Below are 72089 nucleotides of genomic sequence, written 5' to 3'. Positions count from 1 at the left end.
CCAGAAACAGCTCGCAAAGGGCGACATAGCCAGCGATGTGTTATATGGAGGCGGGAGTAAAGTTATGCAGCTGGAGGCCGTAGAACTCCAGGAGCCCGCGGAGGAACGGATGGATTGGAAATCCAAGTCCCCTTAATAAGTAAGGGACAAGGCATACCCGCCCCCCATGGATGGGTTGGGAAAGCTCTCCGCTTGCTCCCCGCCATTGTAAGTGGCTAGTCCGGCTCGGACGGGGACCATATACGCAAGAGGGAGAAACCCCTGGGTCTGTAACTCTACTAATTGGCTGTGGGGGACGGAACACTTCTTCCAATTGCCTGGCTTAGTGCTACGGGAGCGAGAGGAGGAGCTGCGATGGCCGGCGATGATGGGATGGACTTTTCCGGGCGCACTCCGATGGATACTCGCTGTGGGAGGATGGTGTGATCTGGATCTGAGGATCCCCGGCTCTTTAAATAGACGATTTACTCACATGGTTAGGGTGGCAACTATAAAAATGCCCTGACTTCTCGCATTCGCTCGACACGTGGATGATAGCCATTATTAGGCACAGAAGCCAAGGAGTGCAACATTCATGGGAAGCCGGACACTACTCGACACGTACTCGGAATTTGGAGAGGAACCTGCGTTGCAATGCTGAAGACAATCTGTGCGCCAGACTCATCATCATTGAAGCCTAGTTCAGGGGCTACTGAGGGAGTCCTGGATTAGGGGGTCCTCGGACAGCCGGACTACATAATTTGGCCGGACTGTTGGACCATGAAGATACAAGATTGAAGACTTCGTCCCGTGTCCGGGTGGGACTCTCCTTTGCGTGGAAGGCAAGCTTGGCAATTCGGATAAGTAGATCTCCTCCCTTGTAACCGACTCTGTGTAACCCTAGCCCCCTCCGGTGTCTATATAAACCAGAGGGTTTAGTCCGTAGGACAACAACAATCATAATCATAGGCTAGCTTCTAGGGTTTAGCCTCTAGGATCTCGTGGTAGATCAACTCTTGTAATACTCATATCATCAAGATCAATCAAGCAGGAAGTAGGGTATTACCTCCATCGAGAGGGCCCGAACCTAGGTAAACATTGTGTCCCCCGCCTCTTGTTACCATCCGGCTTAGACGCATAGTTCGGGACCCCCTACCCGAGATCCGCCAGTTTTGATACCGACAGTCGTCAAGAGGCCGTCCCACGATGATTCGCGCATCTCCCCGCCGCCAATCCTCTTGTGTTCGCCTCTAGCCTGGACGTGGTCGAGGGTCAGAAGAGGCCATCAAGACGTCGTTGGGAGCTTGATCTTGCTGTGCCTGCATTTGCTGTCGTGGTGAGGACTGCACGATGGGGACGGCCCCCCTCCGTTCGGCCAGCAGTCTGGGCGGTCGTCTTCACTTGAGGAGGTTGTGGCGGGCCAGCGCGTTGCGCGCCCCCAGCCTCAGCGAAACCGAGTAGAGTCTGGATGGTGGCACGCCACTCATCCATCTGCTTGGCTACTGGCGGGAACCATAGCAGCAGCCGGGTCCGCGCCATAGCCTCCGTGGCTGTGCTTGGCATGGAAGTTGATGATCTCAATTGCACTGTCGCCTGGCTCCTGACGGTGCTCGCGCCCGCGGCCGCGGTGGCGAGCCTGCGCTGCGGTGGGGCGGCCACTTGGGTAGCGGGGTCCCTCGGCGATGTCGCTCGAGGGTCCGTGGCTCCATCAGGCGCAGTGGTTGGGTTGGCTCTCCCGGGAGGAGACACACGTGTCGTGACCGCCCTGTGGCATGGACGCCCGGAGGGCGGTGGCTCACCCCGGGTAGAGCACCGTTGTTGTGGCCGCGCCCGCTGGTGGGAGGATGGGGTGCAATCGGAGTCACCCTCCCATCCGCACCTTGCGGAGCTTGACCGTCGAAATGTTGCTGAAGCCGTTCTCTTCCGACGCCTTCAGCCCCTGTATCGGCTACAGGGGGAGTGGTGATGGCGCCACCTACTCCTGCCACATCCCCAGCAACGCTCACGTCCTCATCCATCCCTGCATCCCCCGTGGGGTCTGAGGCCGCGGGTGGTGGAGCCTTCGAGGTGGATGGCTGGGCCGAGGGGCCGGACTTCTTCTTCTTGGGTGCCTTGGTCGATGGCGTCGTCGAAGATGAAGAGGGCAATGAAGATGATGCACTGTGCATGCTTTCAGGTTCGCACAAGCGAGCCCCCTACCTAGCGCGCCAAACATGTCGCGGGATATCCGCGGCCACCTATTGGACCGGGCGGCCCCTTGCTGGTTCGGCAGGGGACATCGCGTTGCACAAAGAGCAGATCAACGCATGACAGCATGGCAGAGAGCACACAAGCAATTTACCCAGGTTCGAGCTGCCGCGAGGCGTAAGACCCTACGCCTGCTTTGGTGGATTAATGGTGGAAATGAACGTGGTGGTGCGTGGTACACTTGCCCGGCAAGGCCTACCTCAGGGCTACAACGACACGCACGCGTATGGTGACTTGGGTTTGTCAAGTTTCCAACCCTCTAACCCCATCCTACCAACGCCATGGGCCACTTTCTTAGATTAAGGGGTCACCACAGTGGCAAAATGGTCATTACCCACTGATATGATTGCAAATAGTGATATCATACCTAACTCTACGGCCTGACAGGATGCATTAAATGCACCGCTCAATGTCACATCACTAGCTTCCCGGCAAGGCCTGTCGGGCTTACCTTGCCAGCTCCGCATCTGTGCTCTTGACATGTTGCTGGACGGGTGTCATCCGTGGGCTTCTTCTATAGGAGGCGGCTGCCATGTGGCAAATGCTGCCACTTAATCATGTTGCGGCTTGACACTGCACTGATAGACGACGCGGGTCGTACTTGCACGGTTGGCGGGGTGGTTCAGGCCCCGCAAGCCCCGGCAGGCCCTGCCGGGGGTCTTGGTTGCTTTCTTCTGGTGGTGGTCTGGCCCCTTGCCGGGCTCGCCTACCCAGCGAGGGAGGACCTTTCCCCGTAGATATCTTGTTCTCCTGGCTTCTCCTTGGTCTCTCTAGGTTGTATGTTGGTACTTCAAATCTCTTGATTATGCAATCTCTCGGTTGAGCTGGTGCTTCAATCTTGATCTTATGCCTGTGCACAGTTGGTCAACATACCCAGGGTCTGTTGCATCGGCAATGAGTGGCTGGAATGTCAGGCCCAGGTGTACCGGCATCCGGTTTCTGAGCGACAGCCAGTAGTTAGTTTAGATTCACGCTAGTGCGAGAGAGGGATACGAACTCATGTACTGCATAGTTCCGCTCTCACTCATCGTGATAGCTCTTCTCGCGTGTATCATTGTTTAGATGGATGATGATGTAGTTGCAAGTAATCAAAACTTGTATCACTATTTTCGACATGATGACGAGAGACCACTTTGTGTTGGATGATGATTATGATGATGACATGATTTGATGCTATGATTACATTTGTATGTGTATGATATGCTAAAGATTATTGTATAAAGCTTGTTCAAATACAAAACAAATATGCAGAAAAAAGCAAAAACTAATAAAACTAAAAGTAGCGAGGGGAATAAAGCTAGCAGCAGCGTGCCATTACCACTAGCGCTCCCTAGTTAAAAGTGCTGCAGCTATTAGCAGCAGCGCGTTGTACTAAAGCTCGCTGCTGCTAGCCAAGTATAGCAGTAGCGTGGGACAACACGTGCTACTAACACATGTTAGCTTTAGCGCTTTATCAGTAGCGCGGAACCCCACGCTACTGATACACCAAATACCCGTGCTACTGCTAGGCTTTTCCCTAGTACTGAACGGCCACCGTCGTGGCAAAACAATCATTCCAAACGGGGACATGGTACCAAAACAACTACGGGCACACAAGGCTTATGTCCGCCTACCTGATTAGGGTAGTGTGTCCCCATAACCTTCCCTAGTTGGAGGCAGCGGCGAGAGGCACGACAATAGACCAAGTTAGGAGCCCCCATAAAGCAAGTGTTGATGCACTGGTCAGTTCGATTTCGATGGTACTATGACTCGGCCAACATGTGTTCAAGTTCGATTAAAGTCCGGTTAAACTTGAGAGAGGAACAACTGAGTCATATTAAAATAACATGATGCAACTTGTAGGTGTGAAATGACACCTATGGGATCACAAGAATCCCTACTATAGTTGCCGGGGCGTGGGGTTGCGAGTAGAGCAGGGCTAGTAGACAGCACAAGGATCGTTTACCCAGGTTCGGGCCGCGAGGATGCGTAAAACCCTAGTCCTGCTTTAGTGGGTGTATTTCAGAGAGTTCTTGAGCTCTCGAACTAGCTGTGGTCAGTGCATGGTTCGAAAGAGCTGAATCCTTCTCCAGTGTGCCATGGGCCTCCTTTTATAGTTGGAAGGGGCTGCCACAGTGACACACAGGAGCTGGAAAAGCGTATATTGCCCAGAGCTTATCGCTCATATTACAGGACAAGACGCATTTAATGCGTAGCTGAGGTGTCCCTTTGCTTTAGGGGACGGGGGCGAGGCTTGTCCCGTCCGTCGCCACTCCTCCTCGCCTTGACACGCGCCCTGGCCAGTGAGGTGTGTGGTGCCATGGTGGCAGGCAGGCAGCTAAGGTGGCGCAGTGGAGGAGCCTTCATGAAGATCTGCATGCCGCCATGCAGGCGCTCGATGAGTTGGCCTGGGAGCTGCACCTTGCCACGCAGGTGCCCGCCCAGCTGGTTGGGCTGGCAGCTGCATGCGAATGGTGGTGGAAGCTTGGTTGGCGCGGGCCTGGCGTTGGCCCCACGGGTGTCCTTGGCGAGGGCCTTGCCGGGTGGCCCGACAAGGGTCTTGCCGCGGCGCGTTGTCGTCCCCGGCAAGGACCTTCCCGGGGGTCTGGTGGCCTTCCTCGGCAAGGATCTTGCCAAGGATCGTCGTCTTCTAATCCTCATCTGATCTTGAATATGTCTTCACAAAGTTCTGCATGCCACCACAGAGGTGCCTTCCCGAGCCCTGGCCCCATGTTGATGATGGCGTTGGGGGCCGTGGGCTCAAGGGTGGCTTGCTCTGTTGGTGTGGGGCGAGCTGCCCCTCGCAATGAACTCCGCCAAGACTCTGCTTTGAATTGTCGAGGTACTTTATAACCTTAAACCTAAGCTTGACAGCTCCAAGGCCCATTCCACAATCCTTCCAGTCGCATCTGGGTTATTTAGTATCGTTGCAATGGGAGGCGGGTGACGACAGTGATCTCGTGGGTTTGGAAGTAATGTCGCAGCTTCCTCGAGGCCATAAGGAGGCCGAAGAGCAGTTTCTGCACACTGGAGTACCTCGATCTAGCTCCCTGCAAGAGGAAGCTAACAAAGTAAACCGGGTGCTGCATCATCTTCTTCTTCTGCACCACCTCGCTTGACTGCGTGGGCACCGCCTCGGTGGCATCAGACCCTGCCGGGGCCCTCGCCTTGCCGGCACCAGGCCCTGCCGGGGGAATTTTGGGCTTGCCATCCGCTGGTTCTGCCACCGTCACTGCCTCCTCATTGACCTCCCTCTGTGCCACCAGCGGGCGCTGACCACTTGATTCGTCGCCGCCAGGTACAGCAGGAACGGCTCTTGGGGTTTAGGCGCAACCAGTATTGGCATGGAGGAAAGGTATTTCTTCAGCTCCTGCAATGCTGCCTCGGCTTCTGGGGTCCATTCCATTGGGCCCGCCTTCTTCAAGATTTTGAAGAAAGGAAGGGCGCGCTCGGTGGACTTGGAGATGAATCGGCTCATGGCGGCAACGCAGCCGATGAGCCGACGCACATCCTTGATCCGCTTAGGCGCCTCAATCTGCTCAATAGCCTTGATCTTGTCTGGGTTTGCCTCGATCCTGCACTGCGACACAAAGAACCCGAGAAGCTTGCCGGATGGAATGCCGAAGACACACTTCTCAGGGTTCATCTTGAGGTTGATCTTGCGCAGGTTGGTAAATGTCTCTTCCAGATCTTGCACAAGAGTTGCCCCGTCCTTGGTTTTGACCACTGTGTCATCCATGTAGGCCTCCATATTTCTATGGAGCTGAGGTTCAAAACCAATTTGGACTGCTCTTGCGAACATTGAGCTACCACTCTTCGACCCGAAAGGCATCCGTAAAAAGCAATACGTACCACATGGGGTGATGAATGCGGTCTTTTCTTCATCTTCTCTCATCATGAAGATCTGGTGGTAGCCCGAGTAGGCGTCGAGGAATGACAATAGATCACACCCGGCCGTGGAGTCAACAATCTGGTCGATGCGCGGCAACGGGAAGGGGTCCTTAGGACAAGACTTATTGATATTTGTGTAATCAATACATAGTCTCCACTTCCCATTTGCCTTTCGCACCACTACTGGATTGGCCAACCACGTCGGGTGGAGCACTCCTCTCACCAAACCTGCCGCTTCCAGCTTCCTGATCTCCTCTGTGATGCACTCCTGCCTCTCCAGAGCCAGCTTTCGGACCTTCTGTTTGACGGGCCGCGCGTGGGGGCAGACAGCTAGGTCGTGCTCAATCACCTCCCTGGGACACCGGGGATGTCGGATGCTTTCCATGCAAACACGTCGACATTCGCCTGCAGGAAGGTGACGAGCGCGCCTTCCTATTTGCTGTCGAGGGTGGAACCTATGGTGAAGGCCCCTCCCGTGCCATCCTCCTTGACGGGCACCTTCTTGGTCTGCGGTGGCTCGGCCCTGGATCTCTGGCTCTTGTCGGTAGAGCTCTCTGGCACGTCCTCGACGGTAGCACAACACTCCAAGGAGGTGCGCTTGCCGGAGTGGGTGCGAGAGGTCTTGCCGGGCTTCTTCTTCCTTCCCAGGCCTTCAGCGGCAGGAGCAGGTGCCTTGACGGCAGCCGCTGCAACTGCTTCCCAGTAGAGTTGGTCGGCGCAGATCAGCGCGTCCTTCTTGTCGGAGGGGACGGAGATGATGGTCAACGGGCCGGGCATCTTTAGCATGTTGTAGGCATAGTGTGACGCCGCCAAGAACTTGGCTAGTGCCGGGCGGCCGAGGATCCCGTTGTAGGGCAAGGGGATCTCGGCCATGCCAAAGACGATCCTCTCCGTCTTGTAGTTCAACTCTCCTCCAAATGTCACGGGCAGTGTGGCCTTTCCCTTCAGCCGGCTCCTCCCCGGATTGACCCCTTGAAACGTGTCCGTTTCCTCGAGGTCTCCATCAGCGATTTGCAACTTTTTGATCACGACAGGCGAGATCAGGTTCAGGCCGGCCCCGCTGTCAACCAACATCTTGGTCACTCTGAGGATGCATATCGTTGGTGAGACCAACAATGGCAAACACCCGACCGCGGTAGTGCGGTCAGGGTGATCCTCGGCGTCAAAGATGAGGGGCGTGCTGGACCACTTCAGCGGCTTCTGAGCGTCGAACGACGGCTCTGCTGTTGTAATCTCATGCGCCCACTACTTGAGCTGGCGGTGAGAGGTATGCAGCGACGCCATCGACGCGCATGGCCTCCATGGCCTTCTGGAACCCTTGCCCACCAGAGTTGTCCTCCTAGTCGTGATCATCGTCTTCTTGTTTCTTGTCGCGGCCCTGGGCGGGCCTCTCTTGCCACCACGCTTCTTACGGGAACCCTCCGCACCGTCCTGGTCCTTGTCCTTGTCCCGCCTCTCGTACTCAGCCTTTTGCCTCTCAGCAAGCAGCTTGACTTGCCGGCAGTTCTGGAGGTCGTGGCCTTTGGTGTGACGCCCCCGATTTGACCGTACACTAATCATGCACGCAAATGTGTACGATCAAGATCAGGGACTCACGGGAAGATATCACAACACAACTCTACAACATAAATAAGTCATACAAGCATCATAATACAAGCCAGGGGCCTCGAGGGCTCGAATACAAGTGCTCGATCATAGATGAGTCAGCGGAAGCAACAATATCTGAGTACAGACATAAGTTAAACAAGTTTGCCTTATGAAGGCTAGCACAAAAGTAGCAACGATCGAAGAGGCAAGGCCTCCTGCCTGGGACCTCCTAACTACTCCTCGAAGCTGAACTCCATGTAGAAACATCCTCGGGATCTCTAGCTCCTGGACTCCAGCATCTGGTTGCGACAACCAGGTAGAAAGGAAAGGGGGAAAAGAGGGAGAAAAGCAACCGTGAGTACTCATCCAAAGTACTCGCAAGCAAGGAGCTACACTACATATGGATGGGTATATGTGTAAAGGACCATATCGGTGGACTGAACTGCAGAATGCCAGAATAACAGGGGGATAGCTAATCCTATCGAAGACTACGCTTCTGGCCACCTCCATCTTGCAGCATGTAGGAGAGAGTAGATGGTAAGTTCACCAAGTAGCATCGGATAGCATAATCCTACCCGGCGATCCCCTCCTCGTCGCCCTGTTAGAGAGCGATCACCGAGTTGTATCTGGCACTTGGAAGGGTGTGTTTTATTAAGTATCCGGTTCTAGTTGTCATAAGGTCAAGGTACAACTCCGGGTCGTCCTTTTACCGAGGGACACGGCTATTCGAATAGATAAACTTCCCTGCAGGGGTGCACCACATAACCCAACACGCTCGATCCCATTTGGCCGGACACACTTTTTTGGGTCATGCCCGGCCTCGGAAGATCAACACGTCGCAGCCCCACCTAGGATCAACACAGAGGTCAACACGCCGGTCTAAATCCTATGCGCGCAGGGGTCTGGGCCATCGCCCATTGCACACCTGCACGTTGCAAGGGCGGCCGGAAGCAGACCTAGCCTAGTGGCGTTCCAGTCCAATCCGGCGCGCGCCGCTCCGTCGTTGACGTCAAGAAGAGCTTCGGCTGATACCACGACGTCGAGTGCCCATAACTGTTCCCGCGTAGCTGGTTAGTGCGTATAGACAAAATAACCAGACTCAGATCAAATACCAAGATCTCGTTAAGCGTTTTAAGTATCCGCGAACGCCGACCAGGGCCAGGCCCACCTCTCTCCTAGGTGGTCTCAACCTGCCCTGTCGCTCCGCCACAAAGTAACAGTCGGGGGCCGGCAGGAACCCAGGCCCACCTCTACCGGGGTGGAGCCACCTGTCCTTTCAGCCCCCTCATCAGAATCACTTGCGGGTACTCCTCGAGCCGACCCGACTTTAGTCACCACATGTGTCATGTATATAATGTATATAGTATATACCCGTGATCACCTCCCGAAGTGATCACGGCCCAGTAGTATAGCATGGCAGACGGACAAGAGTATAGGGCCACTGATGGAACACTAGCATCCTATACTAAGCAGTAGGATAGCAGGTAAGGGTAACAACTGTAGCAACAATGACAGACAATGCAACAGAATAGGATTACCGAAAGCAGTAACATGCTACACTACTCTAATGCAAGCAGTAGAGAGAAGAATAGGCGATATCTGGTGATCAAGGGGGGGGCTTGCCTGGTTGCTCTGGCAAGTAGGGGTCGTCAACTCCGTAGTCGAACTGGGGGTCGCCAGTAGTCTCGGGGTCTACCAAAAATAAGTAACGGAGGGGGAACACAATAAATAACAGAGCAATCAAAGCAACACAAAGCGTAACATGACAATACGTGGTGCTAGGTGTGCCCTAACGCGGTAGTAGGTGATATCGGCAAAGGCGGGAAACATCCGGGAAAGTTTTCCCGAAGTTTGCATTTTTCGGACAGATGAAATGGAGGGGGAAAGTTGCAAGTTTGCTATGATAGGGACGTCTGGCGGACGAACGGACTGCGTATTTGGATTCGGCTCGTCGTTCTGAGCAACTTTCATGTAGAAAGTATTTTCATCTGAGCTACGGTTTAAAAGATATGATTTTCTAAAGATTTACTAATTTCTGGAATTTAATTAATCATTTAATATATACATTATCCGAAACAGTGTTGCGATGACATCAGCATGACATCATGCTGACGTCAGCAGTCATCTGACACGTGGGTCCCACATGTCATAGACTGATTAGGGTAATTAGGGTTAACTAATTAATTAACTATTAATTAAACTAATTAATTAAATTAGATTAATCTAAACAGGGTTAATTAACTAATTAATTAATTATTTTTATTTATTTATTTATTTATATATTATTATTCTTTTTAATTCCCTTTTTTAAATCGATCTGGGCATGGGCCCCGTTTGTCATAGGCCATAGGCCTTAGTGGGCGGGCGAAACAGGCGCAGGGGCGTGCGGTTGCGGGTGCCCGCACTGGACGCAGCCAGTTGGGGCCACGGCAAGGGGGGAGGGTTCGCCGGCGTGGCAGCGGCGAGGCCACGGCAGGGCAGAAGGGGAGGAGCAGGGCGCGGGCGCCGGAGCGCCAGAGGTGGCCATGGGCGTGGGGCGTCGCCTGCGCGTGGGGGAAGGAGGCCGCAGCGAGCGCGAGGATGACACCGGAGCGGCGCTGTAGACGCCGAGGAGGGAGGTCGGGCACGGCGAGCAGGGGCCCGAGGCGACGGCGGCCTCCCTCGGCAGCGACAGTGACGAGGTGCAGCTAGGCGGGGCTCGGGCATGGGCGGAGTGGGACGGCCGTGGGCGGCGACCGGACGAGAGGGGAAAGAAGAGGGGGGGTCGTTGCTCACCCCCGTTGCAGGGGATCTGGGGCGGCGAGGCTCGCTGGAGCCGCTGAGGAGGAAGACGGGGACGAGGCGACGACGAAGAGGACGGCGTCGAAGGAGTCCGGCGAGCAGTCGAGGACGGGGTCGGCAACGAGGCGACGCAGGGGAGGTGGCGACGAGGTTTCCGAGCGGCGGCGGTGCTCCGATGACGGCGGGTCCAGCGGCGGGGAGGCGATGGCGCCGTTGTTTCGGCGGCGGCGGCGGGTCGATCCCTCCGATCCAATCGGGGGGCAGGGTAGGGGAGATGTGGATCGAGGGAGACAGAGGCGTGGGGATCGTGGGGAGGGGAGTGGTGCGACCTGTAGCTAGGGTTACGGGTGAGGGTGTTATGGAGGGGCGGCTGGGCCTGCCTGACTAGGCTAAGGCCCAATTGGGCTGAGGGGGAGAAGGGTCCCCTTTTCCCCCCATTTTTTTGTCTTTTTTTTATTTCTTTTCTTTTATTTTTGGTTTTATAAAAATTACCACTAGTATCTAAATTTGTATTTATAAATAAACTACTGTCAGATTAATTCCTAGACCATAATAAAATAGTTTTAATATCTTATAAAATTTAGGCATTTATTTAATTGTTTTCACTACAGGTTAAATCATTTTAATGCACTTAAATATTTTATAAATATGTGGATTCTCCACCATAATTAACTATGCAATATTTTTCACCTCTAGAACATTTTAGTTTTTATGTTCGAAAACTTTCAATGTTTGCCTAAAATTCAAATTTGATTTTGAAACGTTTTGATCTAACACGAGGTTAGCAACAGTTACAGAGGTGACGTGACATCATTAGCGTAGGTTTACTGTAGCCTAATTATCCGGGCGTCACAATTCTCCTCCACTACAAGAAATCTCGTCCCGAGATTTAAGAGGTAGAGAAGGGGGGGAAAAAGTCTAGTTACGAAATTCTAACGTATCTTCTCGGCCTTGGTTGCTCTTCTCGAAGAGGTCGATCCATTACATTGATGTCTTCATTTCTCTGCATCAGGTCATCATGATGAAGTCAGCATCCTTTCTTCGGGAACTCCATCGTACTTACGAAAGGATAAGGGGTAGCATCGGAATAACGGAACTCTACAAGGTGGCTATCTGGTTTATAACTCAGGGAATGTGGTAGAAAATAACTCTCAAGTTGAAACTTAAGTAAATATCGAGAGCAAAGTAAGAAGGTACAATAAGAAGTTTCAAGCGGGTAGACAATCGTCCGTTCCCTGAAACAGTGTGAAAGGGGTACAAAGCAACGGGATTAAGTATTGTGTTTAATACGAGAATTGATGATCACACGGAAGGTGACTCGTGAATTACATACGAAGCCAAGCGTGAGGAATATCTTTGGAAACAGGGTGTATAGGAGAGTCAGGTTTCGATCCTGTGGAACTGCGGGTTATGGGCCCACCATGTGGGTTAAGAGTAGGAAGGGCGATGACATCTTGCATGATCATGTAAGCAAGGCATGTCAGAGGTTAACCTGTCGGTTATATGTCAGTAACAACGTTGGTACCAAGGGCGAGGGACAAAGAGAACCATTTTCCTACTCGTTGAAACGAGGCGGACCAACAGGCAAAGTTCTCGTCCATCGGTGGCTACTGGAATGTCATCAACAATAGAAAAAGGGTCTTACTGACAGAATTGTACACCGTGGTGTTTACATAAGCAGGAGAATATTACTGCTTAGAACATATAGATCACAAGAAAGGTTAAGCCCAACAATGGGAAGAAAAATATGATTATCAGATTAAACACAACAATGGAAAGGAAAATGCGTTTAAACACATTATTCAGGGGTATATCCTCCCCAAGGACAACCAGAGCATGATATCCACGACATGATATAATGTGGAAAACCATTTAGGAAAGGGGAAGAAATTTCATGACATTACCCATACAACGGTGTTTGGATAATTTGATAAAGAAAATTCAGCATGGTGCTTCAGATACCACATACATGCTTCGAGATAGCATTGACATGATCTTCAGGCAAAGGTCGGACTCTATATACACAAAGGACTTATTAGGAAAAACTTATAGAATAAGTCTTATAATTTCCTCATGGAAGAATGGTTAACCTTGCTAAAGAGGAAACTATAATAATAGGGCCAACCGGCCAGGTGTGCTAGGCACGACATCACCTTACCGGGTCACAAAAGACCAATGTTATAACTCTTGGAAATATGTTCCAACCATCATATCTGACCGAGATTCAGATCTGAATGGTGTCAGGATAACTCAGACTCAGGATGCCTGAGAAGAAAGGTGCAACACAAATTGTCGAAATGACATCGAAGATTCTCGGGAGATGAACTATGGAAGCGAGTTCCGAACAAGGTTTCATCATTAAATCAAGGAGAGGTGAGGAGGTGACTGATTGACTCAGCGACAATCCATTGAGATTTCCAAAAGATGGATTTCCACAACTATGTGAACAAGGAGATAACATTAGCTAGATCGAATAACTTAATGATATATGCTCGAGGAAAACATACACAGTTAAACATTGGTTGAAATGTGCACCCGAAATATGGGCTAGGTAGCACGATCAATGTTCGAATGATGATTCATTAAGCCATAGACGTAGAATGAAGTACAGACCAATAACTTCAAAGCAATAGGGTTGCTAGGAGCTTAGAATTTACACATCACAGACCATTTGTCGATATTTCGGTTAGAAACAACACGGGGACCAAGAAAGAATGGGGATGGTGAGAAGTATCACTGTACCAAGAATTCTCAAGAGGTGGAGTAATCCTCACGACATTCTTGACATCAAAGATGGTAATACTCCACGGTAGAAATTAACATAAGTTGGATAGCAGGGAAATCAAGATACAACACAAAATATGAACAAGTTTGTGTTGGGGGCAGGCAAGAATGTTGTCGATGATAACACAATTCATCGAGGGGCAAGGATGGTATTTCTCATCCTGAATTTCGACACACAACTTGGAAGAAGTCAAATTGTTGACAATGATCACGACAAATTTTTCGAGAGGTTTTCAAGAAGATGTGATTGATCGACAATGGCATCAAGTCAAAGGAATGATGAAAGCGAAAGGTTATTGGAACCACGGGTAGGACACAAACTCGAAATCAAGTTTGCTATTCAAGGAGAAGTGATATGACGAGGAAGATCGACGCAAGATTAGCTCACTGTCGAAATTTGTGCGCTGGGAAGGTCCAGGTAGCACAGTTAAAATTCAGCACGATAATGATGTAGCCAATCAGGCTAGGAATGACGTGATCGGGTACAAACTCATAAGTAAAGAAGATTACTAAGAGTTGTTTAATCGCTGTGCGGACTCGATTCAGTTCTCGGTGGTTTTGAGTGTTTAAAAACTCGAAGCCCGTGAAAAATTGGAATAATTGAGAATGTAGCACTTGATGGAGAACTCATAATAAGTTATGCAGTTCCGTGATAATCTTGAGATACCAGGGGGTAATACTCGATGACAGACCAAAGTAGAGGTTGGACGGAGGTATTGCTCTGTAGAGGACAAGTGCTTAAACTTGCATGAGAAATGGTATTTAAAGGAGAACATGGTCAGAACCACGATTGAAAAAGGCCAGATCCCAAATATAAGATGAACTTATACTCAAGGAATAATTAATTTAAGAGAAGCTTTAATGATAAGATCTACATCGTGTCCATGGGCATGAACACAAAGTTCAAGGTCGACTCCCACTTCTTTAATGCATAACCTTTCATTCACTTCTCACATTCAATGAAATTGTAGTGTTGAAATGTTATCTGGCAAGACACCAGAAGAGTATGACTCGTGAAAACTCTTGGGTTCACATGGATTAAGGAAGACATGGGTTCAACCCATAGGGGCACCTTAGGAACATATACCACAAACTTCAGGGGTAAATAACTCAAGCCCGATAGTAGAGCATGGGTGACAAAACGAGAGGATACAATTTACTAAAGGCATTATGTATCAGGGAAAGAACTTCCAAAGTGATTGAATATGATGGACGTTGTCGGATAAAATCTAACAAGGATCTGATGGTCCATAAAGGATCTGATGTGAGTATCGGCACACAACCAGAGGTAGAGTAAATGCAAAGACCTTGGATTATAGAAACAACTAAGTAACTTAGAGCTCAATTGCAAAGGAATTATGATTTACAAAGCGAAGGATCAGAAACAGACGCTCTGATCAAGGATGGATAAGTTCAATAGACATAGGGGCAAAATCGATGACAATTAGATTGGCGAGAACCAGCTCACGTTTCAAATGACGTTTGAGCCGGAAGGATGAATTCTAGGCTCTGATTGAGGATTGCGAGCATTCGCAAAAGATTGAATCAACGGACTCAAAATGATAATGACAAGAGATGCCAATAAGATTACGAGACTTAAGATTAATCATAATGACAGTAAGCAAGAATTTCAAGAGCAAAAGGCTCCTGAGGATTTTCGGAAGATCGAATGGTATTTTGAACACTTTTGTGAAATACTTGAATCAACTGGGGATGAGCGGTACTTGGTAAGTGCGAGAATTATCTGTAGGGGTATTCAGGTGACAAAGAACAGCAAGGCCATAAGCTCAAAGGATTCTGGGAACAACAGAGAGAATTTCGGGGTATCTTGTAATAACAAGATCAACTAGGAAACATTGTATGAATGGCGAGTATACATGGTTATCCATAAGAGTTTATCGATGGAAGGGAATTGCAAAGCGATGAACACAAGTTCTCGGGTTATCAGCGGAGAGTATCTTCAGGGTCTTCACGTGCAGCAGACGATCATCAGTAATAAGGGGCTCTCCGGGTGAAAGTGATAACGAGATCCTAATGTTAGATTTAGCAAAATTCACTTAACCCGAATAGAAGAGATCTCAGAGTCCCAGAGTATAGACAAGGAGTAAAAGAACCTAATACCACCCAATGGCAGCGTGGGCCCATAAGACACACAACCATGTTAGTAAAAGTTTTGTAATGTCTAGACTCGACTTCGGCCAAGGAGTGTGGAAAGGGGGATTCCTATAGGCAGTTGGCTCTGATACCAACTTGTGACGCCCCCGATTTGACCGTACACTAATCATGCACGCAAATGTGTACGATCAAGATCAGGGACTCACGGGAAGATATCACAACACAACTCTACAACATAAATAAGTCATACAAGCATCATAATACAAGCCAGGGGGCTCGAGGGCTCGAATACAAGTGCTCGATCATAGACGAGTCAGCAGAAGCAACAATATCTGAGTACAGACATAAGTTAAACAAGTTTGCCTTAAGAAGGCTAGCACAAAAGTAGCAACGATCGAAGAGGCAAGGCCTCCTGCCTGGGACCTCCTAACTACTCCTCGAAGCCGAACTCCATGTAGAAACATCCTCGGGATCTCTAGCTCCTGGACTCCAGAATCTGGTTGCGACAACCAGGTAGAAAGGAAAGGGGAAAAAGAGGGAGAAAAGCAACCGTGAGTACTCACCCAAAGTACTCGCAAGCAAGGAGCTACACTACATATGCATGGGTATATGTCTAAAGGACCATATCGGTGGACTGAACTGCAGAATGCCAGAATAAGAGGGGGATAGCTAATCCTGTCAAAGACTACGCTTCTGGCCACCTCCATCTTGCAGCATGTAGGAGAGAGTAGATGGTAAGTTCACCAAGTAGCATCGGATAGCATAATCCTACCCGGCGATCCCCTCCTCGTCGCCCTGTTAGAGAGCGATCACCGGGTTGTATCTGGCACTTGGAAGGGTGTGTTTTATTAAGTATCCGGTTCTAGTTGTCATAAGGTCAAGGTACGACTCCGGGTCGTCCTTTTACCGAGGGACACGGCTATTCGAATAGATAAACTTCCCTGCAGGGGTGCACCACATAACCCAACACGCTCGATCCCATTTGGCCGGACACACTTTTCTGGGTCATGCCCGGCCTCGGAAGATCAACATGTCGCAGCCCCACCTAGGCTCAACAGAGAGGTCAACACGCCGGTCTAAATCCTATGCGCGCAGGGGCTGGGCCCATCGCCCATTGCACACCTGCACGTTGCGAGGGCGGCCGGAAGCAGACCTAGCCTAGTGGCGTTCCAGTCCAATCCGGCGCGCGCCGCTCCGTCGCTGATGTCAAGAAGAGCTTTGGCTGATACCACGACGTCGAGTGCCCATAATTGTTCCCGCGTAGCTGGTTAGTGCGTATAGACCAAATGGCCAGACTCAGATCAAATACCAAGATCTCGTTAAGCGTGTTAAGTATCCGCGAACGCCGAGCAGGGCCTGGCCCACCTCTCTCCTAGGTGGTCTCAACCTGCCCTGTCGCTCCGCCACAAAGTAACAGTCGGGGGCCGTCAGGAACCCAGGCGCACCTCTACCGGGGTGGAGCCACCTGTCCTTTCAGCCCCCTCATCAGAATCACTTGCGGGTACTCCTCGAGCCGACCCGACTTTAGTCACCACATGTGTCATGTATATAATGTATATAGTATATACCCGTGATCACCTCCCGAAGTGATCACGGCCCAGTAGTATAGCATGGCAGACGGACAAGTGTGTAGGGCCACTGATGGAACACTAGCATCCTATACTAAGCAGTAGGATAGCAGGTAAGGGTAACAACTGTAGCAACAATAACAGACTATGCAACAGAATAGGATTAACGAAAGCAGTAACATGCTACACTACTCTAATGCAAGCAGTAGAGAGAAGAATAGGCGATATCTCGTGATCAAGGGGGGGCTTGCCTGGTTGCTCTGGCAAGTAGGGGTCGTCAACTCCGTAGTCGAACTGGGGGTCGCCGGTAGTCTCGGGGTCTACCGGAAAGAAGTAACGGAGGGGGACACAATAAATAACAGAGCAATCAAAGCAACACAAAGCGTAACATGACAATACGCGGTGCTAGGTGTGCCCTAACGCGGTAGTAGGTGATATCGGCAAAGGGGGAAACGTCCGGGAAAGTTTTCCCGAAGTTTGCATTTTTCGGACAGATGAAACGGAGGGGGAAATTTGCAAATTTGCTATGCTAGGGACGTCTGGTGGATGAACGGACTGCGTATTCGGATTCGGCTCGTCGTTCTGAGAAACTTTCATGTAGAAAGTATTTTCATCTGAGCTACGGCTTAAAAGATATGATTTTCTAAAGATTTACTAATTTCTGGAATTTAATTAATCATTTAATATATACATTATCCGAAACAGTGTTGCGATGACATCAGCATGACATCATGCTAATGTCATTAGTCATCTGACACGTGGGTCCCACATGTCATAGACTGATTAGGGTAATTAGGGTTAACTAATTAATTAAATTAGATTAATCTAAACCGGGTTAATTAACTAATTAATTAATTATTTTTTGTTTTTTTTTATTTTTATTTTCTTTCTTTATTTATTTATTTATATATTATTATTCCCTTTTTTTAATCGATCTGGGCATGGGCCCCGTTTGTCATAGGCCATAGGCCTTAGTGGGCGGGCGAAACGGGCACAGGGGCGTGCAGTTGCGGGCGCCCGCACTGGACGCAGCCAGTTGGGGCCACGGCAAGGGGGAGGGTTCGCTGGCGTGGCAGCGGCGAGGTCACGGCAGGGCAGAAGGGGAGGAGCAGGGCGCGGGCGCCGGAGCGCTAGAGGTGGCCATGGGCATGGGGCGTCGCCTGCACGTGGGGGAAGGAGGCCGCAGCGAGCGCGAGGACGACGCCGGAGCGGCGCTGTGGACGCCGAGGAGGGAGGTCGGGCACGGAGAGCAGGGGCCCGAGGCGACGGCGGCCTCGCTCGGCAGCGACAGTGGCGAGGTGCGGCTAGGCGGGGCTCGGGCATGGGCGGAGTGGGACGGCCGTGGGATGGCCGTGGGCGGCGACCGGACGAGAGGGGAAAGAAGAGGGGGGTCGTTGCTCACCCCCGTTGCAGGGGATCTGGGGCGGCGAGGCTCGCTGGAGCCGTTGAGGAGGAAGACGGGGACGAGGCGACGACGGAGAGGACGCCGTCGAAGGAGTCCGGCGAGGAGTCGAGGAGGGGGTCGGCAACGAGGCAACGCAGGGGAGGAGGCGACGAGGTTTCCGAGCGGCGGCGGTGCTCCGGTGACGGCGGGGTCCAGCGGCGGGGAGGCGATGGCGCCGTTGTTTCGGCGGCGGCGGCGGGTCGATCCCTCCGATCCAATCGGGGGGCAGGGGAGGGGAGATGTGGATCGAGGGAGAGAGAGGCGTGGGGATCGTGGGGAGGGGAGTGGGGCGACCTGTAGCTAGGGTTACGGGTGAGGGGGTTATGGAGGGGCGGCTGGGCCGGCCTGACTAGGCCAAGGCCCAATTGGGCCGAGGGGGAGAAGGGTCCCCTTTTCCCCCCATTTTTTTTTGTCTTTTGTTTTATTTCTTTTATTTTATTTTTAGTTTTATAAAAATTACCACTAGTATCTAAATTTGTATTTATAAATAAACTACTGTCAGATTAATTCCTAGACCATAATAAAATAGTTTTAATATCTTATAAAAATTAGGCATTTATTTAATTGTTTTCACTACAGGTTAAATCATTTTAATTCACTTAAATATTTTATAAATATGTGGATTCTCCACCGTAATTAACTATGGAATATTTGTCACCTCTAGAACATTTTAGTTTTTATGTTCGAAAACTTTTAATGTTTGCCTAAAATTCAAATTTGATTTTGAAACGTTTTGATCTAACGCGAGGTTAGCAACAGTAAAAGAGGTGACGTGGCATCATTAGTGTAGGTTTACTGTAGCCTAATTATCTGGGCGTCACACTTGGAGCGGTGGATCTTGCAGTATTGCTTGCCGGAGCTTCCTGGCTTGTCGGTAGCCGCCAAGGCCCGGCAGGCGGCGCACCCGGCAATCTCCTTGCCGGGGGCGTCTGCCTTGACCTTCTTGCCGGCACCGATGTCGTCAGATCCCTCAACGGAAAGCACGGCCTTGGCTTTGCGTTTCCTGTTGCGACGCCGGCCCTTCTTCGTCGGGGTAGCGGCATCTTCATCGGTAGAGTCGGTTTCCGCGCCGGCCTCTTCGCCGGGGTACTTCCTTACCTCTTCAGCCCGGGCGCACCTATCATCTAGAACGTAGAGCTCGGCCACATCCTTAACTTTGGTCATCGCCAGCTCTTCGCGCATCTTGCGATGTCGCACGTTCTGGTGGAACGCGCTAATCACAGCGGCGGGATGAATGTCCGGGATGTTGTACTGCACCCGGCTGAATCTCTGGATGTACTTGCGCAGGGTCTCCCCTTCCTTCTGGGGAATGATATGCAGGTCACTGGCCTCCTGTGAAGGCGCCAACGAACTCATGGCACAGATCCGACCAAGAAGAAATGGAATCCACCGGTAAGTGCATCAACCAAGACATCACATTGGGATTGAGCGCCAGTGGGAAATAGTTGGCAAGCACCTTGTCGTCGCGAGCCCTAGCAGCCTGCATCGCGATGGTGTAGATGCTGAGGAACTCGGACAGATGGGTCTTGCCAGTGTACTTCCCGCCGACGTCGGGTTTGAACGTGCGATGGGACGGCCACTGGAACTGCCGCAGCTCATGGGTAAAGGTCGGGCAGCCCACCTCATAAGGTAGGCCGCCGGAGCCCCCCCGTGCCGAGTGGTCCATAGCGGGTCCCGCCCGCTTGTCCTACTGGCGGCGCGTTTTGTGCCGACGCTCGACGGTGGTTCGAGCGTCTTCGTGAGCTCATTCCCGAAGGACCTGGCGCTGGTCGCGGAGGGTCCGCGGGTCGAACGACACTATGGAGATGCTATCACAAGCGTCATCACAACGGGCCGACGCCCGCGGCGGCTGGCGAGGAGGAGGAGAGTGCATCGTGGCCGCAGCTCCCCCGGTCCTCCCAGCGCCAGCACGGGGTGGCTCGGTGGAGTACTGACCTGAGGGCCCCACCGATCACGGATCGTCTTTATTGGCGACGGCGACGAGGCTCCGGATGGTGGCCCTCCACTCGTCGAGATTCTCCACAGCAGGAGGGAAGTCGAGGAGCAGCTGTGCGCGCGCCAAAGCTTCCGCTGGTGTGGGCGGCGGCGGCAGCTGCGTGAGTCGCCGCGCGCTTCGAATTCTAACTACGTTAGAAGGAGCTCTGTTACGACCCAGCGGCTGCGTGCCATTTTCGCTAGCGCTTCGGCGAGCGGGCTGAACCCCTTCATCATGCGGATGACGCACATGGCTCTTCCCGCGGTGGTGCCCAGGGTCACCAACATGGTGACGCTGCTCGGCACGCTCACCATGGGAAGAACGCACGGTGGTCGCCGGTGTGGGCGTCCTGGAGGTCGCTGCACCGCACGAAGGTGGCACAACGGCACCCCTGGAGGGCCCCGCGCCGCCTGCGGGGGGCCCAGCTCCGTCTTTGGATCCGGCAACGTGTAGCCGGTCGTCTGGCGCGCCTGGCTCCGACTACCTGGGTGATGCTGGCACTCGCGGACCGCGGCCCGGGTCCTGTCCGCGACCGGTCCACTGCTCGTCCGCACCGGCACGGGCCGTTCGGCTCCCACCGAGCCGATCGCCGTGGCCGTCTTCTTCTTAGGAGCCATGGCGACGAAGAACTGCTAGGCTAACTACTAGACCAGATTCTCACAAAAGCGCCCCCCTACCTGGCGCGCCAAAAATGTCGGTGTGAAACGACACCTATGGGATCACAAGAATCCCTACTACGGTTGCCGGGGCGCGGGGTTGCGAGAAGAGCAGGGCTAGTAGACAGCACAAGGATCGTTTAGCCAGGTTCGGCCACGAGGATGCGTAAAGCCCTAGTCCTGCTTTGGTGGGTGTATTTCAGAGAGTTCTTGAGCTCTCGAACTAGCTGTGGTCAGTGCGTGGTTCGAAAGAGCCGAATCCTTCTCCAGTGTGCCATGGGCCTCCTTTTATAGTTGGAAGGGGCTGCCACTGTGACACACAGGAGGTGGAAAAGCGTACAGTGCCCAGAGCTTATCGCTCATATTACAGGACAAGACGCATTTAATGCGTAGCTGAGGTGTCCCTTTGCTTTATTAGGGACGGGGGCGAGGCCCGTCCCGTCTGTCGCCGCTCCTCCTCGCCTTGACACGCGCCCTGGCCAGTGAGGTGCGTGGTGCCATGTAGGTAGGCAGGCAGCTGAGGTGGCGCAGTGGCGGAGCCTTCATGAAGATCTGCGAGCCGCCACGCAGGTGCTTGATGAGTTGGCCTGGGAGCTGCACGTTGCCACGCAGGTGCCCGCCCAGCTAGTTGGGCTGGCAGCTGCATGCGAATGGTGGTGGAAGCTTGGTTGGCGCGGGCCTGGCGGTGGCCCCGCAGGCGTCCTTGGCGAGGGCCTTGCCGGGTGGCCCGGCAAGGATCTTGCCGTGGATCGTCGTCTTCTAATCCTCATCTGATCTTGAATATGTCTTCACAAAGATCTGCATGCCACCACAGAGGTGCCTCGCTCAATGGTGGCTCGCTCTGTTGGAGTGGGGCGAGCTGCCCCGGCAAGGGTCTTGCCGGGGGAACCTGCTTCGTCCCTCTGCCCCTTGTGGTCTTGGCCTTGGCGTTGCTCTGGTTATTTTGGGCTTCGGTCTTACCTTGGCTCACCTCCCCTTTTTCCGCTTGGTGTGGTCGTAGGCGCGGCTCCGACTGCCCGTGCACAGGTATAGGGGTACAAAAACACACCCCTATTTTTGTACACCGACACAACTACAATGCATGAGCATGATATCATCATAAGCATGGAGGTGCAACATAATCATCATGCATAACAACTATGAATCATTTATCCAAATGATCATGGCATACTGATGAGCATAAGCATAACACTACACATGAGCATAGCATGAGCACTAGCATCAGAAATAAATACTATGCAAGAACATAACAAGAATACTACCAAGTAAGCATGTAACCAACTAGATGCAATGGAACATGCATAGCAACGGTACTGGATAACAAACGATAAGCATGCATTAGAATGAACAGCACTACCACCAGCATGTGCTACCACTACCAAGCATGACAGGAGAAAATAATACAAGCAAGTAGTAGAAGAGAAAAAGATGCATCAGTACATAGCATGAAGGTTTACATGAATCCACGAGCATAACCGAAACAAGGACAATAGCAGCAAATAAGCAGCAAGTAAACAGGCAAACATTTATTAAATATTGAAGTAGAAACCATGGATACTGCATGGCTATCATGCAAGTGGCTGTTGTGGCTTGCCTGGGGGTGACGGAGACTCCAGGAAGAAGTGCGGTGAAGCTGCGGAAGGAAACGCGGGACGTACTTCTCTCTTGTAGGAGGCTGGTTAGAAGCAAGGGTACAAAGGTCATTTTCATAGTGAGACCACCTAGTGAAAATGATACCAATAGAAAGATCTCTACGAGACGAAGAAGTGGGCGTTGGTTTCACCTGATCCGAGTTACGGTTGAAGAGATACAAGGTGTAGAAGCTTAGGGACCTATCTATGAATAAAACTCCTACAAAGAAGTCCCTGGGAGGAAAAACTGAAAGCGCCTTCGGGCCGATTACGTTTTCTATAAAGGAAAATGCATTTAGAGCCGTAGTAGATTGAAATACGTTTCACAAAGCTGAAACGCATTCTATCAAAATGCGCTTCCACTTACTGCACTGGGCCCGGGCTTTAAGCCACTTATGGGCGGGTCCCACACGACAGGGGGAGAGGCCAGTGTGGTCGTCGTCTACCTCCTCCCCTTGCTGCTGTTCTTCCCCGAGCGGAACAAACCAGGGAGTAGAGGAGGGGCGCGACAACTGGCCCAGACGGCTTCGGCGATCTCCGGCCAGATGGAGACCACCAGTGGGGTCGTGGAGTTCTCCCGCGTCCGTTCAGAGGTGAAGGAAGGTGTTGGAGGAGCAGAGAAGCCGCGGCGGGCAGCGCCAGGGAGGTGGCAGAGGCGGGCGGTGGTGGTGGTTGGCAACGGCCAGGGGCATTCTGGTGAGGGGCAAGGGGGTGGGGCGAGTCGCGAAGGTGAGAGGGAGTCGGTGGAGTGCTCGGGAGGAGGAGAGGGGGCCTGAGGCGGCCGGTTGGAGGGGATCCCCGGCGATGGCCATGAACGAACAATGAAGAATGACGAAGATGGGGCGCTCCGGTGGGCAAGAGAGGCAAGGGAGGAGGCAGTGAGGTGTGAGAGGAGTTGGGCACGCCTTCTATATCCGCGGGGTGGGATCTAGAGCATCACAGGCAAGCTCCAACGTGGCTCTAATGGAGGACAAGGGTTGGACGCGGCACGGGCATGGCATTTGCGATGCATTCATGGCGATCCAAGACGAGGCAGAGGCACGGGTCGATGCAGAGGCTCACGGGGGAGCTAACAGGCGTGGAGGGACGTCAAGACGTGGAGGGAGCGGACGAGAACAGCGGCCGGATCGAGCGAGAGCTTGCTGTTTGCACGATGCAAGCGTGATCACCGCGTGCACTGGTGCAAGTGGCACGTTTTGGCCCGACCGACCATGTCCAGTACATAGTCCATACTACCCTTAGTATCAATGAAGAAAGAAATGAGCACAGGGGCAAAGAAGAGATTGGCAGGAGGCACCAATGCAGATGAACAACAACCTGTTTGTGTTGTGGTGAGGAAGACCCGAGAAAGGATAGACTCCGGTCCTTGGTGTGGTGTTATTACATGCTAAGATGATGGTGATGACCAAAAATTAGCTTAAGAGGAGGGGTTTAGTTAGCACTTGTTGTAGAAACCACCAGACTGGACAGAAATGCGAAATATGAAGTAGCACTCACACAAATGCTTTGCATGAGCTTAAACTTGGAGTAGATGAGTTATTTGATGATATGAAGCTGCTGTAAAAGTTTCATGCCATTTGGAAATAACAAAATGGTACTTGCTTCACAATGCAGCTCTCTGGACAGAATTTAAGAAAAATAGCTGCGGAAAATTCGCTAGATAAAATGATCCAAAAACTTGTGGAGAGAGTTTATATGGATAGGATAATGTCCTGGTAAATGTTCAGCTTAATTGAAGCAATATACAATATAGTTGCTTCACAACCTGAAAATCTGATCAGAAACCAAGATTTGATGCTGACCTCACATAGAGTGATGACATGAGCCCAAACCTTGAGGAGAGTGATTATCTGATCATATGAAGTACCTTGCAAAATTTCAGCTCATTTGGATTATCCTAGCTAGTAGTTTCTTCACAAACAATTCCCTCAGACAGGAATTTTGAAAAATTGCTCAGGAATATTCACTAGGAAAATTGAGCTGAATTTTGATAGGAGGCAATGATATGGACATGAAAAGGTGTCCAAAAAGTTTTGGGTCAATCAAGCAAAGATAAATGACACTTCCTTTTCAAAAAGCCACTTAGACCAGAATGCAAAAAGGAATATTTGTGAATTATCTTTGACGATGCCAAGGAAGTGTTTTGATATATTTGAGGAAGATATGACCCAAACAATTTACGAGAATTATTTGGAATTTTGTGAGTGACAGAAATGTAGGTTGCTTCACAACCTAGGGAAAAAGGAGTTATTCCTTAAATAGAAAAGGAATATTCCCAATAAAAAGAATATTGGTATTTGGGCTAGGATGAGAGATGACCTGATATTGGGATGATTTAGAGGATGAGACGCCACTATGGAACCTAGGAAGACATGATCTTGCCAAGTTTTTTGGATCATAGAGCCACAGAAAAGCAAATCAAAACAATAACTCAAATGAAATCAAAAGAAAAAGAAAGAGACAAAATCCAGGGTGTTACATTCTCCTTGAATAATAACTTGGGGTTCCATGGGGCATCCCCAAGCTTAGGCTCTTTTCACTCCTTCTTCCTTCATCCATCGTGATCTCACCAAAAACTTGAAAACTTGAATCACACAAAACTTAACAAAACCTTCATGAGATCCGTTAGTATCACAAAGCAAATCCCCACTCCAAGTACTGTTACAAACAAATTCATATTTATTTTTGCACTATATATATTGTATTATAACTTTACCATGGCTTATACCACCCGATACAATCCATATATTCATCAAAATAAGCACACAACCCAAAGAAAACAGAATCTGTAAAAAATAGAAAAGTCTGTAGTAATCTGAAAACTTTGTATACTTCTTTAACTCCAAAAATTCTGAATCATTAGGACAATGAAGGCAATTTGTACATCAATCTTGTGTAAAAAATTCAGAATTTTATTACGTTCTGTAAATTTAACAATTCTGCTACTGGGCGCAATAGTTTTTTTCCAACAAAATCAAATCAACTATCACCCAACGTGGTCCCAAAGGCTTCACTTGGCACAAACACTAATTAAAACATAAAAAACACAATCATAAAAGTATCATAATTGTGTAAACACTCAAGGACAGAAAGAAAAAGGCAAAAATAAAATTTATTCATTGGGTTGCCTCCCAACAAACGTTACCGTTTTATGCCCCTAGCTAGGCATAACGCATAGATTCAAGTATTGTCGTCTTTAGTTTTTGATCCATAGGATGCCCTCATGATTGATTCATATGGTGCCTTAATTCTTGTTCTAGGGGAGTGTTCCATACCCTTTCTTACTAGAAATTTAAATAAAATATTCCCTTCTTTCATATCAATCACGACACCTATAGTGCGTAAAAACGGTCTACCAAGTATAATAGGACAAGACGGATTGCAATCAATATCATGAACAATAAAATCTATGGGCACATAATTCCTATTTGCAAGAATAAGAACATCATTAATTCTTCCCATAGGCTTTTTAATAGTAGGATCCGCCAAGTGCAAATTAAGAGAACATTCTTCGATATCGGTAAGACCAAGCACATCACATAAAGATTTCAGAATTGTGGAAACACTGGCACCAAAATCACATAAATCAAAACACTTATAATTTTTAGTTTTGACTTTGATAGTAGGTCCCATTCATCATGTAATTTTCTAGGAATTGAAATCTCTAATTCCAACTTTTCTTCTATAGCTTTCATCATGGCATCTAAGATATGTTTAGTAAAAGCTGTATTTTGTTCATAAGCATGGGGTGAATTTATCATGGATTGCAACAAATAAATACAATCAATAAAAGAACAATTATCATAATTAAAGTCTTTGTAATCAAAAAGAGTGGGAACATCACTAGTTAAAGTTTTGACCTCTCTAAACCCACTTTTATCAATTTTCTCATCAAGATTTTCACCCTCCCAATTATCGGGGCGCCTTACACGAAAAAAATACACTTCCGTGATGATACGTGTTTGTCATAGTAGGTCACGTTTTCTGTCATGCATGTACATGCATGACTATTTTATGACATAATCCACTACAAGAAATATGTCAACTTGTGACCTTGACTATTGGTCACTGAAAGGTCATTATTTTTCATTTGCGACCTTTTTGTGACCAAAAACAGAAGGTCAAAAGCTGGCAGTCGTAAACTGAAATTAACGACCTTCTCTGTGAGAAGGTCATAGACGTTTACGACCAAAACAGAAGGTCGTGGAACCCATGACCTTTGTTTTGGTCACTGGTTTTCTGCCTAGGCCACATCGGATCTGACGTGGCAATCTGACGTGGCAAAACTATGACCAATTGAAAAGGTCACTGACAAGAATTAGCCTGGTCCGATTGAGTGTTTTACATGGGCCGAGCCCAAAAATTTGAACGTTTTAATATTTTTTTCAATTAATTTTGGTCAGCTACATGGGCCTTTAGCCTTTTTATTTTTGGGCCGTGGCCTTTTTAGTCCGTTGATTTTCTAGTTTCAGCCATTATATATTGGGGTACCACTAGTAAGCAAGGCTCCACATGTCATGCTTATCTCAAAATTTGTCCCACACGTCAGAAATTTCGGAATTTGTTAAACAACCATTATAACTTGGACCCTCTTGTCAGGTTTCCATTTCACGAGTATTTAAATCACATACACTATCATTATTTTGAACAAACCAAAGAGCAAATGAAATTCATCCAAAATAACACTACATTAGTCTATTACAATTGTTACAGTATATTACAATCCAGATATGCCTACAATTACAACACATAATATGCTACTCTTTGTTGATATGCTTCATAGCTTCGGCCTTGGATTCGCACTTCACCTGTGCAAAGAATAAGAATGAAAATATAAGAATAAGAATGTGTACAGAACATCAAACAGTAGCCAATGAGGGATCCAATAACTTGTAAGCAAGAATTGACAGCAAATGCCATGTAGATAGATAGTATGGTTAACACTAAACAGTATGTGTTCATGGAGTGACAAATGTTCTCACTAGCTAGGATTTTTTTTGGTATATAGTATGCTGACATGTGCAACTAAATTGATCATAGAAATGAAAAGAACTGTAAGAACTAGTTCATTCAGAATCCAGGCATGTCAAATTTTAAGCACCAGCAGAATAGATCTAATAAACCAGACCATAATCAGCATGCATCAGGATTTATGGTTCTAGAAAAACAATAAGAATACGGAGATACACGCATCAAGCATACCAGCTACCACAATAAGAGGTCCAGATGCTCGAGGAACTATAGGGAGTATGCACCCCGACAGTCATGCAGTAGCTAGGGATTGAGGATGAGCTTGCTCCCATTGTACCTGGATGGTAGACAAGAAAACAAGTTATGGCAGTGCTGTATCCATTGTACCTGGGTCATATTTAGGTACACAATAGCTAATATGTCGGTAAAAAGTACCCAGTAGCTACAATGTATAGGTTACATGTATGAACGGAAGATTCAGCAAAGGCATGTTGATAAAATAGTGAAAACAATGGTATCCGGTATTACCACCATGCATGAGCACTTATTAATATTTATATTCATCATCACAGCAACCTATAACCACCTATGCTCATTTTTACAAATCTATGCATAGTTACAAAAAATACACCTATGTATTTGAAACCAGAATAGATTTCTCACTCAAATCTTAATTCATTGGTTTCTCCTCCAAACTATTGAAATCTCAGGCCTCTAATTCGCTAGTTTCTTGGGCAACAAACATCATTGAAAATTTGCAATGCAGCATAGATAAACCAAATGTAACATCAGAAACAACAAGGTAGAATCATCTAGACCACATGTTTACCAGCAAAAAAAATCTAGATCACATGTTCAACCAAAATGCACTACTCTATTCTCGTAATATTAACATAGAGGAACTGCGTCTATTAGACGATCCCCACAAGGACCAAGCATCCACACTGCACAAACAGCACACTCGCATGCAGAGAAATAGAGCTCGGGCAGTAGCAAATAAACATTGAAGGATTACCCACTGTGCATAGACCAATCAGCAACAGCAGCAACAGTAGGTAGTAGAAGTAAAAGAGGGAGGGCACTATCGTGCACAGGGCCACGACCAGGAGTCGGGGAGGATGGGGCCGGAGTCGGTGAAGAAGCCATTATCCTCCGTGTGGTGCATGCCGTTGCCATTGGAGTCAGGCATTTTGGGAACTCCTATAAATGAGATGGAAAATAGATCAGTCATAAGTAAACAATCACTGTTTGCATCAGTACATTGACACTTGCAAGTAATACATCATTCACTTAAAACAAGTAAGGTCAAATAGATACATGACATGACACAGGAGCAGATGTTGCCAGCCAAAGATGGAACTTGTATAGACCTTTTAAAAAACAATACAAGTCACTGATGCTCCAACACAACACTCTTGGACTAAAATAACAAGATAAAAAGATGTAGCTAGACAAAGATGGCATTTGTATAGACCTTGAAAAAAAACATACAAGTCAGGGATGCATATTGATTTTACTAATATGTTATAATTGTCTACTCTCGAGTTGCAGCATCACTTCACAACATACTACACTCTTAGTTATGTTAAGCAGCGCCTATTTATCTGAACTTAGTGTTGATAAAAAGTGTCTGCTGAATTCCATAGGGCAACATATGAAGTGAGGAGATTTATTCCTCATGACACTACAGGTAGATATCAAGAACACAAACTAATGGGTATATATGCATGCTTAGATCTCCCTCATACTTGAAATTTTAAGGATACACAACCATACTTAGATCTCCCTCTACATCACCACTAGGACTTGCATTAACTTGACTGCCAGTAACTAAAAGCCATAGTAATTGACAAGATTTGCATCAAGCCAAACTTACAGAGCTAGTACTGCTTGTTGGTCTTCTTGGCGACATGCCCAGCACTTGCAGCCACGGTGTCTTGGTCAGTCTCGGCGACATGCCCACCAATTGGCTTCGACACGGCTCCGATGCCGCCGACTGACGTACGAGGGCGACCACGGTCGGAACCTGCCTAGACGCACACGGATGGGGTCTCCAGAACTAGGTCCGCCATAGTCGCGTGTTGCGCCACCGGCCGTCGTGATGGCCTTGACTTGCTGGCCATCGCCTGATTTCGCTCCCCCACCCGCTACTCCGCCTGCAGGTATATATACCAATAAAACGAGTTAAAATGAGAACCAACAGAGCACTTTTTGTATTACCAGAACAAAACTAAAATTCAAACAATAACATGGCCCTTGGTATGGAAACAATTCTGCAGGTATATACCAATAAAATGAAGTGAAATGAGGCGGGGGGTGGATGAAAAATGTCCACGAGGACTAGGGTTTCGGCTTAGGTGGGCTTGGGGTGAGGACAGCCATTAGATCCGAAAAAATCCAAAGTGTTCCATCCACGATCAGCGTGAAACGCCCACGGACCAATCAAAATGCAGTACACGCATATGATGTCATGACCATCTAAATTGGTCATAGTTAACTACAAAATTGGTCGCAGTTAACTAAAAATTCATTTTCCATTTTTTCGAGTGCCCAAAATGAGTTGTTTTGTCAAGCACCTACCATATATTTGTTGCCAAATTGGACCAAATCAATTTTCTAAAATACTAGGACATATTTAATGCACAATTGACCAAATTGTTGGGTGTCAAAAGTTTCGACCCACCTCTGGTGAAAAAGACAAATTTCTGCCGATCCAGTTGGAAGCGGGTCAAATTTGAACTGCAGATGCCTCATAGTTTGCTATTTATTTTTTCCAAAAATCATTTCTAGGTACATAAGTATCTATTTAATCATAGAAACACAAAAAAACCAAGATTCAACCACTAGCTAGGAACGGTCAAGCCCATCGTTTTGACCGCATTTTGAAACGGGCATAAAAAATTCAAAAAAAATCAAAAAATTGCAAAACTTTCGCATTGTGTCATTATATGTGACCAAGTTTCCAGGAAAAATAATAAACTTGTAATACAGCAATTATTTTAAAAAGTGTTCTCAGAAATGAGCTATCATGTGTGAAGATTCATGGCTTTCAAGCCAAATGATCAATCTTATGGCCACATTCATGGCATTGTTTGTTCAAATGATCTCATATTGTGCACGAGGGTGCATCTTCGAATTCCAAACAATGTTGCCTAAGGGAGTTTTCATTTTCTTTGCACGGAAATTCATTTTCCATTTTCCGAGTGCCCGAAATGAGTTTTTTTGTGAAGGACCTACAATATATTTATTGCAAAATTGGACCAAATAAATTTTATAAAAATACTAGGCCATATTTAATGCATAATTGACCAAATGGTTGGGTGTCAAAAATTTTGATCCACCTCTCGTGAAAAAGACAAATTCCCGTCGATTCACTAGGAAGCGGGTCAAATTTGAACTGTGTCTACCTCATAGTTTGCTCTTTATTTTTTCCAAAAATCATTTCTAGGTACATAAGTATCTATTTAATCAGAGAAACATCAAAAGTTTTCCAAGATTCAACCACTAGCTAGGAACTGTCAAGCCCGTCGTTTTGACCGCATTTTGAAACGGGCATAAAAAATTCAAAAAAATTCAAAAAATTGGAAAACCTTCGCATTGTGTCATTATATGTGACCAAGTTTCAGGAAAAATAATAAATTTGTAATACGGTAGTTATTTTAAAAAAGTGTTCTAAAAAACGAGCTATCATGCGTGAAGATTCATGGCTTTCAAGCCAAATGATCAATCTTATGGCCACATTCAGGGCATACTTTGTTCAAATGATCTCATATTGTTCACAAGGGTGCATCCTGGAATTCCAAACAATGTTGCCTAAGGGAGTTTTCACTTTCATTGCACAAAAGAGCCATTTTCCATTTTCCGAGTGCACCAAATGAGGTTTTTTTGTGAACGACCTACCAAATAATTATTGCAAAATTGGACCAAATCATTTTCTAAAATACTAGGCCATATTTAATGCACAATTGACCAAATGGTTGGGTGTAAAAAGTTTTGATCCACCTCTGGTGAAAAAGACAAATTTCCGCCGATTCAGATGGAAGCGGGTCAAATTTGAACTGTAGCTGCCTCATAGTTTGCTATTTATTTTTTCCAAAAATCATTTCTAGGTACATAAGTATCTATTTAATCAGAGAAACATCAAAATTTTTCCAAGATTCAACCACTAGCTAGGAACGGTCAAGCCCGCCGTTTTGATCGCATTTTGAAACGGGCATAAACAATTCAAAAAAATCAAAAAATTGGAAAAACTTTGCATTGTGTCATTATATGTGACCAAGTTTCCAGGAAAAATAATAAACTTGTAATACGGAAATTATTTTTAAAAAGTGTTCTCAGAAATGAGCTATCATGCGTGAAGATTCATGGCTTTCAAGACAAATGATCAATCTTATGGCCACATTCATGGCATTGTTTGTTCAAATGATCTCATATTGTGCACAAGGGTGCATCTTGGAATTCCAAACAATGTTGCCTAAGGGAGTTTTCGCTTTCATTGCACAAAAGAGCCATTTTCCATTTTTCGAGTGCCCCAAATGAGGTTTTTTTGTGAAGGACCTACCAAATAATTATTGCAAAATTGGACCAAATCATTTTTCTAAAATATTCGGCCATATTTAATACACAATTGACCAAATGGTTGGGTGTAAAAAGTTTAGATCGACCTCTGGTGAAAAAGACAAATTCCCGCCGATTCAGTTGGAAGCGGGTCAAATTTGAACTGCAGCTGCCTCATAGTTTGCTATTTTTTTCCAAAAATCATTTATAGTTACATAAGTACCTATTTAATCATAAATACATGGTTTGGTGGCGATACGTCGAGGTTTGGACGGTGGCCGAGGGCCCCAACTCTAGAGCGCGTAAACTCGCATGCCCGCAGCGTGGTCACCGCGTGACCGTGGCGTTGCCATGTGTTCTGGGCTGCCTAGGCATGTCTAGTGGGTTGGGCACTCCGCAGGTAGGTGCTAGGAAGAAAATCACAACATAACATTCTCACGAGGAGACTGATCGATGCTCAAACATGAATAAGCAACCAAGTGTTTGATTAGCGGTACGGGAAATGCACATGGCTAATGGGTGTGAGTTTTGGCTGAGGATGATCAATTAGTAAGAAGACCGTCTTCACAAATTTTCAGCTCAAAAGGAGGAGCCTAGGTGGTACTTGCTTTGCAAAGTACCACACTGGACATAAATACGAATGTGGAAGCCGGGCTCAAAATAATGAATGGATTGAGCTGGCATTTGGTGGAGGATGGTTATTTGGGTAGAGGAAAGCACTGTAGAAAATGGATACCATTTGGACATGCCAAAGTGGTACTTCCTTCACAAAGTGTTTTTCTGAACAGAATAGGAAAATGAATATTTTTGAATTTTTAATTTTTAACTACGCAAGGAATGTTTTTACATATTTGACGAAGATATGACCCAAAGAATTTATAAGATTTTTTTGGGAATTTTGGGAATGACAGAAATATAGGTTGCTTCACAACCTAGGGCAAAAACTGCCACATGGACATGACACATAGCCAAACTGATGAGGTGGCGCCTAGTCATAGCAACCCACCACAATTTACAAGGTTATGACCATCTTTATTGGTCATGATCAGCTAGAAATAAGGCAGCGGACCTGTGCTATCTTCTTTATGACCATTTCGTGTAAGGAAATTACGCCCTTTCTGACCAAAATGGTCGTTATTGTTTAGGGTTTGGAGCCCCCCGAACAGCTTTTGACCAATTGTTCTGAAATGGTCATAGATCTATGACCAATTCTTCTAGGGTCCTTGACAGAAGGTTACTAGTTGACCTATTTCTTGTAGTGATCAAGACAGTCATACCTGTGGTGTCATAGAAGTGTTCCATGACATTACCAAAAATTATCATCACGGAAGTGTCCACTTCCATGACGATAAATCGCGCGTCATAGAAGTGCTTTCGTCAAGGGTAACTGACACATGGCATCCACCTTAACGGGTCACCTTAAGCTATTGGGTTCCGGTTTGGATCCGATAACCCGTTAACAGCCCGGGCCAATGGGATTTTCCACCAGTAAAATTCTCAATGGCCAGAGAAACCACGTGTCGGCTCACCGTTGGGACAGATGTCATCAACTCATTGGACCGAAGGCGCCTATGATACGTTGACACGTGGCACGGTGATAATCCTCAAGTGCAAGGAATCATCGTAGAACTTTCCAAAGGTGGAAGTGATAAGTATGGAGTGTCGAACCCACAAGGAGCTAAAGGTAAGATCAATATTCTCTCAAGTCCTATCTGCCACTGATACGACTCTACATACAAGAAACAAGATATAAAACTACGTTGTGTGTACGAAGAAGATAATTTTGCATGGTATCGGAGAACTAAAATACAAAAGTAGGTGATGTTATCATAAAGTTAGAATATATTACTATATATTATAAATAGCGAGTGTGGAATAATGATGGGTTGGTGTGCGGAATTATCCTAGGCATTTGTTAACAAGATGGGTGATCATTATTGTAATTTCATATGAGGGAGAGGCATAAGCTAACATACTTTCTCTTCTTGGATCATATGCACTTATGATTGGAACTATAGCAAGCATCCGCAACTACTAAAGATGATTAAGGTAAAACCCAACCATAGCATTAAAGTATCAAGTCCCCTTTATCCCATACGCAACACCCCCTTACTCGGGATTAAGCTTTTTTCACTCTTGCAACCCACTATAAGTGAATCATGAACGTATTTCAACACCCTACAGCGGGAATCCCTCACGTGTGCGCAGCACGGAAGGCACCATAGGACGGCACCAAATTAGAACATACGACTCAAACCAATCTATATCATCAATCAACCAAAAGGATAAAAGAAATCTACTCAAAAAATCATAGGTTGGCAACACATCATTGGATCATAATATGTGGCATAAAGCACCATGTTCAAGTAGGGGATTACAGCGGGGTGCTGGAGAGTGGACCGCATAAAAGAGATGAGGATGGTGGTGAGGTTGATGAAGACGATCACCGCGGCGATGGTTCTCCTGATGGCACTCCGGCGCAACCAAGAGAGAAGGGGGGCGGTTCTCCCCTTTGTGCTTCCTCCTCCATGGCCTCCGCCTTAGATGGGGAAAGGTTCTTCCTCTGGTCCTTGGCCTCCATGACGATGGTGACCCCCCGGCTTCGTCCTCCATGGCCTCCGGTGATGTTGGCCCCCTCCGGTAGGGTGCCAGAGAGGGCCTAGATTGATTTTCATCGCTATAGAGGCTTACGGCGGCGGAACTCCCGATCTCTCTTCTGTTCTAGGGTTTTTTGGATTTATAGGAAGGGTTGGCATCGGTTTCACGTTAGGGGGCCCACGAGGTGATCACAAGGTCGAGGGGCACGCCCTAAGGGGCGCCCCCCACCCTTGTGGTGGCCCCAGGACTCCTCTTCCGTATATTTTTCTTCTAGTATTTTTTATATTTTCCAGAAAAAATCTTTGTTGATTTTCAGCTCGTTTCGAGAACTTTTATTTTTGCACAAAAACAATACCAAGGTAGCTCTGCTGGAAACAGCGTCAGTCCGGGTTAGTTCTAATCAAATCATACCAAAATCATATGGAATCGTTGAAAACATGGCATGAATACTTCATAAATTATAGATACACCAAAGACGTATCAGCATCCCCAAGCTTAATTCCTTCTCGTCCTCGAGTAGGTAAATGATAAAATAAATAATTTATGAAGTGTGAATGCCATCAAGTGCACAAGTTTGATCAATGGAAGTTCCAAGCACTTTTCTAGAATTATTCTTTATCATAAACAGTAGATCATCTTCATAAAACTTCTCATGATCAAGTAACGAGCTATTCCCATGTTAAAGCATAGACCATAAACTTTCTTTAAAACTAACAAACAATGCTCTTAGTCATTAAACAACTGCAATTCGTTTTATTTCCAGGAAGGGTCTATGTATGAGCATTGATTTAGCAAATTCCGCATACTCAACCATCATTTAATCTTTCGCAATTGCTAACACTCACATGATATTTATGGGTTCAAAGTTTTCATCGGACACAGAGAAAGATAGAGGCTTATAGTTTCGCCTCCCAACCTTTTACCTCAAGGGTAATGTCAACAATAATAATTTATGAAAACCTACATCCGAGTCGATAGATAGATCCGGATTTCTCGAACACATAGTGCTTGCCAAAAGGAAAAAGTGTAAAAAGGAAAGGTGATGATCACCATGACTCTTGTATAAGGGTAGAAGATAAAAGTAAAAGATAGGCCCTTCGCAGAGGGAGGCAGAGGTTGTCATGTGCTTTTATGGTTGGATGCACAAAATCTTAATGCAAAAGAACGTCACTTTATATTGCCTCTTGCGATAAAGACCTTTATTGTGCAGTCCGTCGCTTTTATTTCTTCCATATCACAAGTTCGTATAAAGCTTATTTTCTTCACACTAATAGATCATACATATTTATAGAGAAATTTTTATTGCTTGCACCGATGACCACTTGAAGGATCTTACTCAATCCATAGGTAGGTATGGTGGACTCTCATGGCAAAACTGGTTTAAGGGATGTTTGGAAGCACAAGTAGTATCTCTACTTGGTGCAAAGAATTTGGTTAGCATGAGAGGGAAAGGCAAGCTCAACATGTTGGAGGATCCACGACAATATAACTTCTATTCGGATATCAGAAAACATAACCCATTATGTTGTCTTCCTTGTCCAACATCAACTTTTTAGCATGTCATATTTTAAGTGCTCACAATTACAAATGATGTCCAAGATAGTATATTTATATGTGAAATCTCTCTTCCTTCAATATTCTTTCATTAATTGTTCAAGTGACCAATACTATGTTTGCTAACTTTCAATAAATTTACCGCCTATACTTATTATATGTGAAGTCATTACTCCCCATGGTATAAGCATATGAAACATATATAAATTCAAATTTATGATATTCAATTCATTCAACCATTTACTGATAGGATATAAGTGAAGCACGTGAATACATGACAAACTACTCCAAAAAGACATAAGTGAAGAACAATGAGTAGTCAAGTAGTTAACTAGCCATGGGAGGACTCTCTCTCATTCAAGATTTCAGATCCAATGATTTTATTCAAACACCAAGTAAAATGAAAATATGCTCCAAGCAAAACACATATCATGTGACGAATAAAAATATAGCTCCGAGTAAGGTATACCGATGGTTTTGAAGATGAAAGAGTAGATGCCTTCTGGGGCATCCCCAAGCATAGGCGCTTGAGTCTTCCTTGAATATTACCTTGGGGTGCCTTGGGCATCCCAAAACTTAGGGTCTTTCCACTCATTATTGTCCTTGTATCGATTTCTCACCCAAAACTTGAAAACTTCAATCACACAAAACTTAACGGAACTTCATGAGAAGGGTTAGTATGATAAAGAGTAAATCATTCACTTTGGTACTGTCAAAGAAAAGATTCATAATTGTTCTCACACAATTCCTACTATACCATATCATTTCCACAATTTATGTTTAGCAATATAAGCCATAGAAACTAGGAAAAAAGCAAACTATGCATTGAAAACATAATCTGCCAGAAACAGAACAACCTGTAATGATTGAGGGAGTCCTGGATTAGGGGGTCCTTGTGTGTCCGGGCTATTGATGTGGGTCGGACTGATGGGCCGTGAAGATACAAGCAGAAGATTTCCCTCCCGTTTCCGGGTAGGACTCCCCTATGCGTGGATGGCAAGATTGGTGTCCGGATATGTTATTTGCTTCCCCCACAAACCGAATCTGTACAACCCTAGGCCCCTCTGGTGTGTATATAAACCGGAGGGTTTAGTCCATAGAGGGTATCATAATTCTCATATATAGGCTAGACAGCTAGGGTTTAACCATTGCAATCTTGAGGTAGATCAAATCTTGTACCCTATACTCATCAAATACGATCAAGCAGGACATAGGGTTTTACCTCCATTAAGAGGGCCCGAACCTGGGTAAACATTGTGTCCCACCTGTCCCTTGTTACCATCAATCCTCAGACGCACAGTTCGGGACACCCTACCCGAGATCATCCGGTTTTGACACCGACATTGGTGCTTTCATTGAGAGTTCCACTGTGTCGTCAACAGAAGGATTGATGCCTTGACTTGTCATCGGCGACCATGCCGTTTTCGGAGAAACCTTTCTCCCTGGACAGCTCATTGTGTTTGGTGGCTTCGCTCTGCGTGCCAATTCAACTAGTCACCTCGAGCATATCGACAGGTACGCCTCTGGTCATCAGATCAGGTTTGGATGCTTGAATGACATCGTTGATACCCGGGGAGACTTGATCTTCGAAGGGTTCTCGGCCTCGGCCGCCGCTCCTCATCTACTTGAAGGAATCCTATCGGATCCACCATCAGTTCCAATCAAGGAAAGACCCTCGAACCTGCCTTAGCATTGGATCCAGAGCGGGCCGCTCCATCGGAAGACGGGAGGATAAACCCCGCCGGACCCTCTCCTGCCGGAGACCCAGAGGAGACCATGCTATCAGCGGGCCCAAAGTCCAACAGGATCCTCCCTATCATAGGGAAGCCGGACTGACCTCTGGATGTCAACTCCGAACTCTCGAGGTTTGCGTCTAGCGAGCTCGGTCAGGTGGTGATTACCGGACCCAGCTCCGCAGGTCCTCAATCACCTGTCCAGCTTTCGCTCCTAAACGAGGCGCTGGACCTAATGCGATCTCTTAACATTACGAAAGTATCCCTTCCGAACTACGCCCGACCTGAACTAGGGGCTGAGAGCGGGGAATTTTACGTCCCACCCACCACCCACTTGATAGCCACTGCCAAGGACCTAACCGACATGCCAGACTACGCCTCCTAAGACATCGACGACATGGACGATGATGCGAGAGCCGAACCAGGCCAAAACCCGCCTATCACTGGGCGTTGGACGACCACTACTACATACGACGTGTACATGGTGCATACGCCCGAAAAGAAGGACGGCGATGGCACTCAGGGTCCGATCGAGGACAATCCCGTCGAGGCACCACCAAAGCGCCAACGTCAGCGGCGCCGCTCACGATCACGTCGGGAAAAGGAAAGTAATACCGGCACCGGATATAACAACACCCCGGAGAATGTCGAATACTCTGACCAGCCCGTCGAGCCTGCGTTCGAGCAGGATGAATGGGAAGAAGGACAAGTCAAGCCTGGCGAACTTGTCGATCATGAGGATTCAGAAGATAGTAACTATCTACCGGCCTCTGAGGAGGATGTTAGCCTCGGTAACGAAGATTTTATCGTAGCAGAGGAACCCCTCAAACAAGAACGCTTTAAGCGATAGCTTATCGCAACTACGATTAGCCTGCAAAAGAAACAGCAACAGCTTCAAGCTGAACAGGATACACTCAACGACAGATTTACCAAGGTCCTGGCTGCAGAAGAATAAGACCTTGAGCACCCAATAAAGAGCTACCCAAAGCGCAGACTACTACCACAATTCGACGACGAGGCCCTTGAGCCAATACCATCAAGATATAACCATGTTGATGAACCGGACCGACCACCACGTGGACAGGACAAAGCGGCTAATTATGCCGAACACCAGCCCGCACCACCTCGCCATAGAGGCAAAGAGGCAGCGGCTCCGGGCTACACATATGACTTATGTCAGGCTTGCACAATAGAGCCACCCAGACCAGATCAATCTACGGATCAAGGGGTCGTGCTCCAACACGAGAAGATGACCATCAAGCCTAGCATGACAAGCATCACCAAGTTCGGGCCGAGAACCGAACACAGATGTCATCCAACTCTGTCGTGATGTCGCCCGATATAGAGGCGCCGCACACCCCATGTGCTTTACCGATGAGATAATGCAGCTGAAAGAAATATGCCCTAGAGGCAATAATAAAGTTATTATTTATTTCCTTATTTCATGATAAATGTTTATTATTCATGCTAGAATTGTATTAACCGTAAACTTAGTACATGTGTGAACACATAGACAAACAGAGTGTCCCTAGTATGCCTCTACTTGACTAGCTCGTTAATCAAAGATGGTTAAGTTTCCTAGCCATAGACATGTGTTGTGATTTGATGAACGGGATCACATCATTAGAGAATGATGTTATGGACAAGACCCATTTGTTAGCTTAGCAATTGATCGTTTAGTGTGTTGCTATTGCTTTCTTCATGACTTTATACATGTTCCTATGACTATGAGATTATGCAACTCCCGAATACCGGAGGAACACTTTGTGGGCTACCAAATGTCACAACGTAACTGGGTGATTATAAAGGTGCTCTACAGGTGTCTCCGATGGTGTTTGTTGAGTTGGCATAGATCGAGATTAGGATTTGTCACTCCGATTGTAGGAGAGGTATCTCTGGGCCCTGTCGGTAATGCACATCACTATAATCCTTGCAAGCAATGTAGCTAATGAGTTAGTTGCGGGATGATGCATTACAGAACAAGTTAAGAGACTTGCCGGTAACGAGATTGAACTAGGTATTCAGTTACCGACGATCTAATCTCGGGCAAGTAACATACCGATGACAAAGGGAACAATGTACGTTGTTATGCGGTTTGACCGATAAAGATCTTCATAGAATATGTAGGAACCAATATGAGCATCCAGGTTCCGCTATTGGTTATTGACTGGAAACGTGTCTTGGTCATGTCTACATAGTTCTTGAACCCGTAGGGTCCGCACGCTTAACGTTCGGTGACGATCGGTATTATGAGTTTATGTGTTTTGATGTACCGAAGATTGTTCGGAGTCCCGGACATGATCACGGACATGACGAGGAGTCCCGAAATGGTCGAGATATACAGATTGTTATATGGGACGGCTATATTCGGACACCAGAAGTGTTCCAGGTGATTTCGAAGAAAACCGGAGTGCCGGAGGGTTACCGGACCACCACCCCGGGGAACTAGTGGGCCTAGATGGGCCTTAGTGGAGACAGAGAGGGCTGCCAGGGTAGGCCGCGCGCCCCCTCCCCATTGGGTCCGAATTGGACTAGGGAAGGGGGGCGGCACCCCCCTTTCCTTCTCCCTCTCCTCCTTCCTTGCCCCTCCTAGTAGGACTAGGAAAGGGGGAGTCCTACTCCTACTAGGAGGAGGACTCCTCCCCTCCTTGGTGCACCCTAGGGCCCGCCGGCCTCCCCCTTGCTCCTTTATATACAGCGGTAGGGGGCACCCTAGAACACAATAGACATTGTCTTAGCCGTGTGCGTTGCCCCCCTCCACCATAATCCACCTCGGTCATATCGTTGTAGTGCTTAGGCGAAGCCCTGCGCCGGTAACTTCATCATCACCGTCATCATGCCGTCGTGCTGACGAAGCTCTCCCTCGACACTCAGCTGGATCAAGAGTTTGTGGGATGTCACCGAGCTGAACATGTGCAGATCGGAGAGGTGCCGTACTTTCGGTACTAGGATCGGTCGGATCGTGAAGACGTATGACTACATCAACCGCGTTATCATAACGCTTCCGCTTTCGGTCTACGAGGGTACGTAGACAACACTCTCATCTCTCGTTGCTATGCATCACCTAGATGGATCTTGCGTGTGCGTATAATTTTTTTTGAAATTACTGCGTTCCCCAACAGTGGCATCAGAGCCAGGTCTATGCGTAAATGTTATATGCACGAGTAGAACACAAAGACTTGTGGGCGATAATAGTCATACTGCTTACCAGCATGTCATACTTTGATTCGGCGGTATTGTTGGATGAAGCGGACCGGACCGACATTACGCGTACGCTTACGCGAGACTGGTTCTACCGACGTGCTTCGTAGACAAGGTGGCTGGCGTGTGTCAGTTTCTCCAACTTTAGTTGAATCGAGTGTGGCTACGCCCGGTCCTTGTTAAAGGTTAAAACAGTACACTTGACGAAAATCGTTGTGGTTTTGATGCGTAGGTAAGAACTGTTCTTGCTCAGCCCGTAGCAGCCACGTAAAACTTGCAACAACAAAGTAGAGGATGTCTAACTTGTTTTTGCAGGGCATGTTGTGATGTGATATGGTCAAGAGATGATGCTAAATTTTATTGTATGAGATGAGCATGTTTTGTAACAGAGTTATCGGCAACTGGCAGGAGCCATTTGGTTGTCGCTTTATTGTATGAAATGCAATCGCCGTGTAATTGCTTTACTTTATCACTAAGCGGTAGCGATAGTCGTAGAAGCAATAGTTGGCGAGACGACAACGATGCTACGATGGATTTCAAGGTGTCGCGCCGGTGATGATGGTGATCATGACAGTGTTTTGGAGATGGAGATCAAAGGCACAAGATGATGCTGGCCATATCATATCACTTATATTGATTGCATGTGATGTTTATCCTTTATGCATCTTATTTTGCTTAGTTCGGTGGTAGCATTATAAGAAGATCTCTCACTAAATTTCAAGGTATAAGTGTTCTCCCTGGGTATGTACTGTTGCGACAGTTCGTCGTGCCGAGACACCACGTGATGATCGGGTGTGATAAGCTCTACGTTCACATACAACGGGTGCAAGCCAGTTTTGCACACGCAGGATACTCGGGTTAAACTTGATGAGCCTAGCATATGCAGATATGGCCTCGGAACATTGGAGACCGAAAGGTCGAGCGTGGATCATATAGTAGATATGATCAACATAGTGATGTTCACCATTGAAACCTACTCCATCTCACGTGATGATCGGACATGGTTTAGTTGATTTGGATCACGTGATCATTTAGATGACTAGACGGATGTCTATCTAAGTGAGAGTTCTTAAGTAATATGATTAATTGAACTTTAATTTATCATGAACTTAGTCCTGGTAGTATTTGCATAACTATGTTGTAGATCAATAGCTCGTGATGTAGCTCCCCGTTTATTTTTGATATGTTCCTATAGAAAAACTATGTTGAAAAATGATAGTAGCAATGATGCGGACTAGGTCCGTGATCTAAGGATGATCCTCATTGCTGCACAGAAGAATTATGTCCTTGATGCACCGCTAGGTGACAGACCTATTGCAGGAGCAGATGCAGATGTTATGAACGTTTGACAAGCTCGGTATGATGACTACTTGATAGTTTAGTGCACCATGCTTTACGGCTTAGAACCGGGACTTCAAGAATGTTTTGAAGGCCATGGAGCATATAAGATGTTCCAAGAGTTGAAATTGGTATTTTATACTCATGCCCGTGTCAAGAGGTATGAGACCTCTGACAGTACTTTGCCTACAAGATGGAGGATAATATCTCAACCAGTGAGCATGTGCTCAGATTGTCTGGGTACTACAATTGCTTGAATCAAGTGGGAGTTAATCTTCCAGATAAGATAGTAATTAACAAAGTTCTCTAGTCACTATCACCAAGTTACTAGAACTTCGTGATGAACTATAATATGCAAGGGATGACGAAAGTAATTTCCGAGCTCTTCGCGATGTTGAAATCGGCGAAGGTAGAAATCAAGACATAGCATCAACTGTTGATGGTTAACAAGACCACTAGTTTCAAGTAAAGGACAAAGGGATAGAAAGGGAACTTCAAGAAAAATGACAAGCAAGTTGTCACTCCCGTGAAGAAACCCAAAGCTAGACTCAAGCCTGAAACGGAGTGCTTCTACTGCAAAGCAAATGGTCACTGGAAGTGGAACTACCCTAGATACTTGGCGGATAAGAAGGATGGCAAAGTGAACAAAGGTATATTTGATATACATGTTATTGATGTGTTCTTTACTAGTGTTTATAGCAACCCCTCGGTATTTGATACTAGTTCAGTTGCTAAGAGTAGTAACTCGAAATGGGAGTTGCAAAATAAACAGAGACTAGTTATGGGCGAGGTGATGATGTGTGTTGGAAGTGATTCCAAGGTTGATAAGATCACCATCGCACACTCTCTTTACCTTCGAGATTAGTGTTGAACCTAAAATAAATGTTATTTGGTGTTTGCATTGAGCATGAATATGATTGTATCATGTTTATTGCAATACGTTTATTCATTTAAGTCAAAGAATAAATGTTGTTCTATTTACATGAATAAAACCTTCTACGGTCATACACTCAATATAAATGGTTTATTGAATCTCGATCGTAGTGATACACATATTCATAATATTGAAGCCAAAAGATGCAAAGTTAATAATAATAGTGCAACTTATTTGTGGCACTGCCGTTTAGGTCATATTGGTGTAAAAGCGCATGAAGAAACTCCATGCTGATGGGCTTTTGGAATCAGTTCATTATGAATCACTTGATGCTTGTGAACCATGCCTCATGGGCAGGATGAATAAGACTCCGTTCTCCGTAACAATGGAGCGATCAACTGACTTATTGGAAATAATACATACTGATGTATGCGGTCCGATGAGTGTTGAGGCTCGCGGCGGGTATCGTTATCTTCTGACCTTCATAGATGATTTGAGCAGATATGGTTATATCTACTTGATGAAACATAAGTCTGAAACATTTGAAAAGTTCAAAGAATTTCAGAGTGAAGTGGAAAATCATCGTAACAAGAAAATAAAGTTTCTACGATCTGATCGTGGAGGAGAATATTTGAGTTACGAGTTTGGTCTTTGTTTGAAACAATGCAGAATAGTTTCGCAACTCACGCCACCCGGAACACCACAGAGTAATGGTGTGTCCGAACATCGTAGTCGTACTTTACTAGATATGGTGCGATCTATGATGTCTCTTACTGATTTACCGCTATCGTTTTGGGTTTATGCTTTAGAGACAGCTGCATTCACATTAAATAGGGCACCATCTAAATCCGTTGAGACGACACCATATGAACTATGGTTTGTCAAGAAACCTAAGCTGTCTTTTCTTAAAGTTTGGGGTTGCGATGCTTATGTGAAAAAGTTTCAACCTGATAAGCTCGATCCCAAATCGGAGAAGTGCGTCTTCATAGGATACCCAAAAAATGTTGGGTGCGCCTTCTATCACAGATTCGAAGGCAAGATCTTCGTTGCTAAAAATGGATACTTTCTAGAGAAGGAGTTTCTCTTGCAAGAAGTGAGTGGGAGGAAAGTAGAACTTGATGAGGTAATTGTACCTTCTCCCGAATTGGAAAGTAGTTCATCACATAAATCAGTTCCAGTGATGCCTACACCAATTAGTGAGGAAGTTAATGATGATGATCATGAAACTTCAGATCAGGTTACTACCGAACCTCGTAGGTCAACCAGAGTATGTTCCACACTAGAGTGGTACGGTAATCCAGTTCTGGAAGTCATGTTACTATACCATGACAAACCTACGAACTATGAGGAACGATGATGTGCCCAGATTCCGCGAAATGGCTTAAGGCTATGAAATTTGAGATAGGATCCATGTATGAAAACAAAGTATGGACTTTGGTGGAATTGCCCGATAATCGGCAAGCCATTGAGAATAAATGGATCTTCAAGAGGAAGACGGACGCTGATGGTAGTGTTACTATCTACAAAGCTCGACTTGTCACGAAAGGTTTTCGACAAGTTCAAGGTGTTGACTACGATGAGATTTTCTCACTCGTAGCGATGCTTAAGTCTGCCCGAATCATGTTAGCAATTGCCGCATTTTATGAAATCTGGCAAATAGATAAACAAAACTGCATTCCCTAATGGATGTATTAAAGAAGAGTTGTATATGATGCAACCAGAAGGTTTTGTCAATCCTAAAGGTGCTAACAAAATATGCAAGCTCCAGCGATCCATCTATGGACTGGTGCAAACATCTCGGAGTTGGAATATACGCTTTGATAAGTTGATCAAAGCATATAGTTTTATACAGACTTGTGGTGAAGCCTGTATTTACAAGAAAGTGAGTGGGAGCACTACAGAATTTCTGATAAGTATATGTGAATGACATATTGTTGATCGGAAATGATGTAGAATTTTCTGGAAAGCATAAAGGAGTGTTTGAATAAGTTTTTCAAAGAAAGACCTCGGTGAAGCTGCTTACACATTGAGCATCAAGATCTATAGAGATAGATCAAGACGCTTAATAAGTTTCTTCAATGAGTACATACCTTGACATGTTTTTGAAGTAGTTCAAAATGGAACAGTCAAAGAAAGAGTTCTTGCCTATGTTGCAAGGTGTGAAGTTGAGTAAGACTCGAAGCCCGACCACGGCAGAAGATAGAGAGAGAATGAAAGTCATCCCCTATGCCTCAGAAATAGGTTCTATAAAGTATGCCATGCTGTGTACCAGACCTATTGTGTACCCTGCCCTGAGTTTGGCAAGGGAGTACAATTTTGATCTAGGAGTAGATCACTGGACAGCGGTCAAAATTATCTTTAGAGGACTAAGTAAATATTTCTCGGTTATGGAGGTGATAAAGAGTTCACCGTAATGAGTTACATCGATGCAAGCTTTGGCACTGATCTGGATGACTCTAAGTCACAATCTGAATACATATTGAAAGTGGGAGAAATTAGCTAAAGTAGCTCCGTGGAGAGCATTGTAGACATAGAAATTTGCAAAATACATACAGATCTGAATTTGGCAGACCCGTTGACTAAACTTCTCTCACAAGCAAAACATGATCACACCTTAGTACTCTTTGGGTGTTAATCACAGGGCGATGTGAACTAGATTACTGACTCTGGTAAACACTTTGAGTATTGGTCACATGGCGATGTGAACTATGGGTGTTAATCACATGGTGATGTGAACTATTAGTGTTAAATCACATAGCGATGTGAACTAGAATATTGACTCTAGTGCAAGTGGGCGACTCAAGGAAATATGCCCTAGAGGCAATAATAAAGTTTTTATTTATTTCCTTATTTCATGATAAATGTTTATTATTCATGCTAGAATTGTATTAACCAGAAACTTATTACATGTGTGAATACATAGACAAACAGAGTGTCCCTAGTATGCCTCTACTTGACTAGCTCATTAATCAAAGATAGTTAAGTTTCCTAGCCATAGACATGTGTTGTCATTTGATGAACGGGATCACATCATTAGAGAATGATGTGATGGAGAAGACCCATTCGTTAGCTTAGCACTTGATCGTTTAGTATGTTGCTATTGCTTTCTTCATGACTTATACATGTTCCTATGACTATGAGATTATGCAACTCCCGAATACCGAAGGAACACTTTGTGTGCTACCAAACGTCACAACGTAACTGGGTGATTATAAAGGTGCTCTACAGGTGTCTCCGATGGTGTTTGTTGAGTTGGCATAGATCGAGATTAGGATTTGTCACTCCGATTGTCGGAGAGGTATCTCTAGGGCCTCACTGTAATGCACATCACAAAAAGCCTTGCAAGCAATGTAACTAATGAGTTAGTTGCAGGAAGATGCATTACGGAACGAGTAAAGAGACTTGCCGGTAACGAGATTGAACTAGGTATTGAGATACCGACAATCGAACCTCGGGCAAGTAACATACCGATGACAAAGGGAACAACGTATGTTGTTATGCGGTTTGACCGATAAAGATCTTCGTAGAATATGTAGGAACCAATATGAGCATCCAGGTTCCGCTATTGGTTATTGACCGGAAACGTGTCTCGGTCATGTCTACATAGTTGTCGAACCCGTAGGGTCCGCACGCTTAACGTTCAGTGGCGATCGGTATTATGAGTTTATGTGTTTTCATGTACCCAAGATTGTTCGGAGTCCCAGATGTGATTTCGTAGAAAACCGGAGTGCCGGAGGGTTACCGGAACCCCCCGGGGAACTAGTGGGCCTAGATGGACCTTTCTTGAGAGAGAGAGAGGGGCTGCCAGGGCAGGCCGCGCGCCCCCACCTCCTAGGGTCCGAATTAGACTGGGGAAGGGGGGCAGCGCCCCCCATTCCTTCTCCCTCTCCTCCTTCCTTCCCCCCTCCTAGTAGGAATAGGAAAGGGGGAGTCCTACTCCTACTAGGAGGAGGACTCCTCCCCTCCTTGGCGCGCCCTAGGGCCGGCCGGCCTCCCCCTTGCTCCTTTATATACGGGGGCAAGGGGCACCCTAAAACACAACATACATTGTCTTAGCCGTGTGCGGTGCCTCCCTCCACCATAATCCACCTCGGTCATAACGTTGCAGGGCTTAGGCGAAGCCCTGCACCGGTAACTTCATCATCACCATCATCACGCTGTCGTGCTGACGAAGATCTCCCTCGACACTCAGCTGGATCAAGAGTTCGTGGGACGTCACCGAGCTGAATGTGTGCAGATCGCGGAGGTGCCGTACTTTCGGTACTAGGATCGGTGGGCTCATGAAGACATACGACTACATCAACCGCGTTGTCATAACGCTTCCGCTTTCGGTCTACGAGGGTACGTAGACAACACTCTCCCCTCTTGTTGCTATGCATCACCTAGATGGATCTTGCATGTGCGTAGAATTTTTTTTGAAATTACTGCGTTCCCCAATAGCAGCAGCAGTTCCGAGAAGGGTTTTAACTCATAAACATTGAAGCATACGATGGAACGACAGATCCCGCTGTCTGGATCGAAGACTTTCTTCTCCACATTCACATGGCTCACAGTGATGATTTCCACGCCATTAAATACCTTCCCCTAAAGCTAAAATGACCAGCACAACACTGGTTGAATAGCCTCCTAGAAAACTCCATTGGCAGCTGGGAGGACTTGGAAGATGCTTTTCGAGACAACTCCCAAGGTACTTATGTCCGGCCACCGGACGCTGATGACCTTAGTCACATAGTCCAGCAACCCGGAGAATCATCCCGTAAACTCTGGACCCGGTTCTTAATAAAAAAGAACCAAATTGTCGAATGCCTGGACGCCGAGGCCTTAGCGGCATTTAAACACAGCGTCTGTAACGAATGGCTCGCCCGAAACCTCGGTCAGGAAAAGCCGAAGACTATGGTAGCTCTCACTTCACTTATGACCCGCTTCTATGCGGGCGAAGACAGCTGGTTGGCTCGTAGAAGCAATAGTGCCAGCGACCCTGGCACCTTTGAAGCCAGGGATGGCAACAGATGGCAACGACGTAACAAAAATAAGCGTCGGAACAACAATGAAGAAACTGAAGATAGGGCGGTCAACGCCGGATTCAGTGGCTCCAAACCCGGTCAGCGGAAGAAGCCATTCAAAGGAAATAGAGACGGTCCATCTAATTTGCATAAGATACTAGATATGCCTTGCCAGATTCATGGCACCCCTGACAAACCTGCCAATCATACCAACAGAAACTGCTGGGTTTTTAAACAAGCCGGTAAATTAAATATCGAACATAAGGGGAAAGGACCTCAAAGCGAGGACGATAGTGAACCCCGCCCTCCGAACCCAGGGCGACAGAAGAAGTTTCCCCCTGATGTGAAAACGGTGAACATCATATATGTCACCTATATCCCCAAAAGGGAGCGCAAGAGCACACTAAGGGACGTCTACACCATAGAGCAGTCGCCCCAAAATTCAACCCATGGTCGGCTTGTCCGATCACCCTCGATCGTAGGGACCATCCAACTAGTATCCGTCATGGAGGTTCGGCGGCCCTGGTACTCGATCCCATTATCGAGGGATACCATCTCACTAGAGTCTTAATGGACGGCGGCAATAGTCTCAACCTGATTTATCAAGACACTATTCTTAAGATGGGTATTGACCCATCAAGAATCAAGCCTAGCAACACTACCAGTAAAGGAGTGATACCCGGTGTGGAGGCCCGCTGTACGGGCTCCTTAACATTGGAAGTAGTCTTCGGTTCTTCGGACAACTTCCAAAGCGAAGACCTGATCTTCGATATCGTCCCTTTCCGTAGTGGTTATCACACACTACTTGGATGAACCGCTTTCGCCCGCTTGAATGCAGTCCCACATTATGCTTATTTAAAGCTCAAAATGCCTAGATTGCGCGACGTCATCATAGTCAATGGAAATATGGAGCGCTCCCTCCGCACTGAGGAGCACACCGCGGCCCTTGCAGCCGAGGTACAGAACTTCCTCATCAAGCCGAACAACTCGTCGGCCATTAAGGCCCTTGACACTGCCAAGCGAGTCGGGTCCACATTACAGCATGACAGCTCGGCAGATCCGGAGATTGATTAGCAGTTCAGCCTCCGCCAATTCCCCCATAAGGTTGCGGCATACGTACCGTGCGTGCATAATTACGCACTTAAAATACCTTGGGCAACATCGGAGGCATACCGCGGAAAAATGTCTATGGTACGGCTTGACCCTGTTTGGACCTTAACCTTCTTTCTCTCTTTCTTTTTCTTTAACTACTGGTTCATTAAAATCTGCCTAATCCGCGGTTTTACATGGGCTACTCTCTAAGGCTCCCCTTTCTTATAGACAACCATCAACTTCTCCTCTCAAGGGATTTATAACGAAGGAGAAACGGCGCAGACGTGCAACAGGGCAACATTAGGATCTTCAAGCCGCTACTTTTTCCAACAGCCCTATGTAAAACTTTCCCTTGTGTAAACTCTCGACATGTAAAATAGCCTTAATATTCATGGCATTATCTGTAATAGCATGCCTTGATGTATTATACAGTATATAAAGGAAACAGTTGATTACCACTTTTGTTTGGTACTGATTTATTTTGTCATCTGTATCCCTTCCTCACTTCAGATTGCCACATGTGCTTTAGTCCGGCCTTAAACACCGGGGCCTGTATTCGGCTCTGCACGTTCTCAAGTCTGAACACCTATAGGGTACTCTTCGGCGTCCCGAATATTGCACCATATGCATCGGCCCCGAATCATGTCGTTGGTCCATAGTTGCGTTGCCCGGCTCCTGTGCTTACCACCTTTCGTTCCGCTTGTTCGGCTAAGGTCGTAAAGGGAGAACTACTGCGATTGTATTTCTAGTTCGTCTGGTGAAATACCTCAGTAGAGAAAGACGAAAACTGACTGTCATCATAAGGCGAGAGCCGGTCGGTGATTCGACGACTTATTCTTATACTACAAATCGTTGGTGATTTATTCCATGTTATACTAGGGGTTGGTCTTCTTCGAGCCATGTGGAAAAGGCACCTTAGTTCGGACTATCGCACACACACAAGGGGCTAGTACTTAGCCCCACCGTCAAACTCCTATGGCTAAGTGAATGTAATAAAGCCGGATAGTCTGATTGCATGGTTCACCTCGCGGATACCTCCTTCACGGACCAAGACGTTGGATAAAGTGTGACCACGCGCGATGTCGTACACCCCCGTAGCATTTATGTGGGGGCTAAAACCGACGACTGGCAACTTTCAGGAAAAAAACGGCCGCACAGGTGGAAAATCACTTAAGGTAAAAGGCGTAAATGTACTACAAGACTGGGTTCAGAAACATTGTTTTACTACCCGAATACATTTACTCAAATATGGTGTCCTTTGAGCATTGGCCCTCTACTATGCGAACACCCGCCTGGACATCTTTGAAGTATCTCTCTAGCTTGCGGTGGTCCTTGCCTTCGGGTGGGCCCACAGTCGCCACGTCGATGGCCTTCATCTTTGCCCAATGCATCTTGACGCGGGCGAAGGCCATCCGAGCTCCCTCTATGCATGCCAAGCGCTTCACAGTATCAACCCGAGGTAGCGCGTCGATGAGCCGCCTCACCAAAGCCAAGTAGCTACTCAGAATGGGTCCGTCTGGCCATAGCCAGACTATTAAATCCTTCATGGCCAAGCCGGCCACCCTATGCAGCTCCATCAGTTGATTCATTTGGTCGTTCAAGGGCGTCGGGTGCTCCGACACAAGAAACTGTGACCAGAACAGCTTCTCGGTCGAGTTCCCTCCTGGGCTCTGAAGAATTGTACGGCATCGACAACACTCGTCCGCAGATCTGAAAATGCATTTGGAGAGCTCCACACCCGAGTGAGCAAAGCATATCTTTGACATTCTAATATACTCTACAAAAGAAAGGCCTTACCAGGCGCTATCTACTTCACTTGCCAGATCTCCTCGCGAGCACTCCGGGACTCGACCCGCACCTCCTTAGCCTCCTGGAGAGCCTTGGTGAGTTCGGTCGATTGGGCCGAAGTCTTCTCCTCTAGTTCCTCGCATTTGAGGATGGCGTGCTTCAGCTCCTGCTCGACTTCGGACACCCGAGCTTCATGTTGACAGTGGGCGGCCTGCTCCGTCTTCAGCTCAGAAGCAGCTTTGTCAGTAGGCTATGGAAGGCTTCGTTCAGTCCCCTCTTAGCAGACTAGACCTTCTCTACTACCGCACCCATCAGGGTGCGGTGCTCCTCCATGATGGAAGCACATTGGAGTGCTTCTGTTAGAGTGTTCGGCGGCTCCGGATTAGTGGAGGTCGCCGATGGAGCAGATGCTCCTGCCCCCTCTATTGAAGGTAGCTTCTCACCTGATCCCGGGACCGCATTGGTCTCCGAAACGGTGTCTGGCTGGGGCGCAGATTGTTGGGGATCCCCACCATCGGTTTCCATAGGGGTCGCCTCCCCTATGTCTTCGGCGACCGTGGTATTAACCTCAGGCACCTTCTCGACAGCCTCGCCCGCCCCTCCACAACCACGACAGGTCCTTTCGAACAACACCTTGGTGTCATCAATGGTGATTGGCGAGGGGGCTCGTGGCAGTGTGTTGCTCTCTGCCATCTCCGGTGGCAGAGAACTCCCCTCCAACAGTGAAGTATTCGGGAGATCGCGTGGAGGGCTGAAAGGCATATGGCATAATAACTTATATAATGAAAGTAGGAAAACGAAAGATAAAACAACAAGTATCTAGATACTTATGTATCGGCCAGGGGCTTCGCCCTGGGAGGCTTTTTGGGGACCAGTTCGGCATCTGAGTCCGAACTTTCATGGAGGATCATCCTCCCCCTCTTGGGAACCTCCCCCTTTTGGCTCTTTGGTGGCCGCCCTCTTCTTCTACCTTGCTTCATGAGGGGAGTCACTTGCCACCTCCACCTCCTCTTCCTCGCCCCCCTCGTGGGAGGAGAGAGCTTCAATCTCTCCGGACACAGCGTTCGAGGGACCCTTGTGGCGGGGGCCGCCTTTGGCCTCCTTGCCCTTCCTCTTCCTGGCCTTCTTTTCTAGCGCCTGATATGGCACCGGGATCAGCATCTCTGTTAGCTCGGGCATGGCTGGGTCTTCAGGTAGCAGTGCCGGACAGTTGATCCATTCCGCATTCGCCGTCCAACCCTGTATGAAAGACAGGCAATATGACTTAGACCATGTTCAAAATACTGACCGGATACGTCTTCGGAAAGGATATGCTTACCACTGAGGCCGGATTCTCGCTGTCGAGTCCGATGTCCTCGCTCTTCTTTGGCCACATTTTTTGGGCCTTGAATAGCTGCTTCCAAATGTCTTCGTGCATGGTGCCAAAGAAGCGCTTCAGGGTCCGTGGCTCCTCCGGATTGAACTCCCACATGTGAGAGGCCTAGAGTTAGCAAGGGAGAGTACGGCAGAAGAGCATCACCTAAATCACGTTTGTGAGTCCAGTGTTTTTTCCTATCATGTTGGTGATGCGTTTTTGCAGCATTTGCACCTCCACCGTGGATCCCCAATCCAGGCCCTTGGCGGTCCACGAGGTGAGCCTCGTAGGGGATCTAGATCTGAGGTCAGGAGAAGCCGCCCACTTGCCGTCGTGGGTTCGGTGATGTACAACCACTCCTGCTGCCACACCTTGACAGTCTCCACAAACGCCCCCTTGGGACAGACGACATTTGGGAGCTTGCTTACCATGGCGCCGCCGCAGTCCACGTGCTATCCATCGACCACCTTCGGCTTTAGATTGAAGACCTTAAGCCATAGGCCGAAGTGTGGGGGAGTGCAGAACAGAGCCTCGTACATGACGATGAACGCCGATATGTGGAGGAAGGAATTCGGGGCTAGATCGTGGAAGTCCAGCCCATAGTAGAACGTGAGGCCCCGGACGAAGGGATGGAGGGGAAACCCTAGCCCTCGGAGGAAGTGAGGGATAAATACAACCCTTTCGATGGGCTCCGGTGTGGGGATGACTTGATCCTTGGCAGGGAGCCTGTGCGCGATCTCCGCGGAGAGATACCCCGCGCCCCGGAGCTCCTTGACGTCCCTCTCGGTGATGCAGGAGGCCTCCCACTTGCCCTTAGAACCGGATCCAGACATGGCTGGACAGGATGGTGGCGGTGGGAAATATTGAGATTTTAGGCGCTGGAGCTCAAAGGAAGGGAAGGCAGGAGATGGAAGAAGGCGTGGGGAAAAAGGAGCAGTTTTTACCCTCTTATAGGCAGTGAAATACCAAACGCCCCACTCGGGCCTTAAAACTCGCATGTTCGCAAAGAGATCATGCGAACGGCACGGTTGGATTACCCAAACCCGTATTTATGAGGATCCCACAATAGGCGGGCACGATATCTATTTTGACAAGACGTACCAATGGAGGCGTTGCCTCGAAACTCGATGCGGGAGGCGTGAAAACAGTTCGAAATATTGAAGGGTCAGATGTGATGCTTCGCCGAAAATTTGTCAGTAAAAAGACATTGTTTTATTTGGATATCTTGCCTTCATGGCTAAGGGTTGTGTCAATTATATAGTGCCGGATACAGTTCCTTTGTTCAGGGAATTGTTTTAAAATGTTCAGGAGAAGGAACCCACCTTGCAATGCCGAAGACAATCTGCATGCCGAACACATCGTCATTGAAGACTGGTTTAGGGGCTACTGAGGGAGTCCTGGATTAGGGGGTCCTCGAGTGTCCTGGCTATTTGATGCGGGCCAGACTGATGGGCCATGAAGATACAAGCAGAAGACTTCTCCCCCATGTCCGGGTAGGACTCCCCTATGCGTGGATGGCAAGATTGGTGTCTGGATATGTTATTTCCTTCCCCCACAAACTGTCTCTGTACAACCCTAGGCCGCTCCGGTGTGTATATAAACCAGAGGGTTTAGTTCGTAGAGGCTATCATCATTCTCATAGGCCAGACAGCTAGGGTTTAGCCATTACTATCTCGAGGTAGATCAACTCTTGTAAAGCCTATACTCATCAAATACAATCAAGCAGGTCGTAGGGTTTTACCTCCATTAAGAGGCCCCAAACCTGGGTAAACATTGTGTCCCACCTGTCCCTTGTTACCATCAATCCTCAGACGCACAGTTTGGGACCCCCTACCGGAGATCTGCTGATTTTGACACTGACAGTGGTGCTTTCATTGAGAGTTCCGCTGTGTCGTCAACAGAAGGATTGATGCCTGTACTTGTCGTCGGCGACCATGCCGTTTTTAGAGAAACCCTTCTCCCTCTATAGCTCTTTGTGTTTGGTGGCTTCGCTCTGCATGCCAATTCAACTGGTCACCTCGAGCATATCGACAGCTACGCCCCTGGTCATCAGATCAAGTTTGGAAGCTTGAATTACATCGCTGATATCCAAGGAGACTTGATCTTCAAAGGGTTCTCGGCCTCGGCAGCCGCTCCTCATCTACCTGAAGGAAGCCTGTCGGATCCACCATGAGATTCCGCTCAACGATCAACCCTCGTACCTGACTTATCATTGGATGCAGAGCTAGCCGCTCCGTCCGAAGACGGGAGGATAAACCCCGCCGGACCCTCTCCCGCCGGAGACCCAGAGATGACCATGCTATCAGTGGGCCCAGAGTCCAAAAGGATCCTCCCTGTCATAGGGAAGCCGGACTCACCTCTGGATGTCAACTCCGAACTCTCGAGGTCTGCGTCTATCTAGCTCGGTCAGGTGGTGATTACCAGACCCAGCTCTGAAGGTCCTCAGTACCTGTCCAGCTTACGCTCCTAAACGAGGAGTTGGACCTAATGCAGTCTCTTGCCATTATGGAAGTATCACTTCGGAACTATGCCTGGCCTGAACTAGGGGCTGAGATGTCATAGCCCCACATCAACCCTTGTTTGACTTTGCTTGATCATCATGTTTAAATTCAAGGAATTTGAATTGAGGGAATTTTCAAAGCCTCAGAAACCTTTTTAAAATGATCAACATTAAAATCTTCTCAAGTAAGTCCAAGAAAATGTTCCTCTTAGTCTCTGAAAATATTGGCAAGAGGTAAAACTCAAAACAATATTTTGGATTCTCAGAGATATTTATTTTGGCCCTTTGAATTAAATCAATAACATATTTGAGTTGGATTTATTTCTGTTATATAAGAGATAAAGTTCAAATAATTTTTGTAAGTTTGCATGTGGCCTTGGACTAGTTTACTGAGCTCACATAAAAATTTACAGAAAGTTCTAAATGATTTGATGCTTCAAATCAAATCTAAGAAATTACAGAAAATAGAAATAGAAAAGAAATGGAAGAGAGAGACAAGCTTACCTGTGCAGCCTGCTACTGTAGCTTACCGGCCCAGCCCACCTGGGCCTCCCCTGCCAGTCAACCCTATCCTCTCGCTAGGAGGACAGGGGCGTGTGGGGAGAGCGTGTTGGCACGTGCCGCACCACCTCCACCCTGCCTGCTTTGCCCCCCTGATGGCCTAGACGCCCTGGAGACGCCATGCTACCCCCCTCTCCCCCATTCTCTCCCTCGTCTGCTTCACGCCATGGCCGAAGCCACCACAAGCTTGCCGTCTCCATTCGCGTATCCACTGCATCCCCCTCTACCGCTCGTCGTGTCTGAGAGCTCCGCATCAACGTCCTCATCCTCTCCGACGACTCACGCGACGCCGGAATCCCCGTATCGTCATCCCCGGCCTCGTCTTGAAGCTCCGGCCGCCAAGATCGCCTTCGCCGTTCAACCCTCATCAGACCTCCCCTGAGCTCGCTGATGACGCCACCTGATCCGATGTGAGCCAACGCGTCGACTCCCCCTTCTCCCATGTCCTCCCGTGCCCTCTAGCTCCCTTGTCGCACGAGCTGAAGCTCGGCTCCGCCATTGCCGCAGAACGCGTGCTCCCCGTGCTTCGTTCGCTACCGTCGTGCAACGGGCGTGCCCTAGAGCGCCCCTGGCACTGACGTGCAGCCCAGGCAGCTTGGTAGTGAGCCCTAGCGTGGCACCCGCACACCACCGAGCTCCTCTGCCGCTACACACTGTCCCCGGCATCCCCACGACCACCACTGGATGCCCCACACCACGGGCTCTCCAACGCACCTAACCGCGCGACCAGCCATGGCTGAAAACAGCCGGCCATCGATCGCCACTGCATCAGGTCATCGCCGGCGTAACCACGCCGATGTGGCACGACCATTAGGGGCTAATCTTACTGATTAGCCGCCCTTCAGCAACTGACAGTGGGCCCCGCAGAGGGTCAAAGTATGAGTCAACGCGGGATTAGCGGCCGTGTCACTGACCAGTGGACCCCAGTGGTTAGGTTTGACCCAGCTGACCTGCTGACACAGTGATGTCTTCATGCTGATGCAGCAAATGCTTTCTGGCGTCTTTATTAATCCAGGAAATTCCAGAATTAGTCAAAACTTCTAAAAATCATAGAAAATCAACCGTAACTCCAAATGAAATAATTTATATATGAAAAATTATCAGAAAAATCCAATCTATCCATTGGTACTGGTTTCATGTATGACCAAGAAATTTAACCTCACTGTATAGATCAAAACATGCTAATGCACTTTGGAAATTCATAGTTTGAATTTGAATTTGAACCATTGGTTCAAATAAGCTCAAACCCTTCTGGGTTTATTTACATTAGCTCAAATCACAGCATATTGCCATGTCACATTCATGCATAATATTGTTGCATTGCATTGTTTGTGTTCTTTCTTTGTTTGTCGGTGTTCGTCCCCTCTCAGTGGACGTTATTCTGGCGTTGAGTTCGATGACACCGATGAAGAGCTATATAATCTTCAGAAGTGCCAGGCAAGCAAAACCCCCTTGTTCACTCCGATACAATCCCACTCTCTCACTCTTTCCCTCTTTTACTGCATTAGGACAACAACGATTCAACTGTATATGCTGCGGTAGTTGAGCCCCTTTCCTCTGCATGACCTGTCATTGCCACAGTAAATAGATGAAACCCACTAGCATGAGTAGGAGTTGTTTGAGCCCTGTTGTGCCTACTCATTCATGCTTGTTGTCATGCATGCTACTGCTTAGAGTTGAGTCAGGTCTGATTCATCGGAGCTGAATTGGAATGTGGTGAACATGTCTTACAGTTGACAGCTAAGTATGTGAACATGATTTGGTAAAGGTAGCGGTGAAAGGCCATGGAGGAGTACATGGTGGGTTGTCTCATTGAAACCGTCCTCAGGAACTGAGTTCTGTGTTTGTGATCCATGAACAACTACTACAATGGGCCCTGAAATATGACCCCGCTCGAATTATTAACCCCCTGTCCTCTGTCCAGGAGTTGCAAGTAGTTTCTGGTGTTTGTACTATGCTGGAGCCCGTGCGCAGCGCTGAACTGAGGGGTGGGCTGTGATGCGGCAGGCGCATGGCACGGTGTACCAGGACGCCTGTTTGGTGCCTTGGGAACCCTGCACACATTGTTCGGGGCCGTAGTGGAAACCTCGGCCGGACTCCCTGCGGATGTAACCTGAATAGGCAAGAAACCTGGACTAGGGACTTGTGTAGTTAGCCAGGTCCTTGTCTACACCCATGTCGGCTTTCGCTTGAAGTCTGCCGAGCACATGTCGTGTGCAGACGCTAAGTGGTGGAAACATGTGTGAAGAAGTACACCCCTGCGGGGTTGTAAATGATCTACTCGAATAGCCGCGTCCGCGGTAAAGGACTTATGGGTTGCCTATACAGTTCATAGACAAGTGAAAGTGCATACTCTAAAATGCGCAAGATAAGTGTGAGTGCTATGGATGGCGTTCTCGTAGGGAGACGAGAGCGAATCCATAGTGGTGTATTATATGGTGAATATGTGGACTCGTGTGCGTCACCTAAAAAGAGTTACTTGTAGACGTAGTTCAGGATAGCCACTGAGTCAAAGCTGGCTTGCTGCAGTTAAACCCCACCATCCCTTTGTTTATACTGATGCATATGTAGCTAGTTCTGATGTAAGTCTTGCTGGGTACATTTGTACTCACGTTTGCTTAATTTATGTTTTGCAGAGAGACTTCAGTCTCACTAGTAGTTCCGCGTGGACTTCGACGTTTAGCTTGTTACCTCAGCTACAATCTTGTACCCTTTGAAGGGTCTTGTAGATAGATAGGCTTACTAGCCTTCTATCTTTTCAGATGTCTATACTCAGGCATGTTTATGCTTCCGCATGTGCTTGTTGCTTGTATGACTTGAATGCTGGGTCATCAGACCCATGTTTGTAATATCTGGCTCCTCGGAGCCTAATGAATAAATACTTTGAGTCATAGAGTTTTCTTGTGATGCCATGTTTTATTTTCACATATCGAGAAAAATGTGTGTATGTTATTGAAATGCTTGCTATGTGTGGGATCCGACAACCTAGTTGTTTATTCTTGGTAGCCTCTCTTATGGGTAAATGTCTCCTAGTGCTTCCACTGAGCCATGGTAGCTTGCTAATGCTCCGGAACACTTAGGCTAGCCGGCATGTGTCCTTCTTCATTCCTGTGTCTGTCCCTTCGGGGAAATGTCACGCGTTGTCCCTTTTAAGTCCTTGAAGCTTGCTACGACTTGGGTTCATACGTTGATGACTGACACATTCGCTGCTGGGTCATGTATGCCTGTCCATGTAAGTTAGTGCGACATTGGGTTTACGACTAGTCATGTCGTCCCGGGTTCTCTGTTATATGGACGCTAGCGACACTATCATATACGTGAGCCAAAAGGTGCAAGCAGTCTCGGGCCAGGTAAGGTGGCACCCGTGGGGATACCGTGCGTGAGGCCGCAAACTGATATGATGTGTTACATGCTAGATCGGTGTGACTTAGGATCGGGGTCCTGAAAGCTTTGGTATCAGAGCCTGACTGCCTGTAGGATTACCAAGCCAAACTGGTCGAAGTTCAGTCTAGAAACGCTTTAGTTATATAAGGGAATTGATTGTGGAAGGGAACCTAAAGCTCTTTTTACTCCTCTACCTTATGCCCTTCTAATCTGAATCAACCTCTTCTCTTCTACGGGGATTAAGAACTAGGCTTCTCATCTTTCTATCAGGATCACGTGTTACTAATCAGTAGACTCATAGGATTGATGGATTCAAGCCCCAGTTCAGTTTCTACTACTTTCGTCTGTTGACAGTTGATCTCGGAACCTTGATATTGTGATGTTAAGTGGTTATGCCACCATTTTTCAGGATGTCTCAAATCTTTTTGAGAATTTACAGCCGTTATCCTGTCTGAGTCATCCCAGGTTTTTAAATAGTCTGATGCATTAGCAAATCCTTCCTCCCAGCTCCCAATGTCCTTTGGGGCCAGATTAAGCACACTAAACGGTCTGTTGAGGTAGTCCATTGTCCTGACATATATGTTAGAGCTAGTGTTATGACCATAGGCATCCTAGAGAACCACCCAGTAGTCTAGCAATGCTTTATATACCTAGTGTGATGATTCTAGCCATCATTCTCGAAAGCATCTTGTGATGTTATTTAGTTAGTAGGTATTCTATTTCTGGGTCCTTGAACCCAAGATTCACTCTACTTACCTCGTGTTGATAGTGTTGCTCGTACCTTTAGGATATTCGTAACCTTTGCGACAGTCCTCGAGGTCCGTGGTATATCCTTCTTCCAATACCATGAACTGCATATGGCAAAAGTTCTTTGAAGAAAAAGATCACAACCAGAGCGCCAAAAAAAGGTCTTGATAACCCACAAGTACAGGGGATCATTTGTAGCCTTCTTCGATAAATAAGAGTGTCGAACCCAACGAGGAGCTCAAGGCAGAACAAATATTCCCTCAAGTTCTATCGACCACCGATACAACTCTACGAACACTTGACGTTTGCTTTACCTAGAACAAGTATGAAACTATTTTACAAGAATAAAACTACGAGTACTTTGCGGAAATAAAACTACGAATAAATTGAAAGGTAATAAAAGTGGATAGCTTTTGTCAACAAGAAAGTCATTTGTCCCTACGCAATTGATAACAAGTACCGGTAATCATTCTTGTAATTTTATATGAGGGAGAGGCATGAGCTAACATACTTTCTCTACTTGGATCATATGCACTTATGATTGGAACTCTAGCAAGCATCCGCAACTACTAAAGATCATTAAGGTCGTGAAACCCAACCATAACATTAAGTATCAACTCATCTTTACTCCCATACGCAACAACCCACTTACTCGGCTTTAAGCTTCTGTCACTCTCGCAACCCACCATAAGCGAATCATGAACGCATTACAACACCCTATAGAGGGGACCCCTCACGTTTGCGCGAGACGGAGGGCACCGTAGGACAGCACCATAAATAAAATATACAGTCATACCCACCAAGATCATGACTAACCCACAGGACAAAACGGATCTACTCAAACATCATAGGATAGCCAAATATCATTGGGAAATAATATATGGAGTTGAGCACCATGTTTAAGTAGAGATTACAGCGGGGAGAAGGGGTGTTACACCGCTGCATAGAGGGGGAGAAAGTTGGTGTTGACGGTAGCAAGATTGTTGATGTAGATCCCCGTCACGATCCTTGCCCCGGCGGCACTCCAGCGCCACCGGGAGAGAGGTGGAGAGAGCCCCCCTCCTCCTTCTTCTTCCTTGGCCTCCCCCCTAGATGGGAGGAGAGTTCCCCTCTGGTCAATGGTCTCCACGGCGGAAGAAGGGCGGGATCCCCTACGAGATTGGATCTCCCTCTCCATTCTCTTCTTTTTGGCGTTCCCCAGATCTGGCCGAAAACCGTTTCTTATATTCTGGGAGATCCGTAACTCCGATTGCGCTGAGATTTTAACATGATTTTTTTCCAAACAGAAGCTTCCTTGCGCCCGAAGTAGAGCTCCAACCGATGTTCGAGGAGGGCACAACCCACCACCACGCGCCAGGGGCCTCTGGCACGCCCTGGTGTCTTCTGCGCTGTGTGGGCCTCCGTTTGCGGTGATCCCAACCCCCAAAAATCACATATATTCCAAAATAATTCCCAGTAAATTTTTATTTCATTGGGACATTGTTTGATACAGATTTTCTGCGATACAAAAAATATTCAAAAAACTGGAACTGGCACTGGGCACTGGATCAATAGGTTAGTCCAATAAATCACACAAATAGTTGCCAAAAATATGTGAAAATTGTATAATATTGGCATGAAACAATCAAAAATTATAGATATGACCGAGACATATCAGATGCCAACTGGGGCATCCCCAAGCTTAGATGCTTGAGTATCCTTGAAATATTTACTTGGGGTGCCTTGGGCATCCCCAATCATGGACTCTTGCCTCTCCTTATTCTTCTCATATCGGTAAACCCTCGTTCTTCGAACACTTCATCCACACAAAACTAAACAAAAAACTTTGTGAGATCCGTTGTATAATAAAGCAAATCACTACCTTTAGGTACTATTGTAAACTCATTCCAATTCATATTAGCATTATATTTACTGTATTCCAACTTCACCATGGTTCATACCCCCGATACAACCCATAGATTCATCAAAATAAGTGAATAACACATAGAAAACAGAATATGTCAAGAACAGGATAGTCTGTAGCAATATGGAACTTGCGTATACTTATATAACTTCAAAAATTCTAAAAACATAGGACAATCTAAACAATTTGCAGATAAGTAAAGTGTAAATTTGAAGATTTTATGATGCTGCAGTAAAAAATAAGAATTCAAACACTACAGCCAAAGTTTCTGTTTTTCTGCAGCACACACCAAACAAGCAATTTAAACATTCTAAAACCAAAACTAGAAATATTATTTTTATAATACAATGAATAAATACAAGGGGATAAATATTTTTGAGAAACTTCCATGAAAATTCTACATTGTTTCCATGAGCATGAACACAAGTGTTCAAGGTCGACCCTCACTTCTCCAATGCATAACCTTCCAATCACTTCTCTTTTTGACAAACATTTTTAAACATAAGAGGCAAGTAATTTTTTTTTGGTATTTTCATTTTGTAATTTTTTTGTTTGTTTCACCCACAACTAAAGAAAAACAAAAGGGAAAACAAAATCTACTTAGTGAAGAAAGCAAACAAGCATACACGAAAATATCAACCCCACGCTATTGCTCCCCGACAACAGCGCCAGAAAAGAGCTTGATAATCCTCAAGTGCAAGGAATCATTGTAGCACTTTCCAAAGGTGGAAGTGATAAGTATGGAGTGTCGAACCCACAAGGAGCTAAAGGTAAGATCAATATTCTCTCAAGCCCTATCAGCCACTGATACGACTCTACGTACACCGAACATTTGCTTCCAACTAGAAACGAGAAATAAAACTACGTTGCGAGTATGAAGAAGATAACTTTGCATGGTATCGGAGAACTAAAATATAAAAGTAGGTGCTGTTATCATAAAGTTAGAATATATCACTATATATTATAAATAGAGAGTGTGGAATAATGATGGGTCGGTGTGCGGATTTATCCTAGGCAATAGTTAACAAGATCGGTGATCATTATTGTAATTTCATATGAGGGAGAGGCATAAGCTAACATACTTTATCTTCTTGGATCATATGCACTGATGATTGGAACTCTAGCAAGCATCCGCAACTACTAAAGATCATTAAGGTAAAACCCAACTAGAGCATTAAAGTATCAAGTCCCCTTTATCCCATAGGAAACAACCCCCTTACTCAGGTTTAAGCTTCTGTCTCTCTAGCAACCCACTATAAGCGAATCATGAACGCATTGCAACACCCTATAGCGGGAATCCCTCAAGTGTGCATGTCACGGAAGGCACCATAGGACAGCACCAAAATAAAACATACAACTCAAACCAATCTATATCATCAATCAACCCAAAGGACAAAAGAAATCTACTGAAAACATCATAGGATGACAACACATCATTGGATCATAATATGTGCCATAAAGCAGCATGTTCAAGTACGGGATTACAACGGGGTGCAGGAGAGTGGACCGCATAAAGGAGATGAGGATGGTGGTGATGTTGATGAAGACGATCACCGTGGCGATGGTTCCCTCGATGGCACTCCGACGCCACCAAGAGAGAGGGGCAACGGTTCTCCCCTTTGTGACTCCTCCACCATGGCTGTGGCACCCCGGCTCAGAGAAACCAGAATGCCCCGTATTCCAGCCCAGAGATCAGGGTGAAGACTTTTGGAATACGACACTGCTTAGCATAGAACAAATCAGCTCTCTATTACAACACAGATATGAATACAAGGTCTCCGGATATTACAACGAATAACACCGCCACGGCGACGCTACGCCAACCACAGTTGCTCTATGCAAGCAGCATAACAACTCGAGGCAGCAAAACCTCTACTCGCAGGGGAACAACGAACGACGATGATGGACTCCAATCCGCAGGGACTCTGGCTGGAACGTTTATCCTAGCTCACGAACATAGGAACCACACCAAACAAGCAAGCAATCAGGCACGACCTGCAAACTAGCATGACACGCTAGGTTTGTACATTGAATGTACTTCTAAGCTCACAATAACCAAAAGCAGTCAGGATAAACAACAACATGGCATTAGCAGGTTAAAGCAATCATGAACATGATACATGGCATGCACAACTGAACATGATACGGCTAGAATAACATTAGCATGGCATGAGCATAAGAACAAGATGATACTACACACAATAGGTAAACCAATATCATGGACCAACTTACTCTTGTTCGGCGGTTACCTTGTAACCAGCTCATGCATCAACTTACCAACATCGGTATCCATGACACCTTCGTGATCCTCTCTCAATCACAACCAATCTCTTTCTCATCATCGAACCAGGGTTATCATTAAGCAAGTTATTATTATTGTTGGCTCATAGAGTGACCAACTACGAACTGGGCCCATATCCGCGGGCGCAGCTATTGATAGATTTAACACACACTCTGTAGAGGTTAGCACACTGTACCCACACCACGGAACCCATGGCCTCACGCTCCCATTCGGGTGGACCAATGGCGTTCCGCAAAAACAGTTCTACTGCCACGACACTCTCCCGTCCACTCCGACCAACTTCCCTTTGGGCTAAGTCATGGGTGGCCCCATGCCTACCGAAGGCATCAACGGCCACCGTCGTGGCAAAACATAAACGGTCCCACATGAGGACAAGGTACCATCACAACAACAATGGGCACACAAGGCTTATGTCCGCCTACCTTATCACGGTAGCGCGGGCCCATAACCTTCCCTCGTTGGAGGCACCGGTGAGAGGCTTGACAATAGACCCAATTAACACTACAAAAAAATACACTTCCGTGATGATATGTGTTTGTCACAGTAGGTCACGTTTTTTTCATGCATGTACATCAATGACGATTTTATGACAGAATCAAGATAGTCATACCTGTGCTATCATAGAAGTGTTCCATGACATTACCAAAATTATCATCACGGAAGTGTCTACTTCCATGACGATAAATCGCGCGTCACAGAAGTGCTTTCGTCAAGGGTGACCGACATGTGGCATCCACCATAACAGGTCGCCGTTAAGCTATCGGGTCTGGTTTTAGATCCGATAGCCCGTTAACAGCCCGGACCAATAGGAATTTTCCACGTGTAAAATTCTGATTGGCCGGAGGAAACAAGTGTCAGCACGTCAGTGGGTCAGATAAGCGCCTATGATATTTTGACACGTGTAATGGACCACCGCTGGCCCATTTAGCCTACAAAGGCCGGCCGTTTGACTTGGTCAAAAGTTAGCGGGCTGGCCCATGAATAGCCTGTTAACGGTCTCTTTGCAAATAGCCCCATTTTACAGCTCGGTAACTCACGGCCCATTAGGGCTTACCCGAAATCGACCCAACAACGTCATGTGGGCCGTCGAATATAACACCAGCCTGTTTCACTTTTGGCCCATGTATGGCCCATGACGTCTTTCGGCCCATATGAGGCCTTTCGTATCTTTAGGCCCTTTAGAAGCCCACGGTGACTCTAGCCCATAATGAACAGTACATTTCTTTGTACCCATTAAATGCCCATGATTCACATGGGCTGTTTCTAGCCCGTGTTAGCTTTTGGCCTACTAACGGCCCACACGTTCTTGGGCTCCTTTCCGGCCCTCGATTACTGTCGGCCCGTTACTCGCCTGTTCCCCTAATGGGCCAAATCCGGCCCGTGGCAAGAGTCGGCCTATTTGTGGCCTGTTAACCCGTTGCGCCTTTTCCAGCCCGTCCTATATTATGGCACATTGATGACCCGTTATGCCCGTGACAGAATTAAGCCTTTTTTGTCCTCCGGCCTATTAACGGTCCGTTACCGTGGTGGGCCGATACCAATTACGCCCGTTTATGGCCCATGTAGACCCATTTATCCGACGACGCGAGGCCCATCGATTCTATGGCCCTGTTGGAGGCCCATTTATCGACGGCCCATAGGAGGCCCATGGATCCAACGGCCTGTAGCAGGGTCAAGGTTACCACGGTCTGTATATGGCCCATGGTTGTTGCGGCCACTAGCAAACCAGGGAAAAAGAAGATTTGGAAATAAACAAGAACGAAACTAACACTAGGCTATTAAGGCGATTGCAGAGATTACATCCACTAGGCATCAAAGATAGCACCAGTGCAAATATAGGGAACACCCTACACTATACGAAAATGGCTTGCTGTTTTCTTCAGCCGGTGGCTGCACGTTAAGAACAAATTTTGTATCGCAACAAAACAAATTACAATTATAAAACAAAAGGAAGGTTGGCATAAAAGTTAACAGTCTGGCAGATAAATGCACCACCAGAAGTTCAGAAGCTCAGTTCATTTGACCTGACTGTTATGTTTTCATATTGTATTGTCCGATGGAGCACGATAACTTTCGCCTTCATTTCTCCTTGGCTCCTGAAAAACATAGCAGATGTCTAATATTCTGGTTTCAAAACCATGCATATCTTGACGACATCAAACAATGTTTGTCCTTGTTTCACAAAAGGGCTCTGTTAGGGAATGGACTTGTGTCTGTAGCACAGATATAACATTGTTTTGAGCTCGCATATCTTGATCATGCGGCAGTTTGGACGAGATTTCCATAACAACCAACCCAGTATTACATAGGAACGTGCCTTTGGCACTGTTAGTGGACAGGTACTGACCAACTGTGGCAAGAGCTGACATTGCGGTTATAGTTGCCTCGCCACCTTTAGAAGGTGGTGGTTCCACCATTTTTTCCATAGCTTGCTGAAAAGTTGTTTTTACATTAGTAGTACCATAACATAAGATATTAAGGAGACAGCAAAAGCAAACAAAATAGCTTTGGTCTATATACAGAACTTATTCTAGTGAACCCATGTAAAATATTAGTTGTATTATACTGCAAAGTACATAATAAAACCAGGTTCCAAACATATGACCATGTACCATGGCTAATGTATTGTCTATTTCTTCACATTGTATTGACAAAGTTTATAATACGGTAAGCATAGTATGACATCATTCATATCACAAAACAACTGAGAATAGAAAAACAGGCAATTGTAACATTGTGTGGGAAAGTCCAGCACGGAACTAGATTGTAGATCAAGATCAAAGGAACATCACGCCTCTCTTTTCAACCTTCTAAGGTGCAATGATATGCTAAGACAATTGTGTATAAAATTTAAAAGAATAATCGACATTGGCTGCAAACCATGCAGTTCAAGGCACAACTCAGAGTAAGTAGTAGTTAAAAGGCATGAGGATTAAGGACTTACAACAGCGGCTTTGAATGGTGTAGTCATGCCCTTCGTGTTGCTGGTGTGACAGTCCTTGAAGATTTCCACAACATTTGGTTCAGGTACTTTTTGGTCCTTGCGGGCTTTCCTCCGCATTTGGAACAAGTCAATATAGATATGATAATATGGTACAGCGAAAAGAGTGAAACAGCAGCTAATACAAGAGCCTCGTACTGTGCAATATAACTACGAGATCCTGTCGTCTGTTGGAATTTCACTTTCATATGGTTGGCCTTGTTCTTTGAATAGTTCACCTACAAGAAGATATATTTGTGAGGCACATGCATAAATAGGACTTCAACATGTGATCTGATCACATATATATAATGTACCTGATACTTTAGATCAGACCAGTGTTTAACAAGGCCTCTCCAGTCTTCATCTGATATATTTTCCACTGGAGATGTTTGGCAAGTTCACTGTTAGCCTTGCCTTAAAAGTGAGTTTTCCTCAAGTTATACCGATACTGTCACAGAGCAGACTTGAAAACATGGGTGCAAGCTTGTCTGGCTGTTGAAAATTATGGGAGTCTCATTGTCAGCAACCTAGAAAGTATGGGACAGTGCAAGATGATATTACTAGTTTCCATACATAACCATACTTACAGATAAATGGTCGAGGAAGGTGTTTAACTGGGTTTCGTCTTTGACATTCCTGTACTGAATCCATGTTGGGAGGATACGTACATGACACCTAACTGCAACCGCTGCCTCTGATACTAACTTGGCTGACTCTGTAGCATCACGTGGCCTTTTTAAACCTGCCTCAAAATGGATCTCCATTCTTCCTCCTCTAGATTTAGTTAACCTATCGAGCATTATCCCTGATGTTTGTTTCCTCTTGCGCCTAGGTGCTAGTCCAACAACGAACATAGGAAGTGTTAGTGTACATCAAACTATGAGACTACATATAAAGAAGCATGCAACTTAACTTGACTCCAGCACCTACCTTCTTGCTGTTGAAGCTCACAAAGTTCATCTGATCTTGCCAACTCATCTTGTGTCAAGAGTGCTTCGGAAGTAGTGTCAGGTGGCAAGGGAGCTTGGGAACGTGCTGCTAGCTGAGTTGACCAATGAGTAACTCGTGCAGCTGGTGGTACTGTGGAAGGTGTTGTAACAACTAGGGCTATCTCTGCTTCTTTGGTGGCAGCTATTTATTTCTGTTTGGCTTGTTCTGCAGCTCGTGTAGCACGGGATACCCTATTTGTACAATTTTCCGCTGGACTTTGACCTTCTATTCCACCATCAGTACCAGCAGAATCTATAGGATTCTTCCGCTTCCCTTTCCCTGTCATTCTGTGTTGCTTGCTCTTTCTCTGTGCCATGTTAAGTCAAGCTGACAAGAAAAAAACGAATAACAATTTAGTTCTTCAGAACAAATTGATGCGTGATACAGACGAATTGAAATTTGATGTTAGACAACCACATGATAGGAGGATGTAATATGTACGAAAAACAGGACGACATGAGATAACCAGAACTATGATGTGTAAGCCAAGCAGAAGACATTTCACTAAATTAGAAGCAATGCAATGGAAGGTAGAAACCATATGAAATATGCTACAAATATCGCTCTGCCAAGTTAACAATGTCTTATCATAAATGGCGTTTAAACAAATGTGAAGCAGTATAAGAAATAAATCATATGCAAGATGTAGACAACATCACACTACCAAGTTAAAGGTCTCTCGTCATTAGTGCCATTGCATATTCACATCATTGCATATTCACAGCTTATGATATGTAAACTAAGGAGAAGGCATTTCAACAAATTAGAAGCAATGAAAGCTAGACACCATATGAAAGATGCAACAAATATCACTCTACCAAGTTAAAATTGTCTCGTCATAAGGGCCATTTCAACAAATTAGAAGTAGTACAAGCTAGAAAAGAATGCAAGTTGTAACCTATATCACACTCCCAAGTCAAACGTGTCTTATGATAAGTGATTGTTGCAGGTTACACAATAGTAGTACTTTGATGTAAGAACATGGTGTGATAGACAGATATTGTATGTTCTAGAAAAAGCAACACGTGTCTTATTCACAAGTATAATGTGTAAAGTAAGCAGACGGAATTCAACAAAATTAGAAGCAGTACAAGCTAGACATCATCCATAACATGCAACCACATATAACAGTGCCATGTTAGAGGCAGCACCTTTGATGCTGCACTAGGGGAAATGTGCTCATCATCAACACAGCTACGTTGAGTGTCTATGCATGTGTTGTCTTGCAAATCATCTTGGGGGAATGGAGGAGTAGAATCTGTAGAGGCCCTCTGTTTGGAAGGAGCACCTTTATCCGCTGCCTTGCTAACTTCCTTCTGCTTTATTGATTTTCAATTGTCAAGTACAACGGACAAGAAAATGCAATAAAATTCACTCTTCATAACTCATTCGTGCATGATACTGACAATCACTACTTTGATGTAAGGCAAACACATGATACCAGGATGGAATATGTACAAAAAACAGGATGGCATGGCATATTCACAACTGTTTGTGTAAACTAAGCAGAAACCATTCCAACAAATAAGAAGCAATGCAAGCTAGACACCACATGAAAGATGCAACCAATATGACTCTGCCAAGTTAAAAGCGTCCCATCATAAATGGCATTTCAACAAATTAGAAGCAGCGCATGCTACAAATCATATGAAAGATGCAACTAATATCGCACTGCATATACTAAAGGTGTCTCGTCATATTGATTGATGTGGGATACAAAAAAAACAATAGTTTTATGTAAGGACATGCTTAATAGACAGATGTACTATGTACTAAAAACAAGAAGGCATGTCACATTAACAGGTATAATGTATAAACTAAGCAGAATAGCACATGCAATTTAAACATGTTTGAAGAATTACAATCTAGACACAATATGCAACATGCAACCACATATCACGCTGCCAAGTTAGAGCAAGTACCCGCGATGATAGTGTATGGGAAATGCGGTAATCAACTACAGAGCTACGTTCACTATCTTCATCTAGCCTTGCTATTTCTTGAGAATCATGTCGGGAGGCTGACGCTACATTCGTCAAAAGAGGATCTTTACTCACAGTAGTCCACTGGCCTAACTGCCTCATCATAAGTGATTGATGAGGGATACACAAGAACATTAGTATGATCTAAGAACATGGATAATAGACAGATGTACTAGTATGTACCAAAAAAGGAAAGCATGTCATATTCAAAGGTATAATGTGTAAGCTAAGCAGATGCAATTTAACCAAATTGGAAGCAATACAAGCTAGACATCTGGCTGGAGTGGTGATCATGATCATCTAGGACCTGAGAGCCTAGTGATGCGTGTCTGTGCTGGGCTTGTCACTGGCTCGGCGAGTGCCCTGACTAGTATTTGTCTTCTGGTGCTCCCAGGATGGTGGTTCATGTAAAAAATATCTTTCCTTATCTTAATAAAGACCGACCTCGGTGTTTCGAATACAAGCTAGACACCATATGCAACATGTAACCACATATGACACCGCGAAGTTAAAGCAAGCACCTGGGATGGTGGTTCATAGCGAGCGAGGTCATCAACTCCAGAGCTACGTTTACCGTCTCCATCTGTTGACACTGCACCCTTTATAAGGCTGAAACGCGTCTGGCCTAGCTGCGTACTACACTAGAGCGACTTCTCTCGTTTCTTTTCTGCTTCTATGAAGGTAGCAGAGTCTGAAATACCCTTGCATAAAAACACAGTAGTGAGAGTACGGGTGAAGTGTGTGCAGAACTAGTGCACTGTAAAAGTAGCAGATAGTAGGTGCTTGAAAAATAAATGACAGGAGACATATGATAGCTCTACAACATTGCATGGCAAACAAAATTAGGTTCTACTCCGTATGATTTTGTAATATATGATCACAGGGATGGCTGGGAAATGCAGGTACTCCTGCAGCACACCACAACATGTGGTCCTATCAAGATTACAGTCGACTGAAAATAAATAGGCCAGTCGATTTTTTAATGAACCGTCCGATCTATAAGGAACGGGCAGATGGCCTTCGTCTACCTCCCGCCAGTCATTGTTGACGATCTTTCTCAAAGCGCCAGCGACCACCAGCCCAGACCCCTGCCTCCGCCACCCCGCCCTCCCCTCGACCTCACACCACCACCGTGCTTGGCAGCGCCCCAGGCCGACCTCCAGATCAGGTGCCAGCAGCTCAGGTGCCAGCAGCTCTAGTCCCCTCACACCCCTAAGATAAACACCGAGGCGCTGCTTCCTCGGCGTAATAGGCGGACTAGCGCCTGTTATGGCGGGGAATGCTTCCGTTAATTGGGAATCAACTGGCCATGAATTGAAATAGTATATGACGAGAAACCTTGTGCATCGCGAGTTACGAGGAACATCTAGTATCAAGAAGAAGTGGTCAACTAGTGTCTTCTGTGGGATGAATACCGTGCAAGCAATCACTTAAGATTTGCACGAATAAGGGAAGAGGAGTACAATTTCTGGTTGCCAGTGTTGGGTCCTACATATGTCGCGCCGATCTTCTTCTTTTTGCCGGGGGAACCGATGTTTTGGAGGAGGGTGCAGCCTTGGATGAACCCATGGCCAAATTGTTGATTGTGTTGCCATGGTCATATGTTGGCGGAGGGGAAGCAGATCCGAGGCGGCGAAGGACGGCATAGCAGGAACAGCTCTGGTGCGGTGGACGGTGGCGAAGTTGGAGCGACAGAGGTGAGGCGCAGGACGACGTGGTTGAACTGGCTCAGGTACGGACGGCTCGGCCTCGGCTTCAACTACTAGCCGTGGAGGGCGTTGCAGTTGAGGTTGCGGTGGACGACGACGTCGGGGTATCGGCTCCGGCATGATGGAGGAGGGCGGCGGTTGATGGGTGGGATGGGGTGGTGGACGGAGGACGCCGTGTTTTCGCGGGTGGTGGAGAGGTAGTTTTGGCGCCCACGGAGTACGAATGGGGAATCAGACGGGGGAAGCTTAGGGAGAACCATGTTTCGGTCTGGGACGCGCTTGTTTTTGGCTTTTTTGAATAGACGGGACACGCTTGTTTGAAATTTGG

This window comes from Triticum aestivum, chromosome 6D (assembly GCF_018294505.1).
Source record: "Triticum aestivum cultivar Chinese Spring chromosome 6D, IWGSC CS RefSeq v2.1, whole genome shotgun sequence".
In the NCBI taxonomy this organism is placed as follows: domain Eukaryota; kingdom Viridiplantae; phylum Streptophyta; class Magnoliopsida; order Poales; family Poaceae; genus Triticum; species Triticum aestivum.
Note: the sequence above shows the minus strand (reverse complement) of the source record.